The sequence below is a fragment of the Saccopteryx bilineata genome, chromosome 3 (genome assembly GCF_036850765.1).
Source record: "Saccopteryx bilineata isolate mSacBil1 chromosome 3, mSacBil1_pri_phased_curated, whole genome shotgun sequence".
Lineage (NCBI taxonomy): Eukaryota > Metazoa > Chordata > Mammalia > Chiroptera > Emballonuridae > Saccopteryx > Saccopteryx bilineata.
Window position 1 is genome coordinate 32450904 of NC_089492.1, and position 72089 is coordinate 32522992.

A 72089-nucleotide genomic window follows, 5' to 3' on the forward strand; every position below is an offset into this window, starting at 1 on the left:
CTGCTTCTTCAACCCTCCCCCTCTCCTTCCTCTCTGTCTCTCTCTTCCCCTCCCGCAACCAAGGCTCCATTGGAGCAAAGTTGGCCTGGGTGCTGAGGATGGCTCTGTGGCCTCTGCCTCAGGTGCTAGAATGGCTCTGGTTGCAACAGAGCAATGCCCCAGATGGGCAGAGCATCGTCTCCTGGTGGGCATGCCGGGTGGATCCCGGTCCGGCACATGTGGGAGTCTGTCTGACTACCTCCCCATTTCCAACTTCAGAAAAATACAAAAAAAACAAACAAAAAAAAGAATGTACCAATATGATGTAAGAAATTGGGGTTACAAACTCATGAGGAAGATCATTGCTGGGGTGATCCCTGAAAAATATAAACGAGACCCTACAATGGTTGCTGAGACCCTGCCCCGCTTGCATTGGCTGAACTTTCTACATCTGCCCCCCAACTCACTAAACTACTGCTGAGCTGCAGCAAAGGCTGAACTAGCTCCTTCTTGGGGGCCTTTGCATCTGCTGTTTCTTCAGCCCGGGGTATGCCAGGTACATGGCTGGCATCCCAGAGTAACTCACCACCCTCTGGGGCAGCTCTCCTGCCGCTCCCAGCCCAGGCCCCGTGCCATCGCAAGTGAGAGGTGAAAGGTCTTGTTTATTACATGTGAATTGCCTCTCAACCACTAGCAGGTAAGCTCCAGGAGGGGCAAGGTCCTTTTCCTCACTTCACTGCTCTTGTCCCAGCACCCAAGTACTTAGTAACTAATAAATATGTGCTAAGAGAATGAGGATTCCCCTCAAGGAATTTGCAAACCCTCACAACATGGCTGTTAAGCGAACGAACCAAGGGTACTCTGAGCTAGGCAAGCTGTCAGGGACATAGACACTAAACTAAAGCAACAGAATGGTGTCATCAGACCAATCAAGTCTCAGACAATATGTCCTTTCCTCAGAGAATGCTGGGAATGACTGCCGACTGTTGATGGGATAGAGAGTGGCATCAGAGGTCCCTGAAATGGCTGTGTGACTTGGCCCGGAAATGAAGTCGCGATATGGAGGCGGGGCTTCGTGACTGCAGCCTGCCGCTGAGTCTAACTGGGATGATAAGCAGAACAAAGGAAAACGCAAAATAAAAAAAAGAAACTGACAGAAAAGGAAAGCATAAAACCTCAGAATAAACAGCAAGAGTAAAATCCTAAAGTGAAAAACTCCTTATCTTTCATAAAAGGGAATTAGGTTAATTTTTAAAAACTACAGTGATAGTAAGCATATGAGCAAAGAATTGCATTTGTATAAAATTTGAGAGAATCCTGGTAGGTTTTTTAAGTGTGAAACAACGTGTGTTATAGCAGGGCTCGGGAACCTATGTATGGCTCACGAGCCAGATGTGGCTCTTTTGATGGTTGCATATGGCTCGCAGACAAATCTTTAATAAAAATAATAATAACGTTAAAAATATAAAACATTCTCATGTATTACAATCCATTCATTTCCTACCGCTTATGTTCGTGGTTGCAGGTGGCTGGAGCCAATCACAGCTGTCCTCCAGGACACCAAATTTTTATTGGATAATGCGTAACATACACAGGTCATTGTATGGCTCTCACAGAATTACATTTTAAAATATGTGGCCTTCATGGCTCTCTCGACCAAAAAGTTTCCCGACCCCTGTGTTATAAAGTACCACACTCCAGATTCTGAAAGGTACTGTACCTCATTTCATCGAGTTCACGTAGACACCCAGACCAGATGAATTTTGAAGAGTTTTATTAGAGGAGTAGAGTTATTAAATATGCCAGCCGCATATGGCTGACATGGGGCATCAGACCCAAATCGTGCAGTCCCCAAAATAGTTCAGGGGCTGCTTATATACCCTTGATCACACACGGGTGGGGGAGAGCATGACATCATGGTATAGGCTGGCAACATTTGTTTAGGGCAGGGGTAGTCAATCTTTTTATACCTACCACCCACTTTTGTATCTTGGTTAGTAGTAAAATTTTCTAACCGCCCACCGGTTCCACAGTAATGGTGATTTATAAAGGAAGGAAGTACTTTATGTCAGATTTTCGCTAAGTTTGGCAGAATAAATCTTTATAAAACAACTTACTATAGTTAAATCTATCTTTTTATTTATACTTTGGTTGCTCTGCTACTGCCCACCATGAAAGCTGGAATGCCCACTAGTGGGCAGTAGGGACCAGGTTGACTACCACTGGTTTAGGGGATACACAAAAACATTAAGACACTCAAGGTAACACAATCAAAGATGTTTACAAATTTTTCAGGGTTCATCTTCCCTCACTAGCCTAGAGGTATTTATTTTACCCTCAAGATTCCAGGAAGGGGGAGGTGTTAAGCCAAATTCGGAGGGACCCTGAAACATGAAAGACAGGAACAATGCCTGTCGTTTACACATCAAAGCTTTATTGTCTAGCTTGGCCAAGCAGGGCAGCTCCAGCAGAAATCTGAGGGAGAGCACGCTGGCCCTTTGTTCTACCTAGTTTTTATAGTTTTGTAAGTGGGAAGTACAGAAGCAAAAATTGTAATTAGGAGCCCTTTACCGCTATTGGTTATAGTCATATGTCCTTTAACATGATAGGACCACGTTCAATTTGCAAGCCATACATCCTTTTGGAGAAAACAAAATTTACAAGTCAACACAATGGTAGAAAGATGTCTCTTTACATATTAAAAGACATTCCTATATTTCCTAGTGTTTATCCGCCATCTCTCTATCCAGAGTCACACGTATTAACCACACACATTTACATAGGAGAGGTAGTTTCCGTAGGGACAAATGCCCGCAAATGGCTCATTGCTATAAGAAAAGGTTTATTTTGGCTTTTCTCTTCCTGCACCTGGCTAGCCATTCACCCCTTTCCCCACAGGCGTGGTGGAATGTCTGGGAATCCATGTTTTCCTTCCCTTTGCATTTACAATACAATGTGAAGGGCCATCCTGGTTATGCCAATCACACAGTACAGAGACTACTCTCACAATTTCTCTGCACACCTTAACCCAAATTAATAAAATGTTCTCCAAGCCTCTTAAAATATTAATTCTGTAGTTTTTGGTACCTTATAACACCTGCGGATGAAGTGGCTCAGTGGCTCCTCAGGAGGAACTACAGTCAATGCAAGGTGGTATGTAAATTCTGCCTCTTATTGAAAGAGAAGAAGTTTCTAGGTTAACCTCTATTTTAGTTTTAAAACTGAATGACCCATTGTTCTTGCAAGCCAGAAACTTCTACATTCTTCTTCCTCCCCTCCTAAAGGAGGGGCGGACCAGAAAACCTGATAGGAAAGCCTGACATTTCCTCCCAGAATATCAATATCAATTTTCAGCTTTTTGGTACCTTATAACACATATATCATAAAATTCACTCCTTTAAAGTGCAATTGAGTGATTTTGGCATATTTACAATGTGTAACCATCATTCTTATCTAATCCTAGAACATTTTTATTGCCCCAGAAATAAACCCTGTACCCACTAACAGTCAGTACCATACCCCTCCCTTTCCCTAGTCCCAGCCAACCACTAACTTCTTTGTTTCTTTGGATTTGCCTATTCCTGACATTTTATACAAATGGAATCATACAATACATGACCTTTTGTCTCTGCCTTCTTTCACTCAGCCTAATATTTTCAAGATTCATCCATATTAAGGCATGGATGAGGACTGTATTGTTTTTGATAGCTGAATGATAATTCCATTGTGTGGATATACCACATTTTGTTTACTCATTTATCATAAGTTGATGGTCACTTGTGCTGTTTCCACTTTTTTGGCTATTATGATAATATTGCTACAAACCTTTGTGTACAAGTTTTTGTGTGGATGTCTTTTTAGTTCTCATGGGGACATACCTTAGAGTGAAACTTCCGGTCACATACTCCTAAGTGGGTTTGTAATGGGAGAATTTGCTTTCTAAACAGATGTAGTGAAGAAGGAGACCCCCCCCCACCCCCGCTTGAAATAAGAGGCTTCAAGGATATTTTATAATTTAGGCCAAGCGTTCAGAGAGAGTTTATAAATATGATTTTTTGTGTAATTTATAAAATCTCACAATGGTGGATAATATTTCTCCTTAGGAAGGGCTGTTATAATGTAAATGAAGAGGTTTTCATACTTAGGCTTTGTATAGAAGGAGGGAAGAGGCTTGGACCCCCTCCCTTCTCTACACCTGGGTGAAAGAAGGTAAAACAGCCAGGAATATAGGAGGGGGAAGGGAGACTTGAGTAGCCCTTTCCTCCTCCCCTTTCTTTCTCCTTAATGCAGGGGTCCCCAAAATACGGCCCGCGGGCCACATGCGGCCCCCTGAGGCCATTTATCCGGCCCCCGCCACACTTCCGGAAGGGGCACCTCTTTCCTTGGTGGTCAGTGAGAGGAGCATAGTTCCCATTGAAATACTGGTCAGTTGGTTGATTTAAATTTACTTGTTCTTTATTTTAAATATTGTATTTGTTCCCGTTTTGTTTTTTTTACTTTAAAATAAGATCTGTGCAGTGTGCATAGGGATTTGTTCATAGTTTTTTTTTTATAGTCTGGCCCTCCAATGGTCTGAGGGACAGTGAACTGGCCCGCTGTGTAAAAAGTTTGGGGACCCCTGACTTAATGGGCGATTTACAAATGATAATCCTCTGGCATCCTGTAAGCCCCTTGCCATCCTGAAATCATGTAATTGATGACAAAGGAATCACAAGAACTTATGTTCTGTAAAGGGTATATAAGAGGTAAGAAATTTAATTTCGGGGAGCACGTGTCTTTGGAGCTATAACCCCACGTGCTCCACCGGCTAAATAACATTCTCTTTTTCCTCTTATAAGTTGTCTGAGTGTCAATCCTCCAAGGTTTTGCTCTCCTGCAACAGTAGTTATTGTAAAAGGGAACTAATTTTAATTCTCATGAAATATAGAAGACAAGAAGCAAAAAAGAAACAAATATCAATTAGTATAAAAAAGGATATACTAACAACAACCTGATCAAGTAGTGGTGCAATGGATAGAGCATCAACCTGGGAAGCTCAAGACCCAGGTTAGAAACCCTAAGGTCACACCAGCTTGACCGTGGGCTCATCCAACTGGAGCCTGGATCGCAGGCTGAAGCGTGGGATTATAGACATGACCCCATGGTCACTGGCTTGAGCCGAAAGGTCGCTTACTTGAAGCCGAAGTTTTCTGGCTTGAGCAAGGGGTCGCTGGCTCGGCTGGAGCCCCCTGGACAAGGAATGTATGTATGAGAAGCAATCAGTAAACAACTAAAGTGCCACAACTACAAGTTGATGTGTCTCATCTCCCATCCTGTCTGTGTCTGTCTGTCTCTCTCTCTCTCACACGCACACACACACATATATACGCAAACACATAAATACTAACAACAAAAATAGTAGTTAACACAGGATGGGGTAAGAGTAGATTTACATGTTTGTATAGAAAGTAATACAATTAATAAATAAGAATACAAGGATAAACTCTTTCACGTGCTCACAACTATAAACCTACTGTTGCCCACTCTGTAGGCTGGCCCACTCCTCTGTGCCATGTACCTTGCTAGAAATTCATGTGTACCATGAGACTTAATCTTCACAATAATCCTAGGGTGTCACGGTAATTATCCCTCTCTGTAGGTACAGCGCAGAGTGCATTCCTAGCAGCTGTGGCTGATGCAATGCTGTGAGAACACTCCAGGTCCTGAAACCCTCCTAGGCACACCCAGGAGGGAGCTTGCCCGCTGTAAGGAAGTAACTCAGGGCCAACCAGGCAGCTCCCTGACCTTTTCACCATTGGCTGTAACCATTGAAGGACATGCTGTAACACCACCCTAGCTGAACCCATGTATATAAGCTAGCTTACTTCCTGAATAAATCAGATCTGCATCACTGAACCTGGTCTCCTGATTCGGGTCATTGCGTCTCCATCGTCCTCACCCCTGGTGGGCCTTGTCCACATCTCTCCTACAAAGAAGCTGGTTCAGAACCCAGGATGTCAGGCTGCCCAATGTCACACGCAGAGACAGCACAGATCTGAGTGTGGCAGATGTGGCCAGCTACAGTGGGCAGGAGAGAAAAGCACACCGACCCCGGAAACATTCATAACAAACACCCCCATGGTCTATTTTTTTTTTAATTTTTATTTGTATGAAAAGTAATACAAAGAGACTGTGGTCAAATTAAAAGACAAAACATTAAACAATATTCTGCTTCTAGAAAAGAGAGGCAAGTTAAAATTAAAAAGGAAAAATTCCAATTTGAACAAAGGTACTTTATTCTGTGAGTAAATGAGGAGTTCTGCTGGATTTGTGAGCAGCGGCTGGACAGTCTTCGGGCAGTGGCGCTAGGTGAACCGCAGGGGAACAGGGAAGGGGTCAAGGCCAGCGGTAGGCTGTCAGTAGATGGGGAGAGGAGGGCCCCTGCGCGCTTGCGGCCTGGATGCAAAGGGTGCGAGACAATGAGCACGCGCAGAGGTGGGAGCGCCGCTGGGGGGGCGGAGCCTGCGCACTGCCTAGACTCCTTTCTCCCTTGGCCGGCCGTCCCGCAGAGCGGTGTCACCAGAACCAGTCCAGATCCATCCCTGCACATCACTGATGAAAGCAAACAGCAGACAAGGCGCTATCCCTTTTGTATACAACCTGCCTCTTCTCAAGGTGCTCTCTATAATTTGCTAGACTTCTTGCTAAAGATCTGAACTGTTCACTCTTCTATGAACCTCTTAAATTCCTAATGGAGTCAACGGAGACAAATAATGTTCGAGAACATGTGCTGAGTGTCTCCTTGCTGTCTCCTTAAGAGCCTGGCCTAGAAAATGCCCTGCACACCCTGAGCTCTCAGTGGGCACTGAGTGACAGCTGAAATTATATTCCCATCAGAACCACACAGCTGTGTTTTCAATCCCGTTGATTCATTATTTCCCATCAGAAACGGCTTTTGGTCAATATTGCAACCAGTTTACCGTGCACATCAAGGCACAAAGTATGTGTAGTGTCTTTGTGACCAAAGAGAAAACTGTCTGTGTAGCAATCTGAGGCACAACAGTGATTCAGAAAGCCTTTCCTCTTGTTTCTCAGACTTGTGGGGAAATTAAATCTGGCAGCCAAAGGGAATAGAAGCTAAACTGGCTCTTCCTGTTATAAGAACAAAAAAAGCCAAAGATACTGGGTACACTGGAAACTCAAGGGCAAAATACAGCTACAACTACAGCTGCACTACTCAACACAGTAGCCACTGGCCACATGTAGCTACTTACACTAATTCAAGATTTAAAATGCAGCCTTAGACTAGCCACATTTCAATGGATCCACAGCCACATGTGGCAGAAGCTACCACAGCAGGTGACACAGAATGTCCATCATTATAGAGAGATCTTTTGGACAGTGCTGAACCAGACCAACTGTAGTCAGACTTGAAAAAAAATAAGGGTATATTCTGTATCCACTGACTGATATTTTTCTAGGCAGATATCCTTAAGTGCGTTTTCAGACTTTGGATGTCACAGTTTAGTAAAATACTTCCTACAATTTTAGCTTGCCAGGTTTATATTTTGTCAAGTAAGGCTGCCACCAGTCATTAGACTGACGTCCATCAAGAAAGGCTCTGTACTTTCTTACTGCTCAGCATCATACCCCAAATACCTAAAGCAATGCCTGGCTCACAGTATTCACCGAGTATGTGGTTATGTATGTACACACACACAGACATAAATATAATTATATACATACACCTTTACTTTTTACATTTTACTTTGGTAAGTGAAAACTGTCACTGCTCAGTACCAGTCACCTGAAAGGTGGGTTCTATATACACACACACATGCTGATTAAGTAAAAAAATGAATAGCATCTCACATTTTCTGAGAATTTTATGTTAATAAACATTTGTAACAAAATACTCCAAATGAGCTTCTTTAAATTGACTTGTGTTTCATAACCATCATTGGGGGTGGTGTGTGTGTGTGTGTGTGTGTGTGTGTAAAACTACCTGTATGCTTTTCAGTGGCACCAGAGTGCCCTCTTGTGGTAAAACACAGTACCTATATATAGAAGTCAATTTTTATTTTAAAAACAAGTTACTTGATGCTTCTAGTAACATTAAAACATTTACTGATATGAATTATTCTGAGAACCACCCTAACTACATGGCCAGACACTTAAATATGAAATTTATTAAGCTGTGTTGGTGATAAAAATAAACTAAGGATGCTATATCAGCACTAGCCAATAGTCATCCACAACCTAGGAAACAGTGAAATATGAAAGCTGCTCTTTGGACTTAATATTACAGCAGTTTCTGTTCACCCTCTGGTTAAAAAAACACTCAAGTTCAGACTGTGTTATATGTAGTTTATTACCTTTATTTTCTTGGTCTAAACCCAACAATAATCTTTGCTGCATTCAATCCCTTTTCATCTTAATAGACCTCTTTTTGTTTCTTCATTTACACCATTCTTTGAAAATCTTTGTTCTTTTATACTTTACATGCAGTGAAAATTACACCCAAAGTGGGTTCTGAATTAAAAGATAAAAATGTGACCTTAATCATTACAGAGTTTTTGCAAATTTCAATTTGATATACTATGGCCTTGAAAGGGTAGAGGACACCTTCATTGATCAGTTTCTGCTGAGGCAGAACTTTCTGGTTCTATTGATTAATGATATATATAATACTCCTTCAGATGACAGGGTAGGAAAAACTGATTTACGTGTAATGATCCTATTAAGTATGATCTGTGTGGAGTAGAGAAAAATCACTGAAAGAGACCTCAAGATGCTCACAAATCCTAAGTCAATGATTCTATCTGGGGGTTCAGAGGAAGAAAGGCAGTCTTAGATTGTAATTGGTTGACCACTAGCACCTGAGACTCCTGAGTGTTAAAAAACGTACATCATTTCTCACACCTACTCAAGACCGCATCTGTGTGGGAGTTTGGCAATGATTCTGCATTTTTATTCAATTCCCCAAGTAGAACCACAGTGGACATCATTCGTTTCAATACTGAACAACCAGTTTGTGTTCACTGACTGCCTCTGGCTTCATTTTGAACTCTGGAACTTCTTGCATTATTTGACCTTTCCTGGTATAAAGGACGTTGTCTTGTTGCTCCTGAGTTTTTCTTCTGTAGCTAAACAATCCCAGGGGTGTTTCTCTCTTACTGCTACCAATCACTTCCAGTTTTACTGTTCCTGTTCTAAGTCATGGAGCTCAGAACTAAAAACATTCTAGGGGTAAATCCACTGGTGAATAAAATCATTCTGGTGTCACATTCTTTTAAGCCAGAATTACATTCGTGTATTAATCTAAAGCTATCCATGCTAGAAAAATTTTACATTATTGAAATGGATAAACTTCAATTCAGAGACAAGAACCAAATTGTTACCAGTCAGTTTTTAATATATAATATATACTACTGCTACAGTCTAGGACAAATCATTTTTTACTGATGTTAACAGAAAACCACCACATTTTTCTAAAGGCCAGCAAGGTTTTCAGTACAAGCTATTCTATAATATATATATGGGTGTATGTTTTTTAACCTGTTTTTTCTTTTTTAAAGGCAGCTGAGAATGAAGGAGAATAACCTTGTATCTAGATCAATTTCTTATATTTTATTTCCAACATCAGGGACAAAGGAAAGTTCACATTTGCTAAGTATTTGTTACGTACAGTCTTGTTTGAAAGTACCACCTGATTTGTGCTCAAAAAGCCACATGGATTTCCTTGCAGGCCCACTTGTACCTGTGAGTTTCTAAGTAAACTTTCCCTTATTTCAGAAAAAGCCATATGGATTTTGTTCCATGCAGACCACAGAGTGTCTGCTGAAGAGCAACTCCAACAGGTACTATCGCAGGGAGGAAAGTCGTGCAGGTGAAGTCAGTCAGGCCACTGAGATTAGTATGTGACACCTAGACACATCACCACCTGGTGGGCTCCTGTGTTCGTGCCAAACCAGCACAATTTATATAGTATCTCATGATCCACACCTGATCTTTTCTCTATCACTCCCCTGGGCCGGCGAAGGGCTGTGTCTTCTACTCACTCGTGCAGTAAGCACCCAGTGCAGGGCAGGCGGCATGGTATGAGGCAAGATCTCAGCAGTCAGAACTCGTAGGTTCAAATTCTGATTCCAACTCAAAATGTGTGAGTTTTAACATAGAAATCACTGAACTTCTTAGACCCTAAGCCTCTGCAAGTGTCGAATGGGGACCACCAGTCCTTCCAGCACAAACAAGGGAAGGGATGAGGTGATGGGTGTGTATACCGGCTGAATGGTCTCAGCTCTATCCCAGAGGAGTTGGGAGATTCATCACACAAAGCAAGGCAAGCGACAGTCCCCCCCAGGAATGGTAGCTGCCATTAACAATATAAAGAATCCAACACAAATGCAGCTCGGACACTCAAACTGCTTTAATATTATATTATAGTCACAAACTCTGTTATTCATCACCCCCCACACAATTATTTCTTTCTAGCCTTCAGACTCCCCCATGACAAGCATCATGGAACCCCAGGTTACACACAGGTGAAGAAAGGAGCTACAGTAAGGACATGTTTCAAGCACTAACCAGGCACCTCTCTAAATTCTTCATGTGCACGTGGAATCCTGTGTGCTCAGCACAACAGCCCGAGGAGCTGGGTCTCCCCATCCCGTGAAGGAGGGACTGAGCGTGGAGGTCACAGAGCTGTTCGGCAGCACAGCTGGGCCCTGGCTCCAGAGCTTCACTCGCAGCCACTCTGCTGTTTGGCATCTCTGGGAAAAATTCCAGAGCGAGTCCCACAGTTCCAAACACATGCTGCGATTTTAAACTTGACACAATTACTACCTATTCGTATCAGAACAATTTTAAAGTCTTAATCAAATCTTAAAATCATTGTGTACGCCTACACCTTTTACTTTAATCATCAAAACACATTACCCATGATAGATTATACCCCTTTTACAGTTACTAAAACTCAAAGACACTTGCAAAAGACAGAAAACCAAACAAAATTTTATGACATTGAAAACAGTCCTTTTCAGCTTCCTCTTATCCAAAGGAAAACAAAATAAAATCTGTATTCCAAACATATCCTGAATTAAAATAAGATACACATACTTGGCAGTATGTGTCAAAGTTTTAAACATACATACCTGTGATCGTCCAGTCCCACTTCCAGGATCTTACAGAAATACTAATATAAGGAAGAAAAGCTATCTGTGCAAGAATGTGTACTAAAGCAGTGTTTACAAGAACAAAGCTAAAACTGAACACCCACCCCGCAGATCCGTGTATTATGGCACAAACGGGATGGGAAACGGTGAACAGAATGAGGTAGTTCTAGCTACAATGACATGTATGGAAGTCCTGGGTGCACCAGGAAGCAAAAAGGTGACAATATGTACAGTATGATCTTATTTTTATTTAAAAATAAGTTTGCAGGCATGCATGTGTGTGACTGTGGAGATACAGGAAAAGGCCTGGAGGAATACATACACTTCCTAGCAAAGAGGCGACTGGGCCTGGGGGTGGGGGTGGGGGTGGGGAGGGAGGAGGGAGCAGGCATCACCGCTCCCGTTTCACCTTTAAAGTCTGTATTGTTTGAAGGTAACAACTACTTTTGAAATCAAACAGATTGTGGAGACTAATTTCCTAGAGAAATGGAATAGTTTAGAAATGCCCTTAAAATAAAATGTGAACTTTCTCCCACTTACAAGAGGAGAGGCAGTGAGAGCGCAGGAAGGGCTCTGCTACCCACCTCCATGCCCAGTCCTGCTTCCTGGGGCACGGAGACCCAGCTCCCAGGGCTGGTGCTGAGCAGAGGAGACCCCACCTCCACACCCATGCCCAGTCCTGCTTCCTGGGGCAGGGAGACCCAGCTGAGGGCTGGTGCTGAGCAGAGGAGACCCCACCTCCACGCCCACGCCCACGCCCAGTCCTCCTTCCTGGGGCAGGGAGACCCAGCTCCCAGGGCTGGTGCTGAGCAGAGGAGACCCCACCTCCACGCCCACACCCAGTCCTCCTTCCTGGGGCAGGGAGACCCAGCTCCCAGGGCTGGTGCTGAGCAGAGGAGACCCCACCTCCACGCCCATGCCCAGTCCTGCTTCCTGGGGCAGGGAGACCCAGCTGAGGGCTGGTGCTGAGCAGAGGAGACCCCACCTCCACGCCCACGCCCAGTCCTCCTTCCTGGGGCAGGGAGACCCAGCTCCCAGGGCTGGTGCTGAGCAGAGGAGACCCCACCTTCACGCCCACACCCAGTCCTCCTTCCTGGGGCAGGGAGACCCAGCTCCCAGGGCTGGTGCTGAGCAGAGGAGACCCCACCTCCAAGCCCACACCCAGTCCTCCTTCGTGGGGCAGGGAGACCCAGCTCTGAGGGCTGTCTTGCTGAGCAGACGAGACTCATGTGCACAAACCCTCTCCTAAAGCTCTCTGGACACTAAACCAAGTCCCCGCAGAGCTTTTAGGCTAGCAGTGCTTCTCCTTTCAGACTATGTCATAAACCTCAAAATGAAGGCTTTTATAATTATAGAGCTTAAAAACATGTAAATACTTAGACAAAATACGTGACTAAAGCTGCATTGTTTTTGCGGTACTTTACTCAAAACTGGCCCTACTTCCCAACTGAGAACGACTCTGGCGTCTACATGTAGATACCCATCATGTGTGGAAAAATAACCTTCAAATCTGACACATTTAAGTAACACGAGTCAGACAGAAGAGGCCACATCTCATATATAACAAAATCCTGAAAGTGGCATAGAAAGGTAGCTCTGATCCCATTTATTAAACAGGCTGAACTCTAATCTCAAGTTACACACACCATAATACACCTTTGCACAGGTCATTTTATTCTCTCCTGTGGGTGTTAACAAAGTTCAGAGACTGTAATTTGAAACATTCAGAAAGCATATATCTGAATATTGTCACATTTCTTTACATCACGATTCAGTAACTATTAACCCTATGTCTACTAAATACAGTGAACAAAATGGTATAAATGTTTACACCATTCCCTTGTAAACAAGGCTTCTGTGCACAATAGTAACAAATGGAATTGTGCATATCACAACATTAATGAGGAAAGACCTCTTTAAATATACTACTCTGTTTATAAATACTCTGATTTTTTTTAGTACACATTTACAGACCTGATCAATAAAAAGAAACAAGACATACATTTTCCTTTAAAAAGAAAATGTTCAGAAATGGACCACAATGGAAGAATTCATCCAGGAAAAGGGGTCAGAAGCAAGCAGAGGATGATCAAGTTAAAAGTACTGTCATACTTCAACCGATTCCTGTCAGCATACACCAACACAAGGACAAGGTGGGCTGGGGAGTTCATTTTTACTTGAATTCCAGCAAGTTGCAATCAATCTTGTAGTACACATAAGGGTAGTATTCTTGTTGACTCAGGTTTAAGCCTGGAATATCCATAGGTGCCTATGAAAATTAGACAAAGTATTCAGTTATGTACTTACAGAAAGCAAACAAAGAAATAGAGTATTAACATTTTCCTTCTATTAAATACCTACTCTGAACTAAGTTTATGCATTGTGCTAATTTAAACTGAGGTAGGCATTATCATATCCATTTTGCAAATGAGGCAACAATCTCAGAGAGGCCGACTTGCCCTAGAAAACACAGTGAGTAGTAAGGCCAACTTCAAGCATGTTCTGACTCCAAAACCTGTGTGTGTTTGCCATGACCCTACCGTCACTTTTTATGTACACAGTAAAAAATTATTTTTAAAATTTTTATTTATTGATTTTTTTGGGGGGGGAGCGGGAGAGATAGAGAGAGACGCATCAATCCACTGCTCCACCCCATCCATGCATTCACTGGTTGACTCTCGTATGTGTCTGAAGATCGAATGCAAAACCTTGATGCCCTGGGACAACACTGCAACCAACTGAGCTATCCATCCAGGGTTATTTTAATCTCAGGCTTGAGGTACTGAGTTTATGGGATACAAAGCTTATAAAATATTGAATAAAAATAAACCAATGCCCTGGCTGGTTGGCTCAGTGGCAGAGCATCGGCCTGGTGTGTGGAAGTCTCTTGTTCAATTCCCAGCCAGGGCACACAGGAGAAGCGCCTATCTGCTTCTCCACCCTTCCCCCCCCCTTCTCTCTCTCTCTCTTTCTTCCCCTTCCGCAGCCAAGGTTCCACTGGAGCAAAGTGGAAAAAAAAATGGCTCCAGAGCAATGCACCCAGATGGGCAGAGCATTGCCCCCTGGTGGGCGCATGTAGGAGTCTATGTGCCTCCTTCCTGGCTTCTCAAAAAAAGAAGAAAAAGAAATAAATAAACCAAGTATGATTTTTAAAGATATCATATATTATACATGTTAAAGGACTTTACTGGTAGGAAATTATTTAGAAAATATTTGGACCCCCTGGTGGGCGCATGCAGGAGTCTATGTGCCTCCTCCCTGGCTTCTCAAAAAAAGAAGAAAAAGAAATAAATAAACCAAGTATGATTTTTAAAGATATCATATATTATACATGTTAAAGGACTTTACTGGTAGGAAATTATTTAGCAAATATTTGGACCTTATATTTTATCAACAATTCCATGAAAATGCAGGTCATTTCTTGCATTTTCTTCTATTAAAAAAGTCTTGATTTTTCATGGGTTCAAACACACATGTGAGATATAATACCATCCTAAATTAGAAAGAAAAAAATGTAGATATTTGAAATAAAAAATATAAAAGGCCTGACCAGGCGGTGGCACAGTGGATAGAGCATCAGACTGGGATGTGGAAGACCCAGGTACGAGACCCCAAGGTCACCAGCTTGAGCACGGGCTCATCTGGTTTGAGCAAAAGCTCACTAGCTTGAGCCCAACATCGCAGGCTCAAGCAAGGGGTTACTCAGTCTGCTGAAGGCCTGCAGTCAAGGCACATAAAAAAATAAAATAAAAGCTCACTACAATTTTAAACATTAATGACCAAAAAACATATACTTTATATTTTGTTTAAAAGATATAAACACATACAATTTTAGAAAAATAATTTCCTTTACAATGCTCATCTACTATTTTAATAAAGTTAAAATAACTACTTATTTTCTTCCCTGCATTTATAATTTTTATAAACAACTAGTATCACTTGTTGGTTCTGTATTTCTGCAACAATAAACATCTGATTTATAGCAAGATCATGAGTGACTTTTAAAAATATCAGCTTTAACTAGCATAAATGGTAAACAAGGTAAATTGCTTGCTATGTTTATCTAACATGTTAATTGAGAATCTCAAAATAATAATTTGAAAAATTGGCTATCATGATATTCAATATTCCTTTTCTTTCACAACATTTTCTGAAATTTTATTCCAGTTCCTGTTCCACAAAGCTAATAAGTACGTACATCAATAATAGCCGCAGCACTGCTATCTAGATGTTTATACAATTCATGTAATACTTCTCTGAGTTTCTTCATTGTTTTCTTATTGGGCTGAAGTAGCATTGCTTGGAAGTTCACTGGTAAGCCATACCTGATAAGGAAGTAAAAACAGTGTGTAACACAAGCAAACACACAGCAAATATTCTCATATTCTTCTTTAATCATAGCTAATGGGGAGATGGTATCTCATTTTAATCACTAACTTTAGAAGCTCAACTAATATACATAGAAACTCAAACCTTCTCTGGTTCATATTGTCCACTAGGTATTTTTCTTTAAAATGAGAGCCAACTGTCTATTAGGAATTACTTTAATTACTGTTCAGTTTTTAAGGGAATCTATGAATAACCTCAGTAAGCAGTGATAATATGTAAACTTGGTAAATACTTTCATGATAAACAACATGAGATTACCCACCATTTCTAGTCATTCAAAGTAATTTAAAAATAGTGAGCATTGTTGCAGATAAGTCTTTAGCAATGACTAATATGAGTAACATTTACAGAGGGTCACAAGATGATTTAGATTTTAAGTATGTCAAAATATTAAATATTTTAGGTTAAATGAAAGAATTATTTCAAATAAGTCATTAGTATACTATGTACCAAACTATATGTAAGTATCTGAAAGACCTTCCTTTTAAACACTGGCTAATATTTTATGATCTGCTTTTAACTTAAATTGATACAGAAAAAAAGAATCAGAGTGCAGCAGCATGGATCTCTTTTTCTAAACCTGGTGTTAAGGGACACAACTGATATGCGCATTACAGGCCGTATGATCTAATCTCTTCCTCATGATTGGTGCTTTGGCTTCTACAAGTCAATTTCCTATTACTGGATTGTGTGTTACAATAAAAAGGTCCAATACAGAGGCATCTATGAGCTCTTCAGATCCAAGTTGCTCAATTAACTTTCTTTACCTTAAAACAGATTCAACAAAAACCCTCAAAGCTTTCACATGAATCCACGCAATAAACGCTTCACTGAAATTCACTTTCAGCCACCGCACAAGCGGTCCCTAAGAAAGGGGAAAAAAAAGCACCATAAATTTGGTCTTAAAAATGGCAATTAGGAATTAGAGAAACCAGGTGGCTTTATTAGACATTATTTGGTTAGGGTTAGTTTCCTCTCAACTGAGATAATATGGTTTATAAAGTGCTTAGAAATAATTTTAATTAAAATTTGCCTTTATTTTCTCTTTCATTACAAGAACAATACCTTTTCATTAATCATGTCTCCTCTTCCATACAATCCTCTGGTTTTCACAATAATCCTACATTCAAAGATGGCGAGGAAGCGGATGCCAAATCCCTAGTCCCCATTTTGCCTGGACCCTGGTCGGCAAACCGCGGCTCACGAGCCACACACAGCTCTTTGGCCCCTTTAGTGTGGCTCTTCCACAAAATACCACGTGCGGGCGCTACCTCGATAAGGAATGTACCTGCCTATATAGTTTAAGTTTAAAAAATTTGGCTCTCAAAGGAAATTTCAATCGTTGTACTGTTGATATTCGGCTCTGCTGACTAATGAGTTTGCCAACCACTGGCCTAGGACACTTAATTCCCTAATGGTTTAAATACGAATTGTTTTGGTAAAATATTGTGGCATTAAAAAAATTTGCCTCAAGGAAATGAATATTCTTGCTAGAAAGAGAAAACTACGACTTAAATAAGTCCTCCCACTACAGAGGCTTTAACTAAAACACTGCATTTGAAATTAATTTCTAATATGGAATTAATTTGAAATAATTAATTTTAGGTATGCATTTTAAGATAACTATTCACAAATCTAAGCTTGTTTAGAAAAAATTCACTGATTACTTAATAGAAAAATAATTAAATGTCTTAAGAGCAATATTGAAGTTTTACTTTCTTTTAAATCAAATAAAAGCAACATCTGTTTCTTCTGCTTAACCTTGACATAACTAAACATTAGGGACACATACAAATTGCTTTTTCTTGTCAGTAGAAAGCCTGTTCATTTCTTCTTTATCTGCTTTCATCTCCTCTTCATTGTACTGGAAGTCACGAACAATGAATCTAAATTTGGGGGGAAAACACAAAATTGACCACACCATGTATAAGTGATTTAACAAATTAAAAAGCAAGCAAAATAATAATAATGATGATGATGATAATAATAATAATAATAATAATCTTACTTGTTTTCCCTGGCTTTGTGCCTGAAGTCATCAACTGCCTTCCTAAACAAGGTGACATTACAGAGGTAACTATCTTGGTCCTCTGAGAGAACACTATGGAAAAAAGATAGTCAGTGTAAAACTTTGTGTTTACTTGCTCTCTTTCATATTGAGAACAGTGGAGGAGGACAAAGATTAGGGTACGACAGCCCTTCCCAAACCTGCCTCAAACACCAATGACGCGCCGAGTGCTATGATGCCTTTGCTTACCATAACAGCCCTATATTAATTATAGTTACTGCCCCTAACCAACAATAGTTACTGCCCGTTAACCAACAATATTAAATATAAACTCAAGTAAAGCATCCCAACTCTAAGAACCATGCTTTTTGATCTATATCAGTGCCAGGCTGATCAAGGCAAAACTGTCCTGTGGCCAGTTTATTCCCAGTCTCCTCATTTCCTTGCTAAGCATCCTCCTCTCTTCTGGAAACCCAATTCTTAATTCTTCTCTTCCTCTCTCCAGCCTCACCCCCACCCTGCACTGCCAGAACCTCCTGTCTCATATCTCCCCTTCTCTCCCATCACACCCTAGGATCAAAAATTAACTAATGCAACTATCCAAATAAGCTCTGAAAAACATGCTTTATGCACCTCAGGGCTCTATGTAAGAAGATCCTAGTGAGATGAGCACTTCTACCCAGTCACAGCTCTCAGGGGCACCACGGAGAAGACCTACCACCTTCTCTACTCCCTACTCAACCCATCTGTTTCTCTGTCAAGACATCTTCCCTGCTTTTCTTCACAAAAGTGATCTTTGCAACCTCTGTTCCAAAACATAAGAAAGTTTCCTGTGCACAATGGCAAGTGCGGTTTCTTCCAGGCCTCCCTAGCGAGGCTCCTGCACCTCATCTGGAGCTCCAGCTCCCTCAACTAAAAGCTCTATGAAGCACCAGTGAGTCTGTGGTACTGTTTCTAGCAACAGAGAAGGGAAGAAGGGAACCAGCGATCTGACCCACCCAAATTATCTTGACAAGAAAAAATAGATAAAAAGAAGTGATAATTCTGACAGTACAAATGATATGCACCTTTCTGAACAGTTTTCCAACCAAAAAAAGCAGGCAGAACAGCACCCCAGCCTCCACCTCTTCGGCCATGATACTGACATGGCACTTATATACATTCTTGCACATAACCACACAATAACAGCAGTATTTCCAATTGTCCAATCGTTTAAGACTTTAGGTAGAATATTTTGCAAATTGTTTGACTTTATGAATTTTAATATGAAACCGTTTTAGGTTTAAGATGGTATTTTTCATTCTATTCTTCTACCTCAGAATTCCACTTTCATCTTCACTCCTCCCAAGATAGGCACTGAAGCTGTGCCACAAAGCAACAAGTCAAAGTATTACTACTTATAAACTAAAACTACAGCACTTAGAACAATAAGTAGCACATTAACAATTTCTCAAAAATTTGTTATTATGATAACCAAAAAATCTAGCATCAAGTTGTGGAGATCTTTCCTAAACAGTGGACAAACTTCCAGACTAACTCACTAAAGCCCATCTGCCCATGTGAATTAACCATCCCCCCACAATGCTGGCTGACTACTGCTCTGTTCTTGAAGACTAAGTTTAAACAGTAAGCTTTAAATTCAGCGATTCCAATGACTTTTGCACTGAGAAATAAAGAACAGATGTTTTCACCGAGTGGGGAACGGCTGGGAACTCGCAAGTGGTCAGTGAGCACTTATGGTCATTCAGAAGACAGGTGTTGGCTGTGCTCAACTGTTACTACCTGACATTTTCCTGGGAACTACTAAAGTGATTTTCAAAAGCTGTACATCTCTAAAGCAGTAATTTAAAGTCCTTTTAGAGTAAACCTGGACCTACTTAACTAGCCAACACACCACTCCCCTGGAACTCAGGCCTGGCACACGTGTACAATTTGGGTGGACACACTGTGTGCTCAGGTCCCTTACTCTGCTCCTTCCCCCGCCTCCCAGACAGAGGCGACTTCCACGGCTTTAATCCCCATAGAGCACAAGGTGTAAGAGGCATTACTGTCAGGACAACCAGTATGAAGACACAACATTAGTCTTCAGTTCACCATGTGAAGGGCTGGTGTGAGTAAAAGGTTTAGCCCTGCCCCCCCAACCCCCAAAGTTCATGATGAGCACAGGTTTGTGGTTTAGGTCCCCCCAAAATCAACATTTGTTTAACTATAAAAATGACCATATTACTTTTATATTCTGTCAAACATATCAAGTCGAAAAATAACCTCATAACATGTACAAGGAAGGTGCTATACTCATTTTACAGATGAAGAAACTGTGGCCCAGAGAAGTTAAAAGACTTACCCCAGGTCACACAGCAAGTTGGCAGCAGAACCAGCAATAGAACTCAGGTCCCTGGGGCCAGGACTCTTTCCTTTACACTAAGCTACCTCCATCTGACACAATGAAACTGGAAAAGGAAGTGTTTTACGGGCCCGGTCTTACTAATACCACTTCCTTACCATGTGCTACACCATCTTTCACCACCTGTCGCCTCTTGAGGCATGCCCGTACAAAAGAGCCTTTGAGGGTACATATACAGCGCAGTTAATATTTTCTCAAAGAACATCTGTGTGCAGTAACAGAATATAGGAAAAGATGACATGGTACTGTGCCAAGAGCACAGGGCCTGGGCCTGGACCGGAAGACCGCGTGCCAGTCCTAACTCTGCCCGGGACACCTGGTCACCGCATGCCTTAGGCCACTACTGAAGTCTTCTGAATTCTGACTTTGTCTACAAGAATACTTCACAGAACTGCTAGAAATATAAAATGGGATACTGTACGTTAATCCATAAGTTAGAAAGCACTGAATAAAGTTTTTGTTTTTGTTTTAAGAAGAGTATAAACTAGGTGGAATCTGTGCTCACTAGAAGGTGAGGGTCAATGTCTGGAGATCAGCACAGCAGCGCTCCAGCAGCCATTTCGGTTCACTTCCTCCCCAAAGGGAACGAGGCACTAGAGACACACCCCAGGTGCCCAGCAATACTGACTGACTCTCAGAAGGCAGCGCAGGGCAGCAGAAACAGTCCACAGCAGAGACCAGCTTCCAGTTCTAGCCCGGCACTACGAATGTGTGACTCCAGGCAAACCACTCCACTCTGTGCCTCAGACTTCTACCTCCACAAACATGAGTAGGTCAGTCAGACTGTGCAAATCCCTTTCAGGTCTAAAATTATCATGCCTAGAGTTAATATAACTCATTTATAAGGTGAAAAAGATGGTTCTGATATTATACATTTACCACAAAGATAGCAAAGATATTTCCTAACCCAACAGCCAAACCTAAAAGGAATTCTAGAAAAAAAATGGGGGTTACAAAGACGACTACTTACTTGCTGGATCTCGGAACTACCATTTCAGCTAGTGTTTCATACTGCTTAATCCAGTCGTGGTGGTTTAACCTGCAGAAAAGATACAATAAGCATGGAAAAGAAAACCAAGTCCTACCTCCTGCCACATCCAGAAAGAGAAAGAATAATGGGACAAACAGGAAATCTGGTTACAGTGAGCATGTGCCAAATCTATGTAACAGAAATAGTCAAGTTTCCTACTGAGAATGAATTTCAAATACAGAGTGAAGCAGGAGCTACAGCTCACCACCCTCTTATATGCAGTACCTACTGCGAAGCAGACACATCCTGGAGTTAAGTTTAGAAAGGAAGGAAAGCAACGTATAGACTCTAAATTACTTTTAAACCTTAGGATTGAAATATATTACTTCATTTTTCACAAAAGAAAAGGCCACGCCAAAACCACTATCACTTCTTTCCGGTGGCTATTCTGAAAGGCTGGGTGAAACCGTATTTACTGAAAGCTCAGAGTGCAGGAAGTATTGAGCAAACAGTGATGGTAACCACGCTGCCGCAGGGCATTCTGCAAGAGCCTCTCTTGAGAACACCGGCTTTCGGGGGTGGAGAAAGGCATTTATGTGTGATTTAAAAGAGAGAACTATAGTATCTGCAGGCCAGGATAAATAAAAAATTCGTTATTTAAGGTGTCTATAATTGAATACTATGTTTCAACTATAGTGTACAGAAAACTATGAAAATTTCTGGTTTTAAATACAAATTTTGAATAAAGTATGAATGAGAAAAATCTTTTATCTGGGTAAATGTTATTTTCGTATGTATTATAAAAACACAGATACACAGAAATTATTATAAATAATCAGCGTTCTAGCATAACAGGCATGCATTATATAACTAAAACACAACTTTAGAAGCCAAACCCTCGGTTTAAGCCCTTCTCCAGAGGCAGAGAACAGTGCACTCTTCAGGGAGGGAACAGCAGAAGTCACATAATACTGCAGCCACTGTCAATCTGGTGGAGGTGCTGTCCCGCCCCTTTCCAGGGAGCATCATGCGCCAATACCCTCAGTTTCCTAACCAAATAAAAATGGGGAGCACAGACTTCATGTAATGACGCTCTGGAAGAGTCCCGAATATCCAAAGGCAGTGGCTCCAAGGATTCCCTGAGCGAGGCTTCAGTGTAGGTCAGAAGTGAAAACAGGAATAGTGTTTCTCTTTCTCTCTCTCTCTCTCTCTCTCTCTCACACACACACACACACACACACACACGCGCGCGCGCGTGCAGTTCTAAACTTCCAAGTGTCCAAAGGTTTCATTTAACCAACATTAACTATGATCAAATGATAATTCACATAGAAGACCTAGTCTAAAAAAGAGTTCAAAGGGTCATCTAATCTAGCCTAAGCCCACAGCCCATGCCTGTTTTATAAAGTTTTATTATAACACAGTCGCGTCCCTTTGTGTATATATTATGTGTATGACTGCTTTCAGTTAAACCACAAAGTTGACGGGCAGCCTTGAGTAGTTATAACAGAGACCATATGGCTTGCAAAGCCATATTAATTTTTAGAGAGGGGAGGAAGTGGGGGGGGGGAAGGAGGGGAAAGTGAGAAGCATCAACTCCCATATGTGCTTTGACCAAGCAAGCCCAGGGTTTCAAACTGGCAACCTCAGTGTTCCAGGGTGACGCTTTACCCACTATGCCACCACAGGTCAGACGAAAACTGGAAATTTATTTTATAAATCAAATAATTTCACATTACTTAACTTTTTAATGAGCCAACTCTACTAAGCTGCAAAATTCAATTTGGAATCTCAATTTATAATACAATTCACATCTCAAGTTGTGAACTAAATGCTACTGACAGCGCCACCTGGGTATGGTTGGTAGACAGAACCAATGACAGCTGATAGTCCCTTACACTGGGTTTTACGGAAAAACTCAAATTACAATATCAGATACAAACATTTTTCTTGTACTTTAACAAGTAAAAACCTTTATATTAAAAAGACATACTTGGGAACTACGACCAGCAATGTGATGAGATACTCGGAATCAAGAACAAAGTCATCCTTCTTCACAATTTCTGCTAGACTTCTAGTTAGCAAACTTCCTCTGAGGAAGAAGAAAAAAATCTTTAGGCTGATAATTATGTGCTCCCATTACACAAGAAACAGCAAACTAATTATACTCACATATACTATACAGACATCTTAAGAGACATTAGTCTAGTTAACATTTTTTACTTTATAAGTTGTCAAAATTTAGCTGAGCATTTCTCACCTCTATAACCAAAGAAACGTCAACATTTATCAAAAGCTGTCTCTTGTGTCTCCATATGTGTTTGCTTTAATTAATGTAACTCAGCTCTCCTCTTGATTACATATATGACTGGGAAAGTATTATTCATTAGATATCAATTAAAGTCTATTTCATTGTAATTATGAAATTATATCATCTAAGCACAACCTTTAGTATTCTTCCCTCTCCCTGGGTATGATTTGATAACAGGCAATTTGGGTTAGTTAACCCCAAAATCAACTCTATCAGTCTTCATTTAGTCTCCTAGTACTGATCATTTCATAATGGAAATGTCTTGCCTGTTTGCATCACTGATAGTACATATATCAACCAACTTTTCCTCTGGAATATAAATGCTAATTTCAACAGTTAACTGCTTAATGCTACACTTGAAGTGGTCATACTACACAGAGATCAACTAAAAGAAGTGTGTTCAATTTTAAGAAAACCTAATGTGTAAAAAAATCTAAACTTAGAAAACAAAGGACAAGTATTACATTATAAAAATATTCTTCTATAGAATTCTTTTAAGCAGATTATACAATTAAACTATTTGATTTAAAACAAATTTTAGACATTGTTTTCATCAAATACATAAAGGGATATAAACCAAGGCTAAACTCCTAAGTTTCAGTCACAAGTATTATTTATGAAACAAATATAATATATCAGTCTCATATCTACTTTGACTAGACTCAATTAATAAACTTTTTTCCATGAAGTGAAAAAATACCATTTTGATTCAGAAACATCTGGAACTTAATAAACCCCAATAATATCTCATTCAGTGTATGCTAGAGTGCTTCTCTAATTCTAAATACACACAGACACTTAACATGCTTACGCATTCTTTCGTTCCAGGTTCTGAAGATTCCCCTTCAGGTTATTATATGCGGATGCTCGCGATTTCAGGTCGTTGTCAATCTGAGTCACTCCCTTAAAAGAAAAAAACAAGATTTTTTTCCTAAATCCACCTCTACCAATTCAAGTAGTAGATCTTAAATATTAACTTAAACAAAACAAAAACAACTAGATCTGATGTAAAAAATATTCTATTTTAAAAGGACTTTAGGCCCTGGCCAGTTGGCTCAGCAGTAGAGCATTGGCCTGGCGTGTGGAAGTTCCAGGTTCAATTCAAGGCCAGGGCACACAGGAGAAGCGCCCATGTGCTTCTCCACCCCTCCCCCTCTCCTTCCTCTCTGTCTCTCTCTTCCCCTCCCGCAGCCAAGGCTCCATCAGAGCAAAAGATGGCCCGGGTGCTGAGGATGGCTCCATGGCCTCTGCCTCAGGCGTTAGAATGGCTCCAGCCGCAATGGAGCGACGCCCCAGATGGGCAGAGCAATGCCCCCTGGTGAGCATGCCGGTGAATCCCGGTGGGGCGCATGCGGGAGTCTGTCTGACTGCCTCCCCACTTCTAACTTCGGAAAAATACAAAAAAAAAAGTAGAAAGACAACTTTAATAGGTCATTTTAAACAATACCTACTTCATTTTTAATAACCATGGTAATTTCCATATGAATCTTTTCTACTAAAGATAATGTTTTAGTCCACATGCATTTTAATTATTTACTGTTACTTCTTAAACCTAAATAGAATAATAGAATCTAGGTCACCAGGTTTAGAGATTACTAATTAAAAGGTTTTAATTCACAAGGCTGAAAGATTAATTCCCAAAAGGAAATAAATTAGAATTTTATTGCACACAACTTCACTATTAATACACAAAATGTTTCCTCAATGTAATTTGAATTGTAGTTGAATTTATTTATAAATGTTGTAAAAACTGATTTTTTCAAACAGATGACTAAACTACCAACAGTTTAGAGAGAAAGCATAAAGCAACAGATTTCAGATTTGAGCACCTTGAGTTGGGTGCCCGCCTAGGCAATCCCGACTTCCTGAATTAGCATTTGAAAAACTAGGCTTCAAGTCGGCTGTACCATTATTAGCTGTGTGGTACTGGGACAAGTCACTTCACTTTCCTCATCTACTGTATCAGGAAGAAGAACACTAAATCCTTGATAAGGATCAAAAGAAAATAAGGCTTGCCTTGGCCAGATAGCTTGACTGGTTTAATGCATCATCGAAAAGTGCAGAGGTTGTCGGCTGGATCCTCAGTCAGGGCACACACAGGAAGAGAGTGATGTTCCTTTCTCTCTCTCTCTCTCTCTCTCTCTCTCTCTCTCTCCCTTCCTCCCTTCCTCTCTCATTAAATTCAATAAACAAAAATTCAAAAAAAGAAAATAAGGCTCATAGTTAAGAGCACCATTTTATGTTATCAAACTATTCCTTTTCATTAAATTATGACTTCAGTTAAAAATTCTTGATAATCTATTCAGTTACATTTAACTATAGAGCCAACATATAAAGTCACTGAGATAGTCAAGGAAAGTCTGTCCAAGTAATTTATTATATATTCTTTAAACTTTTATTTATTGGTTTTAGAGAGGAAGGGAAGAGTAGGGCAAAGGGAGAGAAAAAGAGATGGAGAGGGGATGGAGAAGTGAGGAGAGAGACAGAGAGGGAAGGAAAGGAGGGGAGAGAGGGGGAGGGGGAGAGGGGGAGAAAAAGAGAGAGAGAAGGAGAGAAGAGAGAAGGAGAAAGGGAGAGAGAGGGAGAGAAAGAAGGAGAGAGGGAGAAAGAAGGAGAGAGAAAGAGAGGGAAAAAGAGAGCGAAAGGGAGGGAGAGAGGGAGAAAGAGAGAGAGGGAAAGAGAGAGAAAGGGAGAGAGGGAGAGAAGGAGAAGCATCAACTTGTTGTTCTATTTATTAGGCATTCATTGGTTGATTCTTGTATGTGCCCTGACCAGGGATCAAATCTGCAACAATGGTGTATGGGGATGATGCTCTAATCAACCTAACTACCCAACCAGGGTTGTCCAAGTAATTTAAACCATACTTTTCACCCTAGCCAGGTAATATAAATGTTGACAAGCAATAGGTTTTTGTCTATGTGCCTCATTATAATTTCAGGTAAAATCTTTACATTTTCTCTCAAGTTCCAGGGCTTTGCAATATAAAAGGAGTTTTTAACTCCACGAGTTCACAGATGGGCTTCAAGATCTGTGTACTCCCTGTAACCGTACATGAAATCATGTGGTATATAAACACAGGCACCCTTCTGGGTAGAGAAGCAATACTGAATGTCAGAAGGCATCAAAGAACACAAAGTTTAATGTCTAAATCAGTACTGTACAAATAAATATACTTAAGTGACTACTACCATCAACATAACTTATAAATCCAATTTTAGTATATGCGCTGCTGAAGAACTCATGAATCCTTAAGACACTCAAATTTCCTGTTATACATGATATCAGTTACCCTTACAATTTACATAAATAATTACAGAATCTTATAAAGTTCTTTTATTTAAACCTTGTTGATGCAATATTTAAGTACATAAATAAGTAAACTACACAACTTGGATAATCTACACATGAAAATGATATGCTTATAAAATAAATGAAGCCACTATAAATCAATGTGTCCTACCTGTGTCATTTTTTTATCTTACCTTGGCAATTATTTCAGAAATATTTTTCAGGGACTGTTTGATTGGATATTTAGCCATGTCCCACTGGAACCTTGTTATATAAGTAACCAAGTCAACTGAAAAAAGGGAGTAAGTTAATTACTGAGGAGAAGCAGAGAATTACTTGTAATCTGCTACACAGTAAACATTCAGATTTTAATGCTGAAATTGGCATTGAGAAAATCAGTAAAAATGTCATAATTTCTGAAGTATTCTGATTAAATGTGGAACTATATTAAGTAACATGAATAAATCAAAACTTTACCTTGGATCTCTGACTGGATCTCTTATTCTTATTCAGAATTTAATGTATATTAAAATGTTCCTTCTAATTTTATGACTTAATAAATGAAATATGTACATACCCATGATATGCCTCATACAGAGAAGAAAAAGACACATTAAGAAACTGTTTCAATTTGTCTCCTCAATAAGCAGAATTTGACAGAAATATGTTTTATCTTTGCCAAGTTACCCAAACAAACTGAAAATGAACTTTATTGTTAAAACCATGTGATGATTGTTTCTAGGGGGTCTATACTTCAACAATCTTCAAAATACAGACCCTTTCACTTTCAAATGAGAATAAAAAATGGAGAGCCAAAGAGATACTCAATAACAACTTCCCCAAATGTTCAGTAATCGAGATAACTTTATCCTTCAAGTCTGATGGGATCAAGGTCAGGGAACCCAAATGTCAAGTATGGCTAACCAGCAAAAGTAATTCATATCAAAATATCTTTCTCTCTTTAACTTCTCCCAATATCAACAAATCAACAACATAGATGGTATTTCTAAAAGCAAATTTAAATGCACTGTCTCCTAAATTGTCAAACCCCATTCCACCTATTAGACTAATGCCCTCGTTCATCAGATACCTAGAAGATCACCCTAAATTAATATTACTCTCTTCTGTCTTTATGTCCCAAACACAAATGAACAGAAACAGTAAATAATTAGATCAGGAACACTATTAAAACAAAGAGCAAGAATAAATTATATATTTTTTATTAAGTATTTACGGAATATGTATTATTTGCAAGAAGAAATGAGATTAGAGAAACACTGGATTTAAAATACTGTTACTTTTGAAAAGTTTAGCCAAACTACTCCTCACTGCTGCCCAGCATTCATTTTGTATGGCCAGGTGGCCTGAAATTACACCACCCCCTCCCTCAATAACAGCCTACAGTGTCACAACTAAATTTAAGTTCCTAATATAACCCTTGTCATAAGCACTCTCCCCTACTGCCCAGGGCCTTCCCCTTATGTGCCCTTTAGATAAGACCCTCTCCAAGGTACCATAACACTACGCTTTTGGGTTTGAATTGACCAATCAAGACTTAGCCTGGGAACCCCAAAGCATTCTACCCACAGACCCTAGATAAGGCATGTGTCCTGACATTCCCGCCTAACCCTGCCTTGCCCTCTCCACTGGCCCTACCTCCTCTCAAGGACTTGTGGTAATAAACTTCTCTATTTCTATTTCTTTTGAAGTCTTTTGTTAAACAGTGGCTTACCATCCCATGATGCCCTGGGGCTCTACTGAACAAATGTTAATTTAACAAAGTCTCATCAGTGACCTTATCATACTAGGCAATACAGGATAGAATAAGAGGAAAGGGTTATTTTGTAGTATAAGGACGAATAACTAAATAGCCTAATTTAAAATGGAGCAAATGCTAAAGTGATATTTCATAAGAAAACAACAAGTGCAAGAACATACAACAATAATATCAAAGCCATCTTTGCAAAGCCATTATTACAGAGAGCAAACTCTATGCAAATATTAGTTTCTAGCTACAGAGATCAGGAGCAGACTATTCTAGAGGTACTAAGGTAAAGAAATGCTATATCCAAATTTGAAGGGGAAAGCATTACTCTGCAATAAAAAATTGTTTTATTCTAAGGCAGTGGTTCTCAACCTTTCTAATGCCGTGACCCTGCAATACAGTTCCTCATGTTGCGGTGACCCCAAACCAAAAAATAATTTTGGTGGCTACTTCATAACTGTAATTTTGCTACAGTTATGATTCGGAATGTAAATACCTGATATGCATTATGTATTTTCCGATGGCTAGGGTAGCGACCCACAGGTTGAGAACCGCTGTTCTAAGGCATTAGCAGTTGTATACTATTAAAATTTTTTTAAAAGCTAGAGAACCCCAATAAAATCAATTAATAAAAAATTAAAAAGTAAATGAGTAAAAATTTTTAAAAGCTAGAGAAGCCTGAAGGGTGGTAGTGCAGGGGATAAGAGCGTTGATGTAGGACACTGAGGTCCTTCGTTCTAAACCCCGAGGTCATCAGCTTGAGCATGGGGTTGCTGGTTTGAGCATCGGATCATCAACATGATCCCAAGGTCGCTGGCTTAAAGCCCAAGGTCACTGGCTCTGCTTAACCCCCCTGCTCCAGTCAAGGCATGTATGAGAAGCATCAATGAACAACTAAAGTAAGGCAACTACAAGTTGATGCTTCTCATCTCTGTCCCTTCCTATCTATTAAAAAAAAAAAAAAAAAAAAAAAAAACTAGAGAAGACAAGCATATATTTAACTAAAAAAATCAGACACATAACTTGTAAACACACTTGTAAATATGAGTTAACAAACAGATCCCAGAAAGAACTAGGGTAAATCTTTATAATACTGCATTTTGGAAAGACCTGATTGGCATCCATATCATAAGCTACATTATATATTATATAAGATTATTTTACAAGAGATTGTGTTTCAGGGGACAGGATGTAACTAGCAGTATCACCAAATTCAGTAACTATTACATTTTAATGGCCTTATATACAGATTTAATATCCTATATACAAATTTCTTTTTAAATTCCTTTTTTTTTCTTTTGTAGCTCAGTCATTCACTTTACACAAGTCAATACTAAATCATGAGCCATTAGCTTACCTCCATTTGCCAACAAATTCTCCTGTACTTTATCTTTACTATCCTCCAACACGTCAGCCATATATTGAGCTACTTTTTTAACCACCCTTAAAAGAAAAAAAAATCAACTATTATTTTCAGGAAAAAGACCTAAATTCCATGCTATACATGAACACATTACACAGATATGAATTTGACTATATATGTTCCCATTATGCATACCTATATAATACAGAACAAAGGGGGCCTAACTTCTGTTGATAATGTTTTAAGGATAAGATGGACTAAAATTTTGTTTTATGCAAAACTCAACTGAGTAGCTGTAGAGCTTTAGAGAGTTTATACGAAATATTGTTTATTAGTCTGGAAAAAGAGTAGTGAGAAACTAGTAAGGCCCTGGCTGGTTGGCTCAGTAGTAGAGCATCAGCACAGCGTGTGGATGTCCCAGGTTCGATTTCTGGTGAGGGCACACAGGAGAAGTGACCATCTGCTTCTCCACCCCTCTTTCTCCCCCTTCTCTATCTCTCTCTCTCTCCCCTTCGCATAGCCATGGCTCGACTGGTTCAAGCACATCATCTCCAGATGCTGACGATAGCTCCGTGGAGCCTTCACCTTAGGTGCTACAAACAGCTCAGTTGCGAGCCTTGCCCCAGATGGTCAGAACATTGGCCCCAGACAGGGGTTGCCGGGTGAATCCCGGTTGGGGTGCAGACAGGAGTCTGTCTTTCTATCTCCCCTCCTCTCACTTGGAAAAGAAGAAAAAAAATGAAACTAGTGAGCAGTCTATATATAACCATATATTATAAACTGAAAAACTGGGCAATGGATCTGACGGCAAGGACCAAAAACAAAGGAGGAGACAGAGAGTTTGCATTCTCCAATTATATGCTTTCACTTAGGATGAAAAGGATCCGGCAGGCAACGGAATACAAGCAAGTGTAAGGATGAGGAAAGAGGTCCTACATCATTTCATTAACTATTTATTGAGCATTGACATTTGCAAGGAGCAATACCGTACAAGAAACCTTAGTGTTAAAACTTCTAAGGAACCTAGATATCACCCTGTTGATCTCTTCATTTTATAAGACCCTGAGTTAAAAAAGAAAAATTAACTTAGTCACAAAACCAGTTAGTGGCAGATTTGTGACTGGAAATGTCATGTCTTGACTCTGGAGTCTGGTGTTCTTACCCCATCCATGTGTGCCTCTAGGCCCTGGGTGAAATTCAAAAGTATACAAGACAAAATCACTTACTTCACATTGCTTGAAGTTGAACTGGAGAGCTACCAAAATATACAAATGACTAAATACAAAGCAATCTGTGGTAAGTGCCAGGTTACAGAGAGAGAATTATAAAGAAAAAGGGATCACTTTCAGCTACTGTAACCAAGAAGCATATGGCTCATGAATAGGGTAATGAAGACTAGGAATGATTCTGAAAAGATTAGACAGAAAGAAAGTATGCTTTTGCCACAGCGCACATGAGTCACGATCAGGAGAGGTAAAAAAGCAACAGGCATTTGGAGAGTGAGGAGGAGGAATTCAGACTGCCTAGAAATCATGCTGAGGACAAGAGGATGTTAAGCTAGGAAGGCAGGCTGGGGCCAGACTACAGACAGACAGTCTCTGGTGTCAGACTTTAAAGAGGTATGACATGGTCAAAACAGGGCTCTGGACAATGATGACTATGTTCAACGGTAGAGAGTGTAACTAGAAGACAAATTAAGAAATTCCTGCACAAGAAGCAATAGGACAACGAAAATTGACAGGCTAAATTAGAACGACATTTCTATACTGAATGACCTCAACCTAAGAAAGTGGAACAATTTCAGAAAAAAATGTAAGCCATAAATCTTCAACATGTTTAACTTGGGATTTATACATACACTTGGCTTTGTCTCCAAAATTCACCCATTCCTTCAAAGGAGACAAACTCTTATTCCCATATAAATTAACAAGTTATCTTGTAAACAGAACCATTTGCTATACACATTCCAAAATATGCATTATGTTTACCTCAGAAATAGTATAGAACTTTCTGGTGTCAAATCTTAACATTGACTCAGAACTTTACAATCTACCTATGCATCTCTGCAAGAACTATGCCAAAATACACATGGTCACCTTTTCAAAAATCTGCTCTAAAGATTAGATTACTGAAAAAGAATAAACTATAGTTTATTCCATATAGCACAATGTTCAGACTTTAAAAATCAGAACACTAGCCTGACCAGGTGGTGGCATAGTGGATAGTGTCAGCCTGGGACATTGAAGACCAAGGTTTGAAACCCCAAGGTCGCCTGCTTAAGTGTGGGCTTATCCAGCTTGAGCATGGGGTCACCAGCTTGAGTGTGGGATCATAGACATGACCCTATGATTTGAAGCCCAAGGTCGTGGCTTGAGCAAGGGGTCACTGGCTCAGCTAGAGCCCCCCTGGTAAAGGCACATATGAGAAAGAAAGCAATGAACAACTTTAGGTACAACAACGATAGTATATGAGCTGATGCTTCTCATCTCTCTCCCTTTCTATCTGATCTGTCCCTGTCTGTCCACCCCCTTCTTTCTCACTTAAAAAGAAAAAGGAAAAAGAAAAAGAAAATTGGAACATATTTAAGTCACTGAGCTACCATCTGTCAATCTACCAAATTATGTGGTCTACCAATCACATACTTTTTATATTTCTCAAAGACCAATGAAGACAAGACTATATTACAGTATAGAAAAAAAACAGCTGACAAATGGTACAGGGAACTTTCAGTTCTAATGACTAAATAAATAAACTACATTTTCCCTAAGTACTTTTCAGACCTTAAACTGTATTCAGAACATTCCACTGACAAATTAAAGAATGACCTATAAACTCATAAAAGTACTTAACAAGGATCCAAGTAAGTATAATATTTATGTTCTCAGGAACTGCCCTTCTCAATGTCTCTTTGGTTACAAGACCTGAAACTGCAATGAGGCAGGTAGAACTGTAGGCAAGGCAATCACCTCAGGTACGGCAACCAAAAAATTTCCACGAACTCTTTTCTTAATTAAAAACCTGTACTCAAGAAACCAAGATGATTCTTACCACCAATTAGTCCCTTCAGAGTATCATCAATAATTATTTTCACCCGGGTTCGATTCCCGGCCAGGGCACACAGGAGAAGCGCCCATTTGCTTCTCCACCCCTCCGCCGGGCTTTCCTCTCTGTCTCTCTCTTCCCCTCCCGCAGCCAAGGCTCCATTGGAGCAAAGATGGCCCGGGCGCTGGGCATGGCTCTGTGGCCTCTGCCCCAGGCGCTAGAGTGGCTCTGGTCGCAACATGGCGACACCCAGGATGGGCAGAGTATCGCCCCCTGGTGGGCAGAGCGTCACCCCTGGTGGGCCTGCCGGGTGGATCCCGGTCGGGCGCATGCGGGAGTCTGTCTGACTGTCTCTCCCTGTTTCCAGCTTCAGAAAAATGGAAAAAATAAATAAATAAATAAAAATAATAATAATTTTCAGGCCCTGGCTGGTTGGCTCAGCGGTAGAGCGTCGGCCTAGCGTGTGGAGGACCAGGGTTCGATTCCCGGCCAGGGCACACAGGAGAAGCGCCCGCCCATTTGCTTCTCTACCCCTCTGCCGCGCTTTCCTCTCTGTCTCTCTCTTCCCCTCTCACAGCCAAGGCTCCATTGGAGCAAAGATGGCCCGGGCACTGGGGATGGCTCTGTGGCCTCTGCCTCAGGTTCTAGAGTGGCTCTGGTCGCAACATGGTGACGCCCAGGATGGGCAGAGCATCGCCCCCTGGTGGGCAGAGCGTCGCCCCTGGTGGGCGTGCCAGGTGGATCCCGGTCGGGCGCATGCGGGAGTCTGTCTGACTGTCTCTCCCTGTTTCCAGCTTCAAAAAAATGAAAAAAAAAATAAATAAATAATTATTTTCACATTTACTCTATATGAACGTATGGAATTATTAACCTTAAAGTAATGTTATTTTTCTTTCATCCTCTCTTTCCCATTCTATTGTCAAATGCCTGGCCTTTAATATCTCCTGCCTAATCTACTGTAAAACTGTCTCCTAACCAACCTTTTTGGCTTCAGTCTTATCAGCACATCTTTAGGTCTGTTTATTTCCTTACTATCTACTGTTATGTTAAAAGATTTCTCTGCAACATCTCAGCCTCTATAACCAGAGCCATTGCATTATGGTGGTTTTATCAATTCAGAAAAAAATAAGAGCATAAATAGTACATCCTGGCCCTGGCCGGTTGGCTCAGCGGTGGAGCGTCGGTCTGGCGTGCGGGGGACCTGGGTTCGATTCCCGGCCAGGGCACATAGGAGAGGCGCCCATTTGCGTCTCCACCACCCCCCCTCCTCTCGGTCTCTCTCTTCCCCTCCTGCAGCCAAGGCTCCATTGGAGCAAGGATGGCCCGGGTGCTGGGAATGGCTCCTTGGCCTCTGCCCCAGGCGCTGGAGTGGCTCTGGTCTCAGCGGAGCAACGTCCCAGAGGGGCAGAGCATTGCCCCTGGTGGGCGTGCCGGGTGGATCCCGGTCGGGTACATGCGGTCGGGCGCATGCGGGAGTCTGTCTGACTGTCTCTCCCCGTTTCCAGCTTCAGAAAAATACAAAAAAAAAAAAAATAGTACATCCTTTTGCACAGATTTTGAGAATAAGTTCCCTTCTATTCAAGTCTGTTTCCGTAAAGCTTTACTCAAATATACATTTCTAAGATTCTCCAAAATTGTTTTTACAAATTATTTACCTAAGCCCTAATATTTACCTAAGCCCTAAATATTTAAAAGCTCTATATACCAAAAGTCAAAGAAATTGATTCTGCCAATTAATCAAAATGCAGAAAGTTATCAAGGATCTTACACCCATCTTCAGCTAAAATATGAAAAATGACTGACACTGTAGTTTAGAAAAATGTTTCAATACAACTAAATTCTAGAGACAAAAGCATCGCTGTCTTCAAATAAATGGTATAACATCCATGTTCATGGATGAAAGACATCAATATTATTGGGATGGCAATGCTCCCCAAGTTGATCTTCAGATTCAACACAATCCCCATTAAAACTCCAGCTGAATGGTATTGGCAGAAAAATAGACACTCAGACCAATGGAACAGAATAGAAAGTCCAGAAATAAAACCACATATATATAGTCAAATAATTTTTGATAAAGGGGCCAACAACACACAATGGAGAAAAGAAAGCCTCTTCAATAAATGGTGCTGGGAAAACTGGAAAGCCACATGCAAAAGAATGAAACTGGACTACAGTCTCTCCCCCTGTACAAAAATTAACTCAAAATGGATCAAAGATCTAAACATAAGACCTGAAACAATTAAGTACATAGAAGAAGACATAAGTACTCAACTCATGGACCTGGGTTTTAAAGAGCATTTTATGAATTTGACTCCACAGGCAAGAGAAGTGAAGGCAAAAATTAATGAATGGGACTACATCAGACTAAGAAGTTTTTGCTCAGCAAGAGAAACTGATAACAAAATAAACAGAAAGCCAACTAAATAGGAAATGATATTTTCAAACAACAGCTCAGATAAGGGCCTAATATCCAAAATATACAAAGAACTCATAAAACTCAACAACAAACAAACAAACAATCCAATAAAAAAATGGGAAGAGGATATGAACAGACACTTCTCCCAGGAAGAAATACAAATGGCCAACAGATATATGAAAAGATGCTCATCTTCTTTAGCTATTAGAGAAATGCAAATCAAAACTGCAATGAGATACCACCTCACACCTGTTCGATTAGCTATTATTAGCAAGACAGGTAATAGCAAATGTTGGAGAGGCTGTGGAGAAAAAGGAACCCTCATCCACTGTTGGTGGGAATGTAAAGTAGTACAACCATTATGGAAGAAAGTATGGTGGTTCCTCAAAAAACTGAAAATAGAACTACCTTATGACCCAGCAATCCCTCTACTGGGTATATACCCCAAAAACTCAGAAACATTGATACGTAAGGACACATGCAGCCCCATGTTTATTGCAGCATTGTTCACAGTGGCCAGGACATGGAAATAACCAAAAAGCCCGTCAATAGATGACTGGATAAAGAAGATGTGGCACATATACACTATGGAATACTACTCAGCCATAAGAAATGATGACCTCGGAACATTTACAGCAAAATGGTGGGATCTTGATAACATGATACGAAGCGAAATAAGTAAATCAGAAAAAACCAGGAACTGCATTATTCCATACGTAGGTGGGACATAAAAGTGAAACTAAGAGACATTGATAAGAGTGTGGTGGTTATGGGGGGGAGGGGGAGGGGCACAAAGGGAGAGGGAAAGGGGAGGGGGAGGGGCACAAAGAAAACAAGATAGAAGGTGACAGAGGACAATCTGACTTTGGGTGATGGGTATGCAACATAATTGAACAAGATAACTTGGACTTATCTTTGAATATATGTATCCTGATTTATTGATGTCACCCCATTAAAAAAAATAAAAAAACTCCAGCTGAAATTTGATACAATGATCCCAGAAAATTCATAGGGAAATAACAGAAACCAAAACATTCTTGAAAAAGATAAAGTTAGACAACTCACACTTCCTGATTTCAAAACTTACTACAAAGCTACAATAATCAAGACAATGTGATACTAGCATAAAAACAGAAATACAGAAAAAACATGGACTAGAACTGAAAGTTCAGAAATAAACCCTCATATTTATGTTCACACTGATTTTTGGCAAGGGTGCCAACTCAATGGAGAAAGAATAGTCTGTTCAACAAATGGTTCTACAACTAGAGCTACATGTAAAGAAAGTAATGAAGTTGGACTCCTATCTCACACCATATACAAAAATTAACTCAAAATGGATCAAAGACGGAATTGTAAAAGCTAAAACTATAAAATTCATAGAAGAAAATAAAGACATAAAACTGTGCAACCTTGGGTTAGGCAATGGTTTCTTCATCTTTTTTTTTTTTTGTATTCTTCTGAAGCTAGAAACGGGGAGAGACAGTCAGACAGACTCCTGCATGCGCCTGACCGGGATTCACCTGGCACGCCCACCAGGGGGCGACGCTCTGCCCCTCCAGGGCGTCGCTCTGTTGCGACCAGAGCCACTCTAGTGCCTGGGGCAGAGGCCAAGGAGCCATCCCCAGTGTCCGGGCCATCTTTGCTCCAATGGAGCCTCAGCTGTGGGAGGGGAAGAGAGAGACAGAGAGGAAGGAGAGGGGGAGGGGTGGAGAAGCAGATGGGCGCTTCTCCTGTGTACCCTGGCCAGGAATCGAACCTGGGACTCCTGCACGACAGGCCGACACTCTACCACTGAGCCAACCAGCCAGGGTAGGCAATGGTTTCTTAGATATTTCAAAAACACAAGCAACAAAAATAGATAAACTGGATAGTAAAATTAAGTTTGTAATTCAAAGAACACTATCAAGAAAATGAAGATAGCACCTGACCTGTGGTGGCGCAGTGGATAAAGCGTAGACCTGGAAATGCTGAGGTCGCCAGTTCAAAACCCTGGGCTTGCCTGGTCAAGGCACATATGGGAGTTGATGCTTCCTGCTCCTCCCCCCTGACACACTCTCTCTCTCTCTCTCTCTCTCATTCTCTCTCCTCTCTAAAAATTAATAAAAGTAAAAAAAATTTAAAAAAAAAAAAAAGAAAATGAAGATAGACCACAGAATGGGAGAAAATATTTGCAAGTCACCTGATAAGTATCTAGATTCTGTAAAGAATTATTACAACTCAATAATAAAAAGACAAACCAATTTATAAATGGGCACAGGATCCAAAATAGACATTTCTCCAAATAAGCAACACAAATGGCCAATAAACACACAAGATGCTGAACATATCACTAGCCATCAGGAAAATACAAATCAAAAACACAATAAAATACTACTTCATATCAATGAGGATGGCTACAATGAAAAAGATGCATAGTTAACAAGTGCTGTCAAGAATGCAGAGAAATTAGAACTTCTACACAATGCTGGTGGGACTGTAAAATGGTCTGGCCACTTTGGAAGACAGTCTGGCAGTTCTTCAAAATGCTAAAAACAGAGTTACCTTATGACCCAGCAATTCCACTCCTAGGTACATTCCCAAGAGAAATGAAAACATATGAGCATACAAAAACTATACACAAACATTCATAGAAACTTTATTCATATTAGCCAAAAAGTGAAAATAAGCTAAATGTCCATCAACTGAATGTATTAATAAAATGTATATCTGCACAATGGAATATTATTTGATAATACAAAGAAATTAAATGTTGATACATGCTACAACATGAACCTTGAAACCACTATTAGGTTGAATTTTATAGGTATAATAATCCTTGTAAATAAATTTTCTCAGAATTGTGGGGCGGAATGAGATAATCATATTCTTGTGCACTACAGGAGCATAATTACTCGAAACTTTAACCATTGTAGAGTTTAGATACTAAGGAATCTAAAATTAATTGGTCATCATCTTTTTTTTCCACTTACATGTCACTAACCTCATTTCTCTCCCTTTTGTTAGCTTTCATTGCGTATTTTTCAAAAGAAGTACTATATTCAGGTGCCGGCCAATAATTTGTCACACAATGGAAAATGATATGCTACAACATTCATTCTAAGGTTTAATAAAATTAAATAAGGAAAAGAAGCCAGTCACAAGAGATCACACATTGTATGATTCCAACGAAATGTCCAAATTAAGCAAGCCTATAATGTCAGAAAGTAAATTACTGAGCAAGAGGAGGCAGGAAGTAACTGCTAATAGGAACAAGGATGCTTATGGTTGATGAAAATATACTAAGATTGATTGTGATGATGGCTGCACAACTATGTGAATATACTGAAAATCACTGCATTGTACATCTTAAATCAGTGAATTGCATAATATGTAAATTATCTCAATAAAAATGATGACCTCACACTTTGAACAGGTGTATTTCATTGTATGTAAACTGTATTATCAATAAGTTAATTATAAAGAAAAAAGAGTCATCATTTCTAAAACCATTCCAATAAGCACAGAGTACATGTGATAATAAACCTAATGTCCAGGTAGCCTGAAAACGGTGACTCTATTTTGCTCTAGTCTGTGCATATAAGTACATTACCCTTCCACAAATGCATCCAGTTTAGCCAGTTCATCCGACAAACCAACCAAGACATCCAGTGTGCCAACCTAGAGGGATAATATAGCATTTTATTACTTAGATTTCGTTTTTTGTGTGTTTTTTTTTTAACAAGATGACACATCTTAATCTGAAGGGCCCACAAAACTTAACTTCTCTTTTTCTTATTTCATAATGTGCAAGTGTGGTTAAAAAATGCTTGCCAGACATTTCAAAGCTATTTATAAGTAAAAAATGATTCTCTAATGCATGGGTACAACCACCTTTTAAGACATGATGATTCTGCAATGGCAGGCCTATGCCTCTGCCTATACTGCCCAGTGAGGGCGGATCACCTGAAGCCATGGTTTACAACAGCAGCTCTTAATCCTGGGTCCATTACTATGCATCAGAGGGTCTGTAATAGAATTTATATGAAAAATTCTATGTATGTAAATGAGCATGTTTTGGAAGAAATAGCCAGTCTATATCATATATCAGTGTCTTGAAGGAATTCATAACACAAAATATTAAAAACCAGTATGTAATTTTCTTTTTTTTTTTTTTAATTGAGGCAGGGAGGCAAATTGACAGACTCCCACATGTAACCTAAACGGGATCCACCCAGCAAGCCCCCTACAGGGTAATATTTTGCCCATCTGGGGCCACTGCTCTGTTGCTTGGCAACCAAGCTATTTTAGCACCTGAGGCAAGGCCATGGAGCCATCCTCAGTGCCTGGAGCCAACTTGCTTGACATTTCAAGCCATGGCTGCGGGAGAGGAAGAGAGAGATGGGGGTCTGGAGAAAAGGGAAAGAGAAACAGATGGTCCTCCTCCTGTGTGTCCTGACTGGGAACTGAACCTGGAATTTCCACACACTGGGCCAACACTCTACTGCTGAGCCAACCAGCCAGGGCCAAGTATTTCTTAAATAAATGAGTACTGTGTATAACTGCCTCATTTCTTAGTTACTCAGCAAAATATGTTATCATGATCTTTTCCATTCTTTTTTTTTTAAGATTTTATTGATTTTTAAAGAGAGGAGAGGAGGGGGAGAGAGAGAATGGAGGGGAGGAGCAGGAAACAACTCCTAGTTGCCTCCTAGTTGCTTCTCATACGTGCCTTGACCAGGCAAGCCCAGGGTTTCGAACCAGCAACCTCAGCGTTCCAGGTCGATGCTTGATCCACTACACCACCACAAGTCAGGCAGATCTTTTCCATTCTTTCCAAAAATTCAGGCAAATGATTACGCTGGCAGCTTGCTTCACTTTGAAGCTTCTAGGTTACTGATATTTAATAAAGGTTAAATGATTACAGTATTTTTCGCTCCATAAGACGCACCTCTTTCCCCCAAAAGTGGAAGGGAAAATGCCTATGAGTCTTATGAAGCAAAAATCACGGTATTTTATTAAAAATTTTAACACACCATTTGGTTCAGTATATTTTTTTTCTTATTTTCCTCCTTAAAACCCTAGGTGTGTCATATGGCCAGATGTGTCTTATGGAGCGAAAAACACAGTTAGGTTAAATAATTAGGTTAAATTTTCCAAGTATGAGTTTATAAAGAGGTGCAATGGTAAAACATTTAAATTAGTGAACATTATATGAATTTAATTACAAAAAAATAAATTCACTGTGAAATTTAAGAATATATATTACTAAGTTTTTTCCCTCTTCAAAGTCATGTTTGTGAATGTAATATATCAAATCTTTTCATAATATCTCTCATTATAATTTAAATTACCATTTAGAAAAACATTATTTTTGTTTGGTAGCTCACTTCTAAAATCTCAATTTACTTACTATCTAAACTCTGAAGACTGGAAAGAACAAGACAGGTTTTAAATTATGCCAATGGCTACAGAAGGAACCTGGATATCTCATTTCTACCAAAAAGTAAGCAGAGACACAATTGTCCTCCCTTTCATGACAAACTCATACACTATTTTGCACAGTGCAGTTTTACCTTTAAGTCAGGAATGCTGAACTTTGAGCTAATAGCAAGATTATTGTTCTTTGTAGTTGCAGCATGCAATTTCTCCCATGTTTGTTGACATGTTTTCTCCCCAGGAGCGGATATAAGCCAGAACTCAGTCATGTTTATAACCAGGTATTTCTTCCAAAATCAAGAGAGATCCTGAAATATAATAGAAAACAAAAAATAAATTTAATATCATTTGTTTCTCAAGTATTTCTGTCACAGGATAAGTGGTATGTATAACCTGTTTCAAAACTAATCTACCACCAATATATGATCCCAAGCAGTCAAATTTACTTACCTGGAAGTAAATCCTTTTCAATGGTGAAGAGTAATTTATTTATGATAATATAAAAAAGATGATAAAGCCCTAATACATGAAGTGTCTAAATTTTTTAAAAATTACAAAACCTCCTAAAATGGGAATTATTCAAGAAGATGGACTATCCAAAATACCAACCACCAATAGTTTCATTCCACAAAAGTTAGAGTCACAAATGTATGTTTACCTTAAACTTTTAAAACATAAACCAAAATAGAAAATAAAAAAAACATATATAACTTGAATCAATGCATCTGAACAATAGCCACCAAATAAATTTGCCACATCTGGCTTAACAAATCCAACAAGATTAGTCAAATTGGGGTTAATTTTAATCTATAGTGCTCATAAAAATTAGGGGGATATTTCAAAATGAGTATGAAGCAATAAAACATCCCCTAGTTTTTGTGAGCAGTATATATTCAACCTAAGGAATTCTTCTAAAATCCCTGGTGTATATTTAGCTGCCATAAAACATGTATAAATTAAAAAAAAAATCTGGTCAATTAACCTTTATTTAAAAGTATGACCTTGGACTAGGGTGGGGCTGATACAACACTATTGGATCTGAGTGAGAAAGAGGTTGTGGATATCTTTTTCCAAAAATTCCAATTCAATCAAGACACAATCAACCCTCTTCTACAGTCTTTCGTCCTTCCTCTTTCCCTCTCTCCCCTCCTTCCCTCTCTCCGCTCTTCCTTCCTTCTTTCTCTTCCTTTCCCTCTCCCTGTCCCTCCCTTCCCCACTCTTTCCCCTCACACACACACACAGAAAAAATCCAGAGCCAAATGTATTCAGAATCTAAGTAGGTAAAAGCACATAAGCCAAAAAGAACTCAAAAATGCAAATATGACAGTGTCATTATTTTCACTTTAATATGCCTCATTAAACCCACTATTAGCTTTCTAATACCACTGCTTGTTTAACCAGCCCTGAAACTTGGAATATACCTTAGGTAGATGATAACTATCTTACAAAGTTGTCTTAATAACAAAATTAGATAGTAAACTCTCTAAAGAACTTGATAAATTTAAATTTCCTTTAAAATGTAAATTATAAAAAAAAATGTAAATTATAGTTAATCATAATAGACTTTCATAATTTCAGAAGCCTACTGTAATTAAAGTAATCCTACTTAGTCATTACACAATTGAAAATGAATTTGTCTTGACCAGGTGGTGGCTCAGTAGATAGTCAACCTGGAACACTGAGGACCCAGGTTTGAAACCCCGAGGTCACTGGCTCAAGTGTGGGCTCATCTGACTTCAGCACAGGGCCACTGTCCTGAATGTGGGATCATAAACATAACCCCACAGTCTCTGGCTTGAAGCTCAAGGTCGTTGGCTTCAGCAAAGGGTCACTGGCTCAACTGGAGTCCCCCCAGTCAAGGCATGTATGAGAAGCAAACAATGAAAGACTATAAGTGCCACCATCTACGAGTTGATGCTTCTCGTGTCTCTCCCTTCCAGTCTCTCTCTTAAAAAAAAAAAAAGTGACCTTAACATAGCTGCCATCTTATATGCTTGTGTGTTTTGGAACTTTAGTTTATACAGCATCTACCATACACCAGGTATTGCTCTGAATGTTTTAAGCATTATTATTTCAGTCATCCCAACATCTCTATGATGCATATCATCTTCCCCATTTACAGATAACAAATTCAGAGAGGTTAAACTGATATATATTTAGATATTGGTATTAAATGAGCTATCTCAAGAACTGTACTCTAAGATGGTTTTTCCAACAATACTGATAAAGCTACATAGTTACAATCAAACTAAACACAGATTTGTTAGTGATAGCTAGCCCAGGCAGAGCACTTGATATGACCAGACAACAGTATAACTTAACTGGCTGCCCAAGGATGCAAGTCACTCAAAGCACCACGTTCTAAGGAGGACATCCAAAGATAAGCTTTGATTTAAAACAAAAGCAAAACAAAAATCCTCATTAGCCTACACGAGAAACTTCAGATGTTAAACTTCAAAGTTAGTGTATGAATATAATTTTATCCATGTTCTTTTCCAACCTGATTTTTTCACTCAACCTATTTTTACAATTATTCATGGTGATCCATAAAAATGTAGTTTATCCATTTTAAATGCTATATGGTATTATATGAGCAAACTAAAATTTATTATCCATTTTCCTCTGGAAAATTGTTATTTTACTTTTTTGCTACTATAAACAAGTCTGTAGTGAACAACTTTGTACTGCATGTCTCTTTTTCTTGTGTTTCTCCAAGACAGATAAAACAGCAGAATTGAAGAATATGATAATGTATTAGAATTATCTCAAAGATGAAGTCTTTTGATGCTCCTATGCAACGTGACTGTCACTCCTGCTGGCAAAAGGTGGAGTCTGTCTCCCCTTACCTTGAATCTGGGCTAGCCTGTGACTGTCTTTGACTAACTAAACACATGGAAGCCATACTATTGTAAATTCAAGGCCCAGGCCTCAAGAGACCTTAAAACTTCAACTTATGTTTATTAGACGGTTGCCCTCAGTTCACCATGGAAGGAAGCCAGTCTAGTCTACTGTTAAAAGGTCACATGGTAGAGGAACAACACTGTAGCTGACAACCAACATAAACTGGCAAACATGTGAGAGAGGCCACCTTGAAGGTAGCCTAGCCAATGTCCCAGCTGAATATAGTCCCATTAATGCGCACAGGTGAAAAGGAGAAATAAGAAATCAGTGTCAGCCCTGGCTGGTGGCTCCGTGGATAGAGCATCATCTCAGTGCACCAAGGTCATAGGTTCAATCCCCAGTCAGGGCACATATGAGAAGCAACCAGTGAGCTCAAGACTAAATGAAACAACTATACTGCTCATGAAAATTAGGGAATATTTCAAAATGAATATGAATAAAATATCCCCTAATTTTTGTGAGCAGTGTAAGTGGAACAGTTGATGCTTCGCTTTCCCCCTCTCAGAAGAAATTAAAAAAAATAAATTTAAGACAAAACTATCCTGTCTTCTAGAACAATGACTCCTTCAAACAGAAAAGCAATATTCTTAACTTAGAGATTCAAGAGCCCTGGTGCTCAAGGGCACAAACTTTGGAGTCTCAGTTAAAACCCTGCCTCTACCTCTTACTAGTTTCCTCATCTGTGAAATCCCAGAGCTGTTATAAGGGATAAATAAAATGATACACCTAGGTCTCCTTTCCATTCGACCATTACTCCTGGGGGTGGCTGTCATTAGCTGCTGCTCCAACCCATTCTACCTCCAAAGGCTGTTCCCAGTATCACAGATGGGAAATATCTTGTTTACTTAATATCTTACAAATGCCACTATTATGCATTTATCACACTATCTTCCCTCTTTTTTTATAACAGACTTCCCTCTCCACCATTCTGGGAAATCCCAAAGGGCCAGAATCACATCATCTATGAAGCCCTAAAAGCAAGCATACACTATTAATAAAGACATTTTATGAATAAATGAAATGTAATTATAACAGTGACTCTTAATTAATCAAAATGTCTGATAAGAGAAAAAATAAGGACCAAGAAAAATATTTAATCACTTTTTATTTAGTCTTTCAAAAACAAATCCTAATCTTAGTTTATAAATTAAAAACTGGTCAAGTTTCAGCCTGACCTGTGGTGGCGCAGTGGATAAAGCATCGACCTGGAAATGCTGAGGTCGCCGGTTCAAAACCCTGGGCTTGCCTGGTCAAGGCACATATGGGAGTTGATGCTTCCAGCTCCTCCCCCCTCCTCTCTTTCTCCCTCTCTATCTCTCTCTCTCCCTCTCTCTCTCCTCTCTAAAAATGAATAAATAAAATAAAAAAAAATAAAAAAAAAAAACTGGTCAAGTTTCAGATTACTAAGCCTTTGTCTTCTGTGAGTATAAAGGTGAATTCAGTCAAAATATAAAAGAGAGGTCTTAGGAAAACAACATCTGTACCTTAGGCAAAGCCATGGCCTCAATTCTTTTATCCTCTTGTTGAAGCAAACTATAAGAGCCCAATAGGAAAAACAGGCTTCTTAAATATCTAAGGATGAATGTAAGAACTGCCCATGAGAACAGCATCAAAAAGTCTTCTGCAAAATCCGTTTCCTCCGTTTTTAAACAATATTCACTGCTATCCTGTCATCTATGCAAATCACATGAAAAATTCTCCTTGAAATATAAGAACAATTTAAGCTCAGTTCCAAATAAAATTTTTCTTTGCAGATGAATACATATGTTTTGGGGTCAGAATATGAAATCCATGTTGCTAAACACATTTCCCTTCTCTCAGCTGCATGGAAACGAAGAGTCAAAACTGGTGTCCACTCATAATCATCTCACCAAGAATTTGGCTACCTCTACCTTCTTTATCTGCTTCAAATGACTTCCGTTTTTATTCCTAATAATTTACTTTTGTTTCATCTTGTATTTTGGAAGTCAGGCAAAAATACTGGCAAATGATATTAAACAAGAGATAATTATTAAAACAGTATACCAATTAAATGTTGGAGTTCCTCAAGACTCAGATCTAGGTCTAAGTCCCTCTGTTGTATGTGCACATGGATGTGTACATACAGTTTCTCTCTCAATGAGCTTATCTACACTCGAGGCCATTCCAGTCTAGATGCTGAACACTCCCAAACTTTTATCGCCATCCCAAGCCCCTACGCTGCTTCTAGAGCTGTACCCAACAAGTGTCCACATCTGACTACAGGACACCTCCAGGTGGGTGTCTCAAAAGCATCCAAAATCCAGTATTTCTAGTCAAACTCGTATCTCTTCCCCCATATCTAGTCGTACCAGTGTTTCCTCGGTTAGTACAGACGTACAGGCATCAATTAGAACTGTCAAATGTCAAGAGAACAGCCAATATGTATTGGGCACTTCTTGTCTACTAGCATCAAACACATGTATTAATTCACTTAGTACTTTTAAAACAACCCTATCAGATGGGTTGTAGTTAAAAATGAAGAACCAGGCACAGAAACTGCCTCATATGTTATGAAATATTATATATTACATAATATGTATTTATGTCATATATCATATGAAAGCACCTATTATATGCTAAAAATAAATGTGTTCTCATAGCACCTTCCCAAGGCACACTTTTTATTAATGTCTATCTTCCAAATAAACTGCCCATTATGGTAAGTGGAAACACTTACAATTTTTGTTCACAACTGTAGCCTCAGTACCTGGCAGACAGGCTAGTATATAGAACCTTAAAATTTATTTGTTAAATATTCTTCAATGAATGAGGATTAAATAAGATAATATAAAATACCTGGTTTAAAACTGGTTAGCTCCCTTCACTTCACCAGTATGTTTCAAAAATCAACTTTACTGAAATATAATTTATATACAAGGTAATACACCTATTATGAGAGGTAGTTTCATGAGTTATTGACAAGTGTATACATCTGTGCAACCAAAGTTTAAGAATGTTTCTGTCATTCCTCATACCCAGTCCTCGTCAGTCCCACTGCCATCCTGGGCAGATACTAATCTATCTGCTTGTTGTCACACTAGAGATTACTTCTGCCTGATCTAGAATTCCATTGCAAATTTACGGAACACATCTTATGTACTCCTTTGTATCTGGCTTCTTTTGCTCAGCATGTTTTGACATTTGTCCATACTGAGCGCATCAGCAGTTCATTCTATGTATTGCTTAGTATTCCATTACATGAATGTACTAGTTTGCTCATATACTCATCTGTTTATGGAAATTGGTACTGGTTTGGGGCCATTAACATAGGTACTATGAACATTCTTCTACAAAGTTTTCTGTAAAAATACTTTTTCATTTCTTTCAGATAAACATCCAGAAGTAGAAATTAAATGCCTGATTAGTATATATATATTTAATAGGTGCCAAACAGCTTTCCAAAGTAGTTATAACACTTCATTTTCCCATTAATAAGGTATGCAAGTTCCAGTTAATCCATATTCTCACCAACACTTAGTTCTGTGAAATTTCAATTCCAGTGTCTAACATGAATTTTTTTTATAATGCAGGGTTATAGTTGTTGAGTACACAAAAGTTCATTCTTGTATTATTAATTACTGTATTATTTTCCATACAAACAACTGCACACCTACTTTTGCCCAAACTTTTTTTTTTTTTTTTTTTTGAAGTTGGAAAAGGAGAGGCAGTCAGACAGACTCCTGCAAGAGCCCGACCGGGATCCACCCAGCACGCTCACCAGGGGGCGATGCTCTCTGCCCATCTGGGGCGTTGCTCTGTTGCAACCAGAGCCATTCTAGCACCTGAGGCAGAGGCCACAGAGCCATCCTCAGCGCCCGGGCCAACGTTGCTCCAATGGAGCCTTGGCTACGGGAGGGGAAGAGAGAGACAGAGAGGAAGAGAGGGGAAGGGGTGGAGAAGCAGATGGGCGCTTCTCCTGTGTGCCCTGGCCGGGAATCAAACCCGAGACTCCTGCACACCAGGCCGACGCTCTACCACTGAACCAACTGGCCAGGGCCCAACCTTTGTATATACTTTCTGTGGCCTAAGAAAAATGTGACTACCCCAAGGACACAAGGATTTATCTTGCTTGGACTTAATTGAGCTTCTTGAATCGGTGTTTATAGTTATCAAATTTGGAAAAATGTCATCCATTATTTTCTTTCAAATTTTTTTCTGCTTCCCTTTCCCTTTTGACACAGAAATTACACATTAAACCACCTAATATTGTACCACAGCTAACTGACCTGAGGTACAATACTAGGTGGTTTAATGTGTAATTTCTGTGTATTCATTGTTTTTAGTTGCTCTATTCTCTGTGATTCCGATTGGATACTCTCTTGCTGTATCTTTTAGTTTGCTGACTTTTTCTTAAGACTAATCCGCTGTTCATCAAGTGAATTTTTCATTTTAGATGTCTTTTTCAGCTTTATAAATTCTATTGTTTTAAGCCTTACATTTCTTTTCTCATTATGTTCACTTTTATATTATATCACTGAGCACATATATAATTCAAAATGTTACAATGCTGATCACTGGGGATTTTGTCCTTTTTTTAAGAAGGTTGGTAGTTCTTTGTTCTGACAAGTAGCCAAGTCACTTGAGTATCAGCTTGATCCATGCAACGCTTGTTCTTAAATTTTCTTCAGATGTGCCTAAGGCTGCACTCCAGGGTTAATTTAGCACTAGTACTATGGTCTGACCTTCTGGGGATTCTACTGAATGCACCAAGTATTCAATAAAGTATTCAAATACCTCTCCACCAGATGAGCCCTGGAAATTATTCAGTTGAAAGCTCTCCAGTGATTTTCTGCTGTCCCTTTTGCAGAGATCCCTAAACAGATTTCTGTCTAGCTCCCTCCTCTCTGCCAATCCGACCTGCAAATTTCAGCCACATAAGCCTTCCTCGGCTCCACTCTCAACTCAGCAAGACACATTGCTTAGTTTCCCTTCCTAACCCATGATCCAGACTGCCTCCAGGCAGAAAGCTGGAGGGATTACAGAGCTCAATTCACTTGTTTCCTCTTAGTTCCCATGCTGTTAGCCAACATCTGGAAGCAGTTTTTTCACATATTTTGTTCAGTTTTCTGGTTGTTTATAATGGGAAAGCAAACACATTACCAGTTATTCCATCGTGGCCAACCCAGTTTTGTGGATTGTTCATTTCTGGTTTTGCTATCTAACTGCAGTTTGTTTCTATGTAAAGATTCCCCCACAACTTCCCACCCCCTCTCAGCCCCACATTTTAACATTTAACAGAAAATGGGAGTGGTGCACTTTCCCTCCTAGGAGCGCACCCACACCTTTCTTCCCTCTCAGGCATGCATCGCCTAAACTCTAAGGGTCCCCATGAGACCTGCAACCAGGGAGCAATGGGCAGTGGCAGCTCTTCCAGGGTACTATCCCCTTAAACCTGTCTCCAGGTCCCCTTCCCTCTGACTTTTCCGTGAGCCAAAGGAGGCCTACCTAGGCTTGTTTCTTTCCCATAACATTTCTAGACTTCTAAGCAGCCCCATCTAGGTTGCTTCTTCTAATCCTCCCCTGTTTCACTGCCCCTAGCTTTAGTAACCGTACTCTCTAAACCACGTGGACACGTGTTGTGAAGTCTCCCCTCCTCAAAGTCCCAGTTCCTGTCCAGTAAAACCTGGGCCCTCCTGTCCCTCGGGTAGATCCTCCTACAGACACAGACACGTAGTTCCTGCTGCTGTTCCAGAGGGAGTGGGTTCCTGTGGGGATGGGGCGTGTTCAGGGTCCAGCTGCATCCTGACAGAAGCTCACACATGGAACTGCCTGCTTTCCACCAGCGGCTCCACAGACAGTGACTTCTTCCAGAGCTTCAGCCTGCAATTCCCCTCCATGGCTCAACCATGATGGCTGCAGCTGCTTGCTGGCTGACTGGCCCCTGAGGCCAGCACCCGGCCCAGGTAGTTCATCATTATGCATGAAACTGAGGGAGGGCTTTGGCCACTGTATGCTGGGTGGGGAGGCCAGGAGGCGGAGGCCAGGGAGGCTGCCACCTCCTGAGCTCTCAGCCATCCCTCCTCCACTCCCGACCCCACTCAGGGATTGTGCACACACATGACAGCACCAAAATCAAGAAAGAGCAGGGGTAAAGAGGAAGCACAAAGGACTGTGGTAGGTGCTTCAAACTTACCTGTTGTTCTGACAGTGAGGAAATGTGGTGTCAATCAAGACCTCACCGATGTTGTTCTGGGGCCAGGAGGGCGAGGAGGGCGAGGAGGGCGAGGAGGCTGCAGACCTGCTCCCACCTGCTGTAGTCTGCAGTCTCCACTGTGACCTCCACGGGAGCCAAGAGCTTACAGAAGAAAACCCGGAGTAACAACAACGGAATATGGAAAATGTAACAAGTCTAGGCTGAAAGACTGTGGTAATACTATGTTTGTGAAAAATGAAGCACAACAACGAACAAGTATTGCTTCAGTAATGAGGGAAAATGTCCATTTTCACTAAAAATAAACAGATACAGCTTGAATAAATGTCCCACATGTCATGCACATATGTACCATTAATCTGCAAATGTATGGCATGCTACCATGATTGACAAGATAGACATTCAATTAAAAGCATTAATAAAGATGTAATAACTTGCCATCACTAATATAAGGTCTACCGGAAAGTTCTGTCCGTTTCTATCACAAGTTTCGACACGTAAGCACATGTTTATTTGGTGCATGTGTGCCTCTCTATTTTTATCACTTAATGTATACATACTGACATAGCAAATTAACTAAAACAAAGTTGATTCACGTTAGTCTTATGTGTGAAGCGATAGTGTACCCATGCTACTGATAAAGTTCATTTACGCCACTGTAATTTTTACGAATTTCAACAAGGAAGAAATGCTACAGAAGCATGTCTGTCGCATCCACCATATTCCCAGGACTTAGCGCCCTCTGACTATCACTTGTGTTTGTCCTTACAAAATTTTTTGAAGGGCAAAAAATTCAAAAATGAAGAAGATATCAAACAAGCACTGGTTCAATTTTTCACATCAAAAGATAAAACATTTTCCAAACATGGGATATACAAATTGCCCTCACGCTGGCAAGAAATCATTAATAATAATGGCAATTATATATTTAATAAAGTTTATTGACGATAAGAAAAATTTGTATTTTGTTTTATTCCAAAAATGGACAGAACTTTCCGGTAGACCTTATATATATGTCCTTAATCTAAAATTCTATCACGAAAGCCCCTAAAACTGTAGTGATCACAAGGAGAGATAATTTCTGAAAAGCAGTTTGCCAATATTTATCAAGAACCATCTACATGCGCACACACTTTGGCTCAGTTTTTTCAACTTTAAGAAAGGAAACAAGGGTATTTATATATATAAACATTAAATTATTTTTTAAAAACTGTGAAAGATGAGCTCCTGGAAGTGGATTATAAATGTCTGTTTACATTTTTTTCTGTATATTTGTTTCTTAATTTTTAAATTTACGACATATAAACACACACACAAATTTTTTTTAAAGCAGGATAGTATCCTCACACTTGGAAACACTGAAGAGTTTAGAGACCACTCCTTCAATGGCATGTTAACATGAGCTCTGGTGATAATGCAAAAGAGAAGAGCAGAGCTGGTTAGTAGTAAGCTATGTTTACCAAGGCTGGTAAGAGCCTTTTATTTCACTGGGAATTACAGCCAGAGAAAATCCAAATGCCAACTTCAGGGAGCCTACTCTCACGGCCACAGCACTGCACTGCAAATACGAAGACTTGGAAACTAATCTCAGTTCTGCATATCATTGCCTGAATAAATTTCACTTATAAAATGGGAGGATTGGATTATGATTCCAGGATTTTTTTCTGCTCATAAGCCATGAATCTACACTGGTTGCGACCCAAGACTTTTCTTTTCTCTGTTTTCTTGTTAAGTTCCTCAGGTAATTCAGATGATCAGTCAGTTTCAGTACCACTGTACTAAAAGAGGCATTTCTGCGATTTTATAATGAATGTTATAGTGAATGTTACCAGAAATGACAAATATTCTTTAATAAGATGGCTAAATGTCTTATCATTATGAGGAATCACACACTACTTGTTAGCCCTATAATACAGAAATGAATTTTTTTCTATGGAGTTTGGAAACCTTAAATACATCAACCTACTTACTGCATACTGTCTATGGAAGCTTTCAAATAAAAAAAGTGAAAAGCAATATGACATATGAAAAAAAGTGCCGGGCAAAACAAATTCTGGGTAAACCCTTTGCTCAAGAAATGCATATTAACCAATGTCATCCCAATAAATTTAAAAAAAAAAAGAATAAATGCATAATTTTATTTAATTTATGGAGGACAGAATACAGAGGATTTTAGATGTTGGAAAACTTCTTGTAATTTCTGATAAACTGGATAAATTGGTGTACACCTATTACTGAAAGGAATCATCAGAACCTTCCTTGTTTCCAGAGACTTCCTCTCTGCCACAGGCAACTCAGCAATGACCTGAGGAGCAAACAATTCCTTCCATGCCAGGGGATTCCCTGAACCTACATAGACTCATGGCTCCCAAAAGTCTGCTTCCCTTTTCTTTCAGAGTGGTATTTTAGAATTGGGAATGGACCGCAATACCATATTCCATTAGAGCAGCGGTTCTCAACTTGTGGGTCACGACCCCGGCGGGGGTCGAACGACCAAAACACAGGGGTCACCTAAAGCCATCGGAAACACACAGGTTGAGACCACTGCATTAGAGGATCTGATCTAACACAATGTATTCAAAACCTGAAATTCATCGAGTTCAAGACTCAAAACATGTTAGCTTTCCTCAGTTTGTCACTGTAGCAAGCTTTAGATTCTGTTTACTGGTCATGACAACCATTTATTGAATGCGTACTATGTAATGAGCACTTTAATATGCTAAGCAATTTTGCAGTTAGTTCTTTCAAAGACCTTATCACCACCTCCACTTGCAGATGAGAGAACAATGCATGAAATTACCTGCTCAAGGTACACGGCTGGTGATTACATACATTTTTACATGCGAGTTTATTAAAATACTATTCTTAACTTCTACACGCCAACATCTTGGAGAGTGCCCATTGCTAACAGGTACTCAGATATCTATCTGTCCAACAAATAAATGACAGCACCACACATGGTACCATTTGCAACCAAATGGTACCTCTCTCCTCCAGGTGTTTGGAAATAAATATATGGGAGCATTTTAGACTGTCCCAATGTGAGGTGACCATCAGCATTTAGTGGATGAGGGCTAAATAAGGTACTGTCCAAATGCCAATAGAACCCACAGAGAAACACTAAACTATAGACTGATTCATAAAGCAATTCTTTCATGGTAAAGTTAATCTACCTGTTAATCAGCTTAACTTACAAGTAACATCTGATTCATTAACAGTTTGCTTAAAATATCTCAAAAGATACATCAATCTATTTTTATATACCACCATTTTTGCATTTACCTAGCATTTCTTTTCTTTTTTTTTTTAATTTATTTACTGATTTTAGAAAGCAAGGAAGCGGAGCAGGGGAGGGAAAGAGAAACACCAATCTGTTACTGTATGTGCCCTGACCAGGAATCGAACCTGCAACCTTTGTGCATTGGGACGATGCTCTAACCAACCTTGAGAGGGCTGGCATTTGTTTTAAAAACACATACTTCTCATTTAAAATATAATCTAATGCTCCATATTTATTCTCTGATGAAACCAAAGTACCTCTCCTCCACTGCTCATCTGGCTCCTTTCAGCAGATTTGCACAATGCTATAACATTCAAAGTAGATTTACCACTGGAAAATCATTTTGCTTCATTAGCAAGGATATAGTTTAAAATTTCTAGTTCCAGGCGTCACTCATGCCAACAGGAAATTTTAGTTTTCCCTGGTTCATTGCCTGAGCTCTTTCCAAAGGCACTATACTAATGGTTTCTACTATGTCTTAAAAATATCAATGTAATGGGGCCCTGGCGGGTTGGCTCAGTGGTAGAGTGCTGGCCTGGAATGTGGATGTTCCAGGTTCAATTCCTGGTCAGGGCACACAGGAGAAGTGATCATCTGCTTCTCCACTCCCCCCACCCCCAATGCTGCAGCACGGCTCAACTGGTTTGAGCACATCAGACCCAGGTGCTAAGAATGGCTCCATGGAGCCTCTGTCTCAGGCACTAAAAATGACTCAGTTGCAAGCATGGCACCAGATGCACAGAGCATCAGCCCCCAGTGGGGGCTGCTGAGTGGATCCTGGTTGGGGCGCATGCAGTACTCTTTCTATCTCCCCTCCTCTCACTTGGAAAAATAAGGGGGAAAAAAATCAATGAAATAAGAATTTAGTATGAATTAGTTTACAACTACAATTGTATAAAATCCACATCCAAACGGTGCAAAAAGATATACTCTTGCAGACAAATCAGAATATAAACAAGAACAAAATTTAGGAGGCACTTAGTTACAAAACTGTAATTACCCCTAAGCATACTCAAGTTCAAAAGGAGGACTGACTGTTTAGGGACTGGAGGACTATAAAGAGATCCTTTACAAAGGTTTGTCCTGGCATTCCAGCTTTGCTCTGAGGCTAATGGATCTAGTTCACAAGTTGTGGGGGAAAAGAATCAGAGATCAGATTTTTGAAGCCCAAAAGTTTCATTTTAGGTTGTAAAAACTAATATAAATGAGGTTCCTAAGACTAATTTGCCAAAAAATAAAAATGAGCATTTCCTGCACACTTTTAAAAGCAGAATTAATCTAACCACCTAGCAACACATTTACTTTAGTCAGACCCCGGTACTGTTTCTTCAGATTTTATCTAGTCTAGTCCCTGCACAACATACCAAAAGTGAAAAACTCCAGGAATTGAGACACAACCCTGAGGCTAGTATTCAGCACAATCTGAGACTTGCTTGTTGCCAAAAGAACACTTTAAAAACCTGAGCACTGTCAACTCATTTTTGCTGGTCATTATTACCAATAATTGAACTGTAAATGGAATAGCTTTACCCAAGCTTACAGAAAGCAGTTTTTAAAGCACTGACCACCAGCTGCTAAATCCCTTTAAATTGTCCTACAAGAAAAAATTCACTCAAAGTTCTGAATCAAAGACTATAGTGCACTTCAAGAAACTCACCCTTCCCTCTAGATGTGGCTGTGGTAAGTACTGTGTAGGTAGGTAATCAGCAGGAACAATACACCAGCTACCGTGGAAGTTATGCCAGACTCAGACAAATCACTGTACAGTATCTGTTTTCTAGTTCCAAAGTCCTAGATAGGTTCTTATTTATACAATGTATAGCATTTTCATCTACTTCCCTCAAAGACCTGTGAGAATAAACATGAAAGGTAATCGAGTTCTCCCTGTGACTACTGTTCAATAAAAGGTATTCTGAAGCCCGGGCCGGATGGTTCAGTGGTAGAGCGCCAGCCTGGGGTGCAGGAGTCCCGGGTTCGATTCCCGGCCAGAGCACACAGGAGAAGCGCCCATCTGCTTCTCCACCCCTCCCCTCTCCTTCCTCTCTGTCTCTCTCTTCCCTCCTGCAGCCAAAGCTCCATTGGAGCAAAGCTGGCCCAGGCGCTGAGGGCAGCTCCATGGCCTCTGCCCCAGGCGCTAGAATGGCCCTGGTTGCAACAGAACGACGCCCCAGATGGGCAGAGCATCGCCCCCTGGTGGGCATGCCAGGTGGATCCCGGTCGGGCGCTTGCGGGAGACTGACTGCCTCCCCGTTTCCAACTTCAGAAAAATACCAAAAAAAAAAAAAAAGGTATTCTGGAGCAGATGACATTACCAAAGGATAAATTTGGAAGGCCAAAACAGATTTTTGCAAAGGAGTCTCTCATCAACCCCAAAATGATCCAGCCTCCCCTGTACACTTCAGGACTGCTTAAGGGTAGTTATAACAACCCTCAGTGAGGGTGCATATAGAATCATTCTATCCTTTCTCCAAATCCTATAGTTAAAACTCCTCCTTAATTACCTTTGGGAAGAGATAAGGTATCTTCCAATCTTCCAGAGGCTCTTCACTTCCTTCAGGAAAATTTAATCTGCTCTATCTCTTGGTGAAATGACAACATCCTGCTGAGATCTCTCTTCATTCATTTGTGCATCCTCCACATTCTCAACAAAATTTTGTTTGCAAATCCACACTTGACTTCACTTCACTGCCTATAATCTTCACTGGCTTCCCTCTGCTTTTATAACTAAAAGTCCCACTGGGCCTGAGCCCAGGCTTCCCCCACCTGCCAGCCCTACATGTCTCGCCAGGATGCAGTCAGGTTAGTCCTCCTACAACTTCTCAAAAGCTTTATTCCTCCTATCATCTCAGGGCATTAACAAATGCTGTTCCCTCAGCTTGGAATGTTTTCACTTACACCTTGACACCCTTTTCTGATGTCATTTTGAAAGTCAAAGGCTCCAAAAAAGCGTTCTACAAAGGTCATGGCTCTTATAAATTCTTTCACACTACTCTGCCATTCCCTCATGGCAAATATGACTTATACAATTATTTATTAAAATCTATCTCATCCACTTGACTGTAAGCTCTGTGAAAGACCCTATTTTCTAAATCCTAGCACTAACACGGTGCCTGGTATATAACTCAGTATGTAGATGAATGAATAAATAAATCATTCAAGTCTTCATTACCTGACCCCAACTTTATTTCTCACTTCATAATTCAAATCCACCACAAAACTGGACTTTTGACTCCGCTAGAAGCACTTTTCCCCATCCTCAGGCCTTCAAACTCTGCGGCTTTCCCTGTCTGGCAAGTTCTCCCCATTTCTCTTCACCTGTTCAAATCCCACTGGCTTGCCAAACCTAACTCCAGTAACCTCTCTTCCAAGATATTTTCAGATAGTGCCTATTCATATACATCTGTGCCTCCTCCACAATTCCAAAGGACTTAGCTTTTTTTTTTTTTTATAATTACATATAACCTCACAGTACTTCAACGTGTCATGTGTGTGTGACTTATCTCCCCAACACTGGCAAACTCCTGAGGCTGAACTGTTTACACATCTGACTTCTCCACTCCCAGAGCACTGCTAAGTACTGACCGCGCACTGAAATGTTTTTCCCCTAACATACCACATTTTTCCTCTGAAGAGAATATAAGCTTCCCCTTACTCCTGTTTCTCAGGTGATTCAATATGCCTTACATGACTCTCCCCTCTGAGTTCCTTTCCAGGGGTTTCTTGCCTACCCTTCCCCCATTTTAATAAATGGTTTGAATTTTCTGGATTCTTGTTGTTCCCCTGCCTACAGCGACCCTGAGTCCACTGTGAGGGCCCCTGCTACATGGAGCTCCCAGACCCTTTAAAGTGCCATCCCCACTCACCCATTAAGCACCTACACCCAGTGAAAGCTCTTGCCCTCGCTGTGACCTCACACACATCACGCTGGGTCCTCATCTGGGCTACTCTGTCACCTTCATCCCCCTCAATCAGGGGCGTAGATGCTGTGACACCCTCCCCCACCCGAGGAAGAAATATCCCGCACCCACAGCGTTTCTCCTTTCTGCCTTGGCCATTGAGCGGACCCCCCAGGGCCCTTTCTCTTTTCCCCTCCTTCTTCTTAATAGACGGAATCTGGGTCTAAGTAACCGAAGAACCGGTGCCAAGTAATCAGTCACAGCCACCCAGCCAGCTCCAACGCCACGGCCTCGGCCCCCGCGGCCGCCCCCATCCCTCCCAGCCCACGACCGCAGCGCAAGCTTCGGCCTGGCCGGGACTCTCACCCGGGACAGAACATCGCATCACTAACCCAGGAAGGTGCCAAACGAGGACGTGGCAGCAGCGACCGGTACGGAGGCGGACTGCCTGGCAGACGTTAACAGATCAGCGCTCCATCACCTCCCAGGCCTAAGCTCGGCCTCACAGCTTCCTCGACCCCAGTGCCCAAGGAGCAAGTCACGTGCCAGGCCGAGCGGTCAGCTGACCGCGGCGCGCGCCGCACCGCCTACGCGCGCAGCACTGCGCAGCCGCAACCTCTGCTGAGCCCTCCGAAGAGGGGCGGGGCTGGCAGGTCCCGGGCAGCAGGAGACCCTGGAGTCCTGGTTGGTGGCCGGTGTTCCGTGGTGGGTGGAGTTTCCCGCTCTGCCGGGTCGGGGCGGGGTCTCGTTCGCCCCCTGTAAGCTTCACCGCCCCCATTCCTAATGTTATCCAGCTTCTTCGGGTTTCTGCGGATCAGGACTTGTCTCCATCCTCTATACAGGCTTCTCCACTCGGAGTTTTTGTTCAGCCGGGTTTGCTGAGTAGTATCCTTACTAGTTCACTTCCGCTTCCATCCAGACGACTTGCAATTCATAATGTTCATCCATAAATGTTCACGGGGTATTTACTGTGCAGTAGGCATTGAGCTAATTTTTTAGGGTTATCTACCGAAGCAAATCACTCCTTGACCATGTTAGCCAATTATGTTATCTAGTTCAGGGGTATGTGTGGTATTTATATGGTAAGCATAAATGATTGAACCCACATCAAAATGGGAAACCAAGAAAGGTTTCAGGACAAAATAGGGAGGGCAGGAAACATATCCTTTGGGGAGTGGGCAGAGAAGGTAGCAAGCCTCTTTTTTTTTTTTTTTTTTTTTTTTTTTTTTTTTTTTTTTTTTTTTTTTGTATTTTTCTGAAGCTGGAAACCAGAAGGCAGTCAGACAGACTCCCGCATGCACCCGACCCGGATCCACCTGGTATGCCCACCAGGGGGCGATGCTCTGCCCATCGGGGCGTCGCTCCGTCGCGATCAGAGCCACTCTAGCGCCTGGGGCAGAGGCCAAGGAGCCATCCCCAGTGCCCGGGCCATCTTTTGCTCCAATGGAGCCTTGGCTGCGGGAGGGGAAGAGAGAGACAGAGAGGAAGGAGAGGGGGAAGGGTGGAGAAGCACATGGGCGCTTCTCCTGTGTGCCCTGGCGGGGAATTGAACCCGGGACTTCCACACGCCAGGCCGACGCTCTACCACTGAGCCAACCGGCCAGGGCCAGCAAGCCTCTTTTATGAACCCTTCGTATATCATTGGCTTGGGAAGATAGGTGATATTATCCTAACTTAGAATATAGTATTAGAAAATCTTGTGATTTTCTAATTTAGTCATTTTAGATTTACAGATGAGAAAAGTGAAAAACCAAAGGTTACAGCTGTTCCACACAAGGTAGTGACTATACAATACCTGGTTTTAAGTCCTGGCTCCACTACTGACTAGCTGTGTGATCATAGCCCTCTCGACTTAAGGTTCTTCGGCTGTAAAATGGTGGTAATAATACAGACCTTATAGAGGTATTGTGAGGATTAAATGAAGTCTGTATTTAGCACAATGCCTGGTACACTTAGTATAGGAAACACTTAGTAAATAGTTGCCATTGTTACCAGTGGTGTGATTGAAATAATTTAACAACTGGTTCTCTGCCCTAATGACTGTTTTAAGTACAAAAAAGATATACTGAAAGGAAGTTTATTATTTCATATATTTAATACTTAAATAAGAACAATAAAAGAGGTGCATTATCAGAAAGAGTTTTAGGCCCTGGCTCAGTGGTAGAGAGTCAGCCCAGCATGTGGATGTCTCGTGCTTGGATTCGGAGTCAGGGAACACAGGGGAAGTGCCCATCTGCTTCTCCACCCTCCCCATCTCACCTCTCTCTCTCTCTCTCTCTCTCTCTCTCTCTTCTCTTCCTGCAGCCATGGCTCAATTGGAGCAAGTTGGCCCTGGGTGCTGAGGATGGCTTCATGGTCTCCACCTCAAGCGCTAAGAAAAGCTTGGTTGCTGAGCAACGGAGCTTTTGGCCTCAGATGGGCAGAGCATCACTGCCTAGTGGGCTTGCTGGGTGGATCCCTGTAGGGGCAGTACAGGAGTCTGTCTCTACATCCCCTCCTCTCACTGAATTTAAAGAAATAAAAATAGAGTTTTAAAATATTAATGAAAAAAATTAAATAATACCTGACAAAAAAACAATAAAACTGTTAAAGATATTTCCATATTGCTTTTTTTTGTGTGTGTGACAGAGACAGAGAGAGAGGGACAGAGGGACAGATAGGTAGGGAGAGAGATGAGAAGCATCAATTCTTTGTTGTGGCTCCTAGGTCTCCTCAGTTGTTCATTGATTGCTTTCTCATATGTGTCTTGACTGGGGGCTGCAGCAGAGCAAGTGACCCCTTGCTCAAGCCAGAGACCTTGGGCTCAAGTCAGCGACCTTTGGGCTCAAGCCAGCGACCATGAGGTCATGTTGATGATCTCACGCTCAAGCCAGCCACCCCGTGCTCAAGCTGATGAGCCTGCACTCAAGCTGGCGACCTCGGGGTTTCAAACTGGGTCGTCTGCGTCCCAGTCCAACGCTCTCACCACTTCACCACTGCCTAGTCAGGCTCCATATTGCTCCTTGATTGGCGTCCTCACTTGCAATTTTTTTTCACTTATGGGCTGAATGAACATTACTACAGACACTTAGAATATGCTGTTGCACAGATGAATGTTTAAAAAGAGTAAGGAATGTAAACTTGTGATTTCCACATTGGAAATCACATTGGGTTGCCCAGGCGTCCACCTTAGAGAGAACCTTGATTACAAGTGCCTTTTTAACAACTGGTTCCCCAAACTCAACAAAAAATTAAGTATTGGTTCTACAGAACTGGTACAAAACAGCTGAATCCCACCACTGATTGTTACCATATATTATAGAACCCAGGTTTTCTGACTTATCCTATGCTTTTTATGCTGTTGTGTTCCTGTAGAAATTCACCACAGAATTTCTTACAGGGTCAGTATCGCCAGCCTGATACTTTTCACCAATTTTGTATGAAATTCAGAGGATTCCAACAACCAGTTCTATAACACAGCTTTGGAAACTTGTCAGGAATCTAATGGTTTTTTCTAGCATCACAAAATGGTTCTAAAGGCATTGTCTTGTTAGATCTGTACTGTCCAATAAAACTTTCTTTGATCATGGAAATGTTATTGTGTGTTGTCCATATGGTAGCCACTAGCCTTATGTGGCTATTGAGGACTTGAAACATGGCTGGTGTGACTGAAGAATTGAATTTTTAAATTTATTTATTTTTAATTAATTAAAATTTAAATACCCATAGGATGCTAGTGACAACTATTTTGAACAGTTCAATTATAGGGTCTGTATTTGAAACCCTTTGATTTCTTTATGTTTGTGTAGGGACCTGAAGCAGAATTCGCTTCTCAGGGTTTTTTGTTTGTTTGTTTGTATTTTTCCTAAGTGAGAATTGGGGGGAGGGTAGACAGACTCCTGCATGTGCCCAACCAGGATCCACCCGGCATGCCCACCAGGGGGCGATGCTCGGCTCCTCTGGGTGGTTGCTCTGCTGCAACTGGAGCCATTCTAGCTCCTGAGGTGGAGGTCATGGAGCCATCCTTAGCACCCGGGCCCACTTTGCTCCAATGGAGCCTTGGCTGAAGGAGGGGAAGAGAGAGAAAGAGAGAAAGGAGAGGGGGAGGGGTGGAGAAGCAGGTGGGTGCTGCTCCTGTGTGCCCTGGCCGGCAATCGAACCTGAGACTTCCACACGCCAGGCCGACGCTCTACCACTCAGCCAAGCAGCCAGGGTGCATCTCAGTTTCTTAATTTTTTAATTCAAGTGGGTCCACTTCTTTCTTATTTATTTATTTAATTGAATTTATTGGGATGACATTGGTTAAATCTAAAATTATATAGGTTTGAGGGGTACAGTGCTATAGTACATCATCTGTATATTATACTGTGTGTTCACCACCCCGTCAAGTTTCCTTCCATCACCATTTACCCCCCTTTATCTTTTCCTACCTCTCCCCATCTCCATCCATTGCATCCACTTCTGACCTGACATATTTCAATATTTTAAATTTCATGTTATATCTGAGAGGCAGTATAATGTAGTGCTCAATGAATGTTAGCTCTAATTATTATTAGGCCTCACATATGTCATGTAAAGTCCTAGCAAACATGTTTAATATAAGTAGGGTATGATTGCTTCCTAATGACTTCTAATAGTAAGAATTTGTTTTATAAAGAGAAAGGAAGCTCACTTTTCTATACTATGTATCTAAGTATGTATAAAAGGCATGTCACATCTTTTCCTCCATTTCCAATGATCTAAATACTCCCCACCTGGAAGCACTTTTTAAGCTCAAAGCACTGAAAAAAATACATAGAGGTTTATTTTTCCAAAGGAAAAAGATAAATATTTTTAATTAAATAAAGGAAAGTATTTAAAACTAATAGCACAATATGAATCAAAATCATTTTTCACACCCCCACACACAATATCAAAAATACCTTGAAAGTTGGTAGTGGTGTTTCCTTACAAAAAGAAATGTCCTTGTACAGGAAATATCTTAGAGCTTGGATAAATGGAGACAAAGAAACCAAAGACATAACTAGTTCCTATTAGAGATTGGAAAATAACAGAAATGGTACCGGAGGAGGGAGGGTGAAAGCAGGAGGCATAGGGAAGTGAGGGAAAAAGACAAGAGAAGAAAGTAGCATCATAAAGGTCTTGTAAAAAATAGGAATGCTTAGAACTCCATTAGAGGGTTGCTTCCACTACTGTGATGTCAATCCTTTGCCATCTGCCCCAAACTTTAATAAACTCTAAGCTCAGATGCTTTATATGAGCTTTGTTTTGTAGAAATATATGCTATCCAGGTTATGTAATATATATAAAGAGCTCAGAGAAGTTGATAAGAACAGTAAGACCCCAATACACAAATGAGCAAAAAGCATAAACAATTGAGAAAGGAAGAAATACCACAGGCTAAACCATATGGGAATATGTTCACTTTTACTAATGCTCAAAAATATAAGACAATTATAAAAATAAATATAAATAGAAGCTTATATTAACAAAGATAGAAATATTTACATAATAGCCAATGCTGGTGAAGGTGTGATAAGATAGAATCTTCCTCTTTGTGGAAATGTAAATTAATACAACCTTTACAGTCATCAGTTTGACAGTATGAATAAGAATGTTTAAAAAGGCTCATTCCATTTGATCCACATTAGGGTGAAAATAATGGAAAAGATAGGAAAATACTTATGCAAAATATGTTCATTACATCATAATGTCTGTTTTCATCAACAACAACATTTATTAGGTTTAGTTGAAGAACTGAAGTCCCCTATGGAAATGAAGTGTTGCAAATGGTTTGAGGTCTATATCTTGAATTTTTAGAGTTTAATGTTCAGTGTTAATAAACAGAATATACTAGACCAGTGGTTCTCAATCAGAGGACATTTGGCAATATCTGGAGATGTTTTTGCTTGTCACAACCTGTGGGGGAGGGATGCCACTGGTATCTAGTGAGTAGAAACCAGGGATGCTGCTTAAAATCCTACAATGCACGGACAGCCCCACAACAAAGAATTACATACTTGATTAAATGTGCATAGTGCTGAGGCTCAAAACCCTAGTACTAGACCCATGATATTCTCAGATTCCCAAACTTTTGATTAACAACACAGTATATAATACTGTCCGTTTTTTGTCTGTAAAATTGAAATATTACTATCTACCTGTATTGTTGTAAGAGTTAAATAGAATGATGTAATAAATTATGGTCACATTGCCACCTTGAGATGTTAGCTAGGCTCACTCATTAGCTCAGAGATTGGCATCTATATGCCAGCCTTACAGTGAATTCCTGACTTGTCACAATTACAAATTTCTACATATCATTCCCCTTGCTTGAGAAGAATAGAAACAAAAATTTTTATCAATAAAGTCCAATTTTTTAATGAGTAATGGCTTTTAAAAACATTTTCATTTATATTATAACAATACGTATTAATTATTTAATAATTAGAAAGTGTAGATAAACAAAAAGAAGGAAAAAACCATTACCCATTATTCCACAACTCAGGGAAAATCACTTGGGTCCAGCCTATAAGACTATTCTGTTCAACCCTGGCCAGTTGGCTTAGTGGTAGAGCATTGGCCTGGCGTGCAGGAGTCCTGGGTTCGATTCCCAGCCAGGGCACACAGGAGAAGCACCCATCGGCTTCTCCAACCCTCCCCCTCTCCTGCCTCTCTGTCTCTCACTTCCCCTCCCGCAGCTAAGGCTCCATTGGAGCAAAGATGGCCCGGGCGCTGGGGATGGCTTGGGCGCTGGGGATGGCTCCATGGCCTCTGCCTCAGGCGCTACAGTGGCTCTGGGTGCAACAGAGCGATGCCCTGGATGGACAGAGCATCGTCCCCTGGTGGGCATGCCGGGTGGATCCCGGTCGGGCACATGCAGGAGTCTGTCTGACTGCCTCCCCGTTTCTAGCTTCAAAAAAAAAAATACAAAAAAATACAAAAAAAGAAAAAAGACTATTCTGTTCAGATGCACGCACGTATGCAGCCTGTGCCATGGGCTCAGGGAGAGTGTCTGTGTCTAACTTTCCTCAGAGCAGGAGTCGAGGACATCTTCCTCCTGGTACCTCAGCTGGGCTGTCACCTATGGGCTATCTACATTCCATTCCCTGCTGTTCACCAGGGTCACCACTAATGCCTCTCTCTCCATGAATCCTTTTCTGACCCCCCTAATTACATATAACAACAACAATAGCAATTCGACTTCCAGAGCACTTAGCTTTGTGCCCAGCAATGTTCTGTGTGCTTTGCATATAGTAACTTGTTTAATCCTCACAATAACCCTTTGAGACAAGTATTATTATTATCCCCATTTGCATAAAAGTAAACTGAGACACAGAGTGATTATGTAATTTAAATCCATTAGTAAATGGCAGACCTGACTGAGTTCGGAACCCAGGCTGTCTGACTCCTCGGTTCATACTCTTAATATCTGTAGCATAAAGCCTCTCCTTGCACTATCTCTTAGACACACTCCCTTTATACTCTGAATTTCCATGCATTCTTATGGCATTTAGATAATTTCACTTATATTTTATCCAACTTTACCAAGACCATCTTTTACTTAAAGTCTTAAATGTGCATTGTACATAGTAAGCATTCAGTGGATGAAAGCTAAGTAGATTTCACAAGTAAGGGACAGACCAGATTTTTAAACATTTTATGACTGAAAAGAAAGAATGAGGTTTTCTGAGTAATTAAACCTGTCAGTGCCTTTCTTCTGTGGCCATATTCTTGGTTCCTGAACTAATAGAAGTTATCATTATCATTCCTGAACTAATAGAAGTTGTCATTATCTCCTTGGCAATGTTATGAAACCTTTGGAGCAGCAAGTGCTCATACACATAGAAAGATAAAATACATGTTTTGACTGGCCAATTGCCCCATGGATTGTGCTGGCATGCCAAAGTTGTGGGTTTGATCCCTGGTCAGGGCACATAGGAGAGCAACCAATGAGCACACAACTAAATGGAGCAGCTAAGTAGAGCTGATGCTTCTCTCTCTCGCTCTTTCTCAAATCAATGGGAAAAAAAATTTTTTAAGTAAGATAAATCATTTTTTAAAGTATTTCTGCCTTCCCACCTTCATTTCAAGATTCTATTTTCTTTATTGTTGGTCTAATTCGCTCAATGCAACTTTAAATGACACAGTGGGAAAGATTTTGAACAACTACAATTCTGTACTAAGAAATGCTTGCCTTACGAACAAAATCTGTTTCATATTCATCTTATTTACACAAATAGCCTAAAATTATCAGCACAGTGCGTTAGTTTTAATGAACCAATCAGTTAACCAAAAAAAGCAAAAACATGCAAAAAAAAACCCACACACTGATATATTTAATAATTATAAACATCTCTTTTGTCTCCTATTTTACTAATGCCTCAATTTATAAACATTTTTCCAAAATATTGATTTGCTGAGGGGAGAGTGTGTTTTTAAAATGTCACCAAAAATAACGAACACCCATTTTAAGCGCCTTTGAATATTTCTATCCCAGCCCTCACTATTTTATTGAATGCATTTATTTATGTGACTACTATAAGGAAACAATTCATGGATCTCTCACATCACATGTTGTGAGTAGAGACACTGACACCTTTTTTCCAGACTATCTTTCCAAGGATGTTTGTATAGCAAACAGCATTGGAAGAGAAATAACATTTTCCTCTGAAGTACTGAATAACCACACTTACTGTATGGTGTAAAAGATTTGGACTCCCTAAGCTCAGGGTTACTCTCCTGTAATGAAGCTGACTGTGTGTTTCCTCATCCATCTGGCCCGCCCATGTCCCTTTGTGGGAATTGGGGACAGAGGGACCTAATGTGAATATGCTTGTGCTCACACTGCTTGCTGTGCTGTGTATAAAAATCCCCTGTCTCTACCTGACCAGTGGAGGCGCAGTGGATAAAGCATTCACCTGGAATGCTGAGCTCCCAGGTTCAAAACCCCAAGGTTGCTGGCTTGAGCACGGGCTTACCTGGTTTGAGCTCAGGCTCGCCAGCTTGAGCACGAGGTCTCAGGCTTGAGTGCGGGATCATGTTGAGTGGGTCACTGGCTTGAGCAAGGGCACTGGCTCCACTTGAGCTGTTTCTGCCCCTCCCCCCCATAGGCACATATAAGAAGCAATCAATAAATAACTAAAGTGCCACAGCTGCAAGTTAATGCCTCTCATCTCTCTCCCTTCCTGTCTGTCTTTCTATCTCGGTTTCTCTACATGTGACAAAAAATAATAATAATTTTAAAAATCTCTCTCTGACCCAGGGGTCTTGTGTCAGGTACCAGCATCCATGAAACTGTGACATGCCAGGCTAACTTCCCAGTTCTCAAAAGTGTTGGTGACAAATGATGGGATACACCTTAGACACAGCTTTCTAGAAAAGAAAGGATGAAGACCTCATGGGTCAGTGCGATAGACATTGATAGTGGGCCAAATTGTATGGTCCCTTGGAATCAGTTGTATGATCTGCTGAATGATAAATGACCCTCTGCTTTATTGCTTGTTGAAGAAGAATTGGGGAGGTGATTGCAGGCCATGTTGTCTCAAAGACTCGAAATAGGGCCATGGTTGCTATGCTATTCAAGTCTCTCCTCCAGGCAGAGGCACTTCCTCATCATTTTGGCAACCAGCCTCAGGTTTGCCCCTTGTGATGACTAGTGCTGATATTTGTCCTGGGTAGGCAGAAGGTTCCACCTCCTATCAAACAATAGTTACGGGGATCATAAGGATAACAACCCCTTGGTTGAGTATACTACTTTCAAGTCTCCCTCCAGTGGCCCATGCAGGGACATTAAGTCACTATAAGTTTATAAAAATGCCTTGTCCCCTGTGCATGACTCTTTTAGATGAAAGATCTGGTTGAGAGTAGGGAATGACTGGGGAAATGTGAAGGTGCAGCTACTGGAATGGGACATACTGATTTTATGATGGTAGATGGAAAACAACAACCTAGCACAGGGGTCGGGAACCTTTTTGGCTGAGAGAGCCATGAACGCCACATGTTTTAAAATGTAATTCCATGAGAGCCATACAACGACCTGTGTACGTTACGCATTATCCAATAAAAATTTGGTGTTGTCCCGGAGGACAGCTGCGATTGGCTCCAGCCACCCGCAACCATGAACATGAGCGGTAGGAAATGAATGGATTGTAATACATGAGAATATTTTATATTTTTAATGTTATTACTTTTTTTATTAAAGATTTGTCTGCGAGCCAGATACAGCCATCAAAAGAGCCACATCTGGCTCATGAGCCATAGGTTCCCAACCCCTGACCTAGCACCTGGAAAAGTAACACCTTAGACCTCAGTGGGTGTGGAGGAGGAAGGGTATCTATCGAGGGTCTTTCTCATTAAGAATCATATGACATTAATTTTACTTTTCAAAGTATATCTCATATATATGTTTTCTTTGAATATATGTACCCTGATTTATTAATGTCACCCCATTAAAATTAATTTTAAAAAATTGGAGCAACAAATTGACCTACTAAAATCTTCCAATATAAACTATCAAAACATGAAGAAAAAAAAGAAAAGAATCAACCCTGGAGGCTTTTTCAGGAAGAAAAACATCTTAGTGTGAGTTTCCTAAACCATTGCAAGCACCTTCTGCTTAATGCACTGGGGGATCTGCCACCCCTGCCAGATGGCTCTTAGCACGATTTGAGGTTTGATTGCCACTCCCTTTAACCTTACAAGGATGTCTATCTGAAATAGCAAGGAATGGCCCCAGCTCCTAAACCTCCCACACAAAATGCCTGTCAACACCTGTGGATGTCTTCTCCACCCCTTCCTATAGCCATTGCTCAGCTGTTCCATGGTGTAGATAAATGCCACCTGCCTGGTGACATGGACAAACAGACGAGTTTAGTCTGACTGCCTTCAGGCTACTCCTCCATAAACAAGAACTGAACTCAGTTATTCAAAAGCCACCTGAAAACTGTAAGATTTAATAGCTAGTGGAGAGGCCATGTTGGTGGTATTGTCAAGCTATGCTTACTAAATGGTGTAGGTCCAATTTGGGGGTCCCCAACATTGTAAATAACACTTTCCTTCTATGGAAAGTGTAACCTGCACCCCCAGGACTATATTGCTTGCATGGAAGCCAGGCATTATTTTGACTCACTTCCAAAAACATGTCATCTTTACCTTAGGAGTGATCATAAGAGACATTCAGTTGTTAAGGAAACACAACTAGTAAAAAACATAGCTCTCAAATGACTGTGGAGATTTCTCCAAAATGAAGCTTCCTTTGATTACTCACTACTTATGCACAATTAGCAACCAGTTATTGATACAATGGAGGTCATCCAATTAGAAAAAATAGTATAATAATTGTCCCTGAGTTTAGCTGAAGTGATGACACCAACTCGACCCTGGAAGGCATTCAGGTCAGCCTCAACTGACTGGCCAGAGATATTGTAAAATGGTAGAATTGTTTAAAACTCCTTTCTCATGGGCTAAGATAGTCTATAAAATTTCTAGTACATCCTTCTGTGCCTACATGAATGGCTTGTGCCAAGTGGAAAGATGAGTATGGAAAATTGAGGAGTCCCTTGACTTTTCTAGAGTTAGACCCTGATGGTTTCTGAGATTTGTTCAATGGGTTGATTCTGAGACCCCAGGAGACTTAGATGAGGCCATGGTTGCAGTGTGGCCTCCTACTGCTGGGATTCCTGTTCTAAGTGGCCTTAATTAGATCTCTATGAGACAAATTGAAAAAATCTGGTCCCACCCTGTCAAATTAGGTTAATCACAGTGGCCAGTGGAGTGGCCAGGCATAGCTGGGTCTGTCCACATGACTCAGTAGAACTCAGAGGCAGGGGAGCTCATGTAAGCATGATTATGCTCATGCTGATCACTGTACTGTGAATAATAAAGTCCTTTTTCTCTGTCCCAAGAGACTTGTATCTTATACTGCATCCATTAAAATATGCCAGACTAACTTGTTAGCTTTAAGCAGGGTGAAATCCCAAACTCTTCACAGTTTTGACAATACCCCTTTCCCCCACCTACTCCCCACATGACTGTAAGCTCCTTGAAGGCATAAAACAAGTTCCTGTTTGTAAATACAGATTGAACTGAATTAAATGGGCTGATAATTTATTTTTACGATTGTGAAGAATGAACTTGAGGTCGGAGGTCAGACTGGTATCTGCATAGAACTAGGTCGTATCAAAATCAGTCTTTACCTAGTAATTGAAAGGAAATGGAGCACACTATATGAGCCCATTGGAGTACAGCAATCATAGGAGCGGAGGTGAGAGAAAGTGTTGGGGAGCTGGATAGGTAAGAGCTATCTGCAAGGTGTGAGAGAAGGGAGAGAAGTCTGGACTAATTGGTAGAAACTACTGTTCGAAGGATGCAGGAATATACCTTCAGCTATTGCTGTCAAAGCATCATGAAGGTGCATGAGGAGCAGTGTAACACACCATAAGTCATGTCAGCAACATGTGACAGATGGTTTCAGCCCATAAGCCTTTGGACAGGCCCTGGCTCTTGGCCTGGAGGTCAGCAGCAGGAATCTAGTCCTGAACGGTAGTTAAAGGGACCTGGATTCCAAAGTAGGGCATCCTCAAACAGAGTGGGACATACTTTGAAAAGTATAATTAATGTCATAATATCACTTTATTTTTGGAGGGGAACACACTGTATCTAATACTAATGATAGAAATTAACATCTGACAAAATATTCTTGTCATAACTGATTCTCTGGGGGCCTTGAGAGTTCCGTGATTATCAAGAGGAAGCCTGGGCTGGATAAAGGGAGGGTGGGTTCTAAAGCACGATCTCAGAGAGACTGGGTGTTGGGCAGGGACTCAGTGCAATGAGTAAAGTGGGCCTGGCTTTGCCATTTGCTACTGTGTTTAAACCTCGGTTTTTTCATCTGTAAACTCCTCACTGGGTTTATTAGGAGATAATGCATTTAAGTAAGCACCTGCCACCCAATAGCTCGCTGCAAAATTCTAGCACTAATGATCTTTATCATCTATGAATAGAACTGGAACACAAGGAAGGGTATTGAATCTCGCAAAGGCAGTAAGCCAAGTTACCAAACCAGCAACTGGTCTGTTAGGCAGAGTGATGATCATGAATTTCGGCATGGTGAGCTTGAGGGTCTCATGTTTCTGCTTCCTCAAGGTTGGTCTCAGAAACTGAAACAGAGCCCTGAGCCACCAGAAAAAACTGCCCTGGAAGCTGAACATAAGCAACATCTAAAGAACCATATGAATAATCATAACCCATTTCCTATTAACACACATGCACACACACTCACTTTTAATGCTTTTTACCTTTCACTTTTAAAAGTTAAAGAATCTACCTGACCAAGCAGTGGTGCAGTGGATAGAGTGTCAGACTGGGATGCAGAGGACCCAGGTTTGAAACCCCAAGCTCACAGATTTGAGTGCGGGCTTATCCAGCTTGAGCATGGGCTCACCAGCTTGAGCGTGGGGTCACTGGCTTGAAGCCCAAGGTCACTGGCTTGCGCCCAGGATCGCTGGCTTGCGCAAGGGGCCACTTGCTCTGCTGTAGCCCCCCCCCCATCAAGGTACATATGAGGAAGCAATCAATGAACAACTAAGGTGCCACAACGAAGAACTGATGCTTCTCTTCTCATCTCTTTCCCTTCCTGTCTGTCTGTCCCTCTCTCTGTCTCTCTCACAATAAATAAATAAATAAATAAATAAATAAATAAATAAATAAAAGTTAAAGTACCATGAAGCTCTCAGAGTATGCTAAAATGATTCCTGACATTAATAAAACCCCAAAAGGAGCATTTTACTTAGAGAGCAGCTAGATATTGCTAACAGTATATTATTAAGTATATGAGATGATCTTTTAACTTTACAAAATAATCCTATAACATTGAATTCAGTTTATATGACACTAACAGATCCATCATGGTATATCAAAAAAAATTTTTTCTGGCTCCATTATTTACTAGCTTTATATCCTGGTAAAATATCAAGTTCCTAGCCTGTTGAATGAGATTCCTATTAACACCTCATAAATTTTAAGATTAATATTAACACCTCATAAATTTTGAGATTATAAAAGTGAGAGTTCTTTGAAATCATATTTGCTATGTAATTTTTATTATGATTATTATATAATTCACCAACTAGGCTTTACAAATAGCCAATCCAAAATGGTATTATAAATACCAGTATATCCACTGAGAAAATAAAATGCACACACACACCCTAAGCAAAGGGAGTGACTACAACCCAGTAATAAAGGGTGAATTATGAGAGGGAGATAAATACTAATAGGATATAAATAAAAATGATATTGACAACATAAAAGCAAGCATGAATGAGCCTGCTTGTTGGAATTTCAACAGTATTTCTTCACTTTAAACAGTTCAGTAAGAGTTGTAGCAAACTGAGGTTTCTTCTCAATAAACATAAATTTTAGCCTGACCAGGTGGTGGCGCAGTGGATAGAGCATCGGACTGGGATGCGGAAGGACCCAGGTTCGAGACCCCAAGGTCGCCAGCTTGAGCGCGGCTCATCTGGCTTGAGCAAAAAGCTCACCAGCTTGGACCCAAGGTTGCTGGCTCAAGCAAGGGGCTACTCAGTCTGCTGAAGGCCCGCGGTCAAGGCACATATGAGAAAGCAATCAATGAACAACTAAGAAGTCGCAACGCGCAACGAAAAACTAATGATTGATGCTTCTCATCTCTCTCCGTTCCTGTCTGTCTGTCCCTGTCTATCTCTGCCTCTGTAAAAAATAAATAAATAAATAAATAAAACATAAATTTTACAATAAAGGAGGAAATAAAAGTTTCTCCCTATACCCATAAGTTTGCTGGGTGTGATAAATTATAAAGAAATTGGCATAGGAGGAAGGTTGGTTAGGAAAGGATAAGTATGAGCAAATGTTTTCTATTAATTCTTTTTTTTTATTTTTATAGAGATAGAGTGAGTCAGAGAGAGGAACAGACAGACAGGAATGGAGAGAGATGAGAAGCATCAATCATTAGTTTTTCATTGCATGTTGCAACACCTTAGTTGTTCATTGATTGCTTTTCATATGTGCCTTGACCGCAGGCCTTCAGCAGACTGAGTAACCCCTTGCTCGAGCCAGGGACCTTGGGTTCAAGCTGGTGGGCTTTTGCTCAAACCAGATGAGCCCGCACTCAAGCTGGCAACCTCGGGGTCTCGAACCTGGGTCCTCTGCATCCCAGTCCGACACTCTATCCACTGTGCCACAGCCTGGTCAAGCTGTTTTCCATTAATTCTTAAAAAGCAACCTAATAATTTTATGTGATTCTATTAAAAAATAAAACAAATACCTTCAAATTTGAAAACACTGTTTAATTAAGATATAATTCACATTTTCC

The 72089-nt window shown here is 40.5% G+C and overlaps 1 protein-coding gene and 1 non-coding gene across 2 annotated transcripts; both read right to left on the reverse strand.

Moving 5' to 3' along the window:
• Positions 1–12551: 12551 nt before the first annotated feature.
• Positions 12552–57328, reverse strand: ATP6V1C1 (ATPase H+ transporting V1 subunit C1). The gene is made up of 13 exons (XM_066265906.1): positions 57151–57328; positions 40647–40817; positions 38684–38751; positions 29625–29710; positions 26697–26791; positions 24026–24117; positions 22897–22995; positions 20904–20972; positions 17530–17622; positions 17314–17407; positions 16289–16386; positions 15331–15457; positions 12552–13401 (listed from the first exon to the last, which is right to left on the reverse strand). The coding sequence occupies exons 2-13, from the start codon at positions 40776–40778 to the stop codon at positions 13306–13308; spliced, it is 1149 nt and encodes a 382-aa protein (XP_066122003.1). The 5' UTR covers positions 40779–40817; positions 57151–57328; the 3' UTR covers positions 12552–13305.
• Positions 36830–36905, reverse strand: TRNAD-GUC (transfer RNA aspartic acid (anticodon GUC)). Its single transcript has one exon. It is a non-coding gene; the product is annotated as a tRNA-Asp (tRNA).
• Positions 57329–72089: the final 14761 nt, after the last annotated feature.

Excerpts from the sequence above, each read along its gene's own strand:
- ATP6V1C1 (XM_066265906.1), bottom strand. The coding sequence starts at position 40,778 with ATGACTGAGTTCTGGCTTATATCCGCTCCTGGGGAGAAAACATGTCAA. Across the intron at positions 24,118-26,696 it reads TTTCTGAAATAATTGCCAAG|GGAGTGACTCAGATTGACAA; the intron begins GTAAGATAAAAA and ends TTTTCTTTTAAG. Across the intron at positions 22,996-24,025 it reads AACCTGGAACGAAAGAATGC|AGGAAGTTTGCTAACTAGAA; the intron begins GTAAGCATGTTA and ends CTTCTTCCTCAG.